This window comes from Eleutherodactylus coqui, chromosome 2, assembly GCF_035609145.1.
Source record: "Eleutherodactylus coqui strain aEleCoq1 chromosome 2, aEleCoq1.hap1, whole genome shotgun sequence".
In the NCBI taxonomy this organism is placed as follows: domain Eukaryota; kingdom Metazoa; phylum Chordata; class Amphibia; order Anura; family Eleutherodactylidae; genus Eleutherodactylus; species Eleutherodactylus coqui.
Genome location: NC_089838.1, coordinates 289,203,677 through 289,271,851, shown reverse-complemented (window position 1 = coordinate 289,271,851; position 68,175 = coordinate 289,203,677). Strand labels below are relative to the sequence as shown.

Below are 68,175 nucleotides of genomic sequence, written 5' to 3'. Positions count from 1 at the left end.
TATTGCTTCATCCATGTATACTAATTTGTAGGTGTGGTTGTTCATTTAGTGAGTATGTGGTTTAATGACTGAAGTCATAAGCTGTATTTATAGGTGTATTAGATAAGTGTGACCTATAAATGATAATTACAGTACCATCACAATAATCTCCACAAGCTCCTCCATCATCAAGAAAATCACGCACAATTTTTTTCGTGGACACTGAAAATATTTCCTTTTTCCTGGACTTTCCAGGTATTTACGGACGGTTAGCAGCTCTGATAATGACATAGTCTAGCATTTTCAAAGGAAGAACCCTTTTAAGCGTACCTAACTTTTCATATGACTTTTCGGAATACACTGCCGTGTGTGTACATGAGAAATAAAACTATTTCTGACCACTGTATGACTTGTATCCTGTATTTTTGTCAGTTTTGCCCCCTGCAGGTTTTGTCTCTACTTTTCAGTAGTTTGTGAGCTGCTGGGAGGAGTCTGTTGTTATGATATCTCCATACACTGCACACAGAGAAAGCTCCAGATTCTGCTCCCTAACTCACTGAAGCACACACAGAGAAATAACAACATTATGGCAGATGGTGTACTGTAGTACCGAGCAGTATAAATGTGATTTCAGTAGCTGTAAGTCACTTACTATACACTGTAGTCATGTCTGTGTGAGTCTTTCTGCCTCCAGTAGCAAACTTCTATCTCTCCTCCTTTCTCTCATAGACGTCTATGGGCAGCATGAGTCATCACACTCCTCCAATTATACCAGAGGACACAGTCAAATGTGCAGCTGTAGAATTCCACACCAAAAGTCTGCAGATTTTGGTGCAGAATTTACCACAGCTTGTAGTGTGCCATACTGCTTATTCTGTCCCATGTGAATCACTAGACAACAGGCGGTGGATAGCGAATTAAAAGGAAGGAAGACCCCTAGTGGCCAGCACTTCAGAGGAATTTTTCAGCACAAAAACGTCATTATAGCTAAATGAAGTGATTTGCACTTTTGCCAGTTAACACATTGGCTATCACATGAGTACTGTTACGTGTGCTGCTGAGACATGTTGTACTATTGTGATTCCAGCAGCACAGTACTCTCAGGGTTAATGATTGAGCTGGCTGGGTGTGGTACTTTCTACTAGCCAATCCCCTGGATCTGTGCTCACATATAAACCCAGCTCCTGGTCAGTCTGTATGGCCCCTCAAGTGAGCAGTCATGAATGCTTGTCTGGTGAAGTTTGCAGTGTGATCTGGTTTATGTCCGTTTGTACGTTTAAATTCTGTCAGTTTTGTGTTAGCTTGCTGTGTGTCCTGCAATCTGTGTTGTGTCCTGTTGCAGCGTGCGGTGTGAACTCCTGGTTAGTGTAGGGACTAGCAGTATAACCAGGAGCTGTGAAGTGGCCTGCTAACTTTCAACATCTTGTACAAAATGTCAACCAATACCTGGTATTTATATTCAGCTGCCAATCTGTTACTAGTGGTTATATGCAGTGTATTCTGGGTCTGTCATGTGGCATGTGAATGCATCCTGTTCTGGTGCGTGGCTCCTAGGATCAGCTAGGGCCCAGATCCGAAGACCGCTGGGCTGCCTTTATTGGGGCAATGTCCCCGCTCAGGTAGGGCCACTCTCATTCCTCCTTGTAGCACAGGGCCAGTTGCCTGAAACCGGTGTGAGTCCCGTGTGACCCTGGTGATACCCGTGTGCGCCCCCCTTTGGTCACGATCGTGTGGGTCCCGTGCTTTGCCTGCCCCACGATCGTAACAAGTACAAGTTGTTTGAAAAGTTATTGACCATTAATTATACAATGCTCGGGGGTCAGAAAGCGTTTCTGACCCCCGTCCCAGGCCTCTCACTAGCAAAAAGCCAGACTCCTACTGTACACTGATGAAGGGCAATAACCCGGAAACAGCTGCTTTTTTTAACATGGGGTCTGGCTTTGCTTTTAATTCCCAGTCATTGTAACAAGGCTTGTATAAAAAGTCTGACTTTGACTTGAAGGAATGCTGCCTTTCAATAGGTGGCACTGTGGAGGATTTATTCTATCTCCCTTATTTGCATTATACAATGCTGATAATCCAGAACCTATCAGCAGGGATGGACTGACTGTACAATCCACTGGGAAAATTCCCAGTGCGCCGATAAGGTTTCTAGTGGAGTGGTGGAATTCTTTTTAGATTTTTGGTAAAATCTAAGAAAAAAAAGGTACACTAACCCATGTCGCTCCTCCTGCTCCCAACTTTTGTAGTCCACACCCACAATGTTCACCCGCTAAATTCACATGGTTGCTCTGACCAGAACGCAGCAGTTGAACAGTGTGAATCCCGACATGGACTGCAGAGGCCGATAATGGGAGGCGTGACATGGGTTAGAGCACCTTTTTTTTTCTTAGTATATATAACAGTGAATGGAGGGGGCCGAAGAGGCCCATGAAGGGCAATGTTACTTAGTGGAAGCTGAGGCCTATATGGGGCATTATAACTGAGCGTGGGCCTGTGAATGGTATTGTTACTGAGCACAGGCTAATATGGAGCATTATTATTGAGCGGGGCTCTAAAAGGGGAATTATTACTGAATGGAACCTTTGAGGGGCATTATTACTGAGTGGGACCTATATGGGGCATTATTACTGAGTGGGAGCCGTTATGGGCCTATTTGGGGTATTATTACTGAATGGGGGCATAGGGAGCTTTAATATTGAGTGGGTGCACCTTTACTGTATGTGGAACACAAAAAGTGAAACTAATTTTGTAATGCCGACAGGGAACACAAAAGGCGGATACTATTACTGTGTGGGTCACCTCAAGTGGCATTACTACTATCTGAGGCACTATGGATGGGGAGATTATGTACAAATTTGGAAACAAACCCAGGTCTCTGGAAAATTAAAGAGTCAAAGACGTTTGTATGTCAAATTCTGCAGAGACAAGTTGTGACCTAGGTACCATGGTCATTATTGACCGTAGCATCCAGGGAGTTAAATGACAGGGATCAGAGTCGTTCTGGCCATTACAGGGAGATCTTGGCTGTCAGTCAACACAGGGATCATGTGGGAGCCGGACATATGATATAAATGCTAAAGAAGGCGAATATGTTGTTCATTGATGTCATGGAGGCTTAATGAGTTAGAAAAAGCCGTCTCCTTAATGTAAACCTCCGGCCCTAACATGTTCTGTGCATCATAGTGAACTTGCTGCGGCAAGCTATGCACGCCACATAGGCTTCTCCTCGCCTACTATCTTGCTGGCTGCAATTTGCTGACCCCTGCCTACTTGCATTCACCCCACTTGTTGCTCTTTTGGGCCTACCTGCAACATGAGACCACTTGGTAATTTTTTTCCAGGGCCATTTTGATTTCCCTATCCGCCCCTGCCTATTGGGTCTCATTGTTGCCTAATTAAATTTTTTATATTTTTAGTGTATATATAACTCCTAAAAAGTTTCTTGTGAGGGCTTGAAGGTAACAAGAACTTCACTGGCAGGAAAAGAAAGCCCATAAATAAATAAATACTGCTAATTGTGCTACATTTGCACCGAACTGTAAATCAACGAGAGAATTGAGAAGCAACACATCAATAAAGAGGGATAAGTATGGGAGGGAGAGGAGATTGAGATGGCAGCAGATAGGAAACAGCTATCTTTCACTGATAAACTATTTAGAATCAGTGTCGGACTGGGGTGCCTAGGGGCCACCAGAAAAATTCATAGTGGGGGTCCGCTGTACGGCTACATGCAAATATTACCTATTTCTGTTCACAAATTCCTCACCGCTGCGTTCTCCATACACTTAAACAGCAAGGTGGCTACATTTGTGTATGGACCTGTTCCCACTAAAGTATATGGAGAATACAGCAGGAATTGGTAGACTCCCATCCATCCAATATGTGCACATCTTAGCTGGGGGCCCACCTTGGCTCAAAGCCCACCGAGGGATTCCCCTGTGGGTCTGTTTGAGTCTGTTGTGAATGGCAAAATCTATGGAAGCTGTAGTTGTCTATAGAGCAGGGATTCCCTACTTTATTAATGCAGGGGAAGCCCTGAAAATAGCTTCCACTCCTGGGGAACCCCTAATGCCATTCCTGCATCAAAGAAGCTTGGTGTAAGGGCGGGTGACGCTTCTATAATTCTTTACCAGTTCTATAAATTGGCTTAGATATGTTTATTAATTTACAAAGCAACTTTGAGCAAGTTGAAATAAGTTTGACTTTCCAATTGTAAAAGGGACAGGTCTTATTGTCGTCTGGGGAACCCTGGTTGGAAAACACTGCTCTAGAGGCCAGAACAATAGTCAAGACGTGTATAATTTAATGTACTGTTGCTTCCAGATGGCACAGGATTAAGGAGTGTTCTTCTATGGTCGAATATCTCCGAAGGCCGCTTTCACACCGGCGACAAAATTGCGCGAAATCAATGGGTTCTATTCTCTGTGTTTAGTGCGCGCAGATTTTACGTGAGCAATTATCTGCCCAAACACGGTTGTGTGAAGAAGCCATAGGAGTCTATGGACACACCTGCGCTTTGAGCCGCAACGATAGGTTAAGACCTATATTTTCGCGCAGCAGGTGCAATTTTATTTTTTTGGCGCGGCTAAAATTTCTTCATCAGCACGTCTTCATAGGAAACCATTGGTTCTAATAGTCACTTTTTTTTGCGCAAATTTCCTGGTGTGAATGAGCCCTAACACGTCGGGGTTTTCTCATAGGGTCTCTATGTGCAAGAAAAATTTCAGGTAGGAAGGTGTGACAATCTGCAGACAAAAGGAAAACAGGTGACAAAGGCTGAACAATCCAGTCAAGGAGGAAGGAGTGCAGGGAACTTATTGTGGTCACTTTACAATGCAGCATCCTGACCTCAAGAACAAGGACCTTCTGTGCCATTATCTCTACATCCTCCTCGCCCTCCACCCACACCTTCCCTCACACCCATCTGCGGAATTTTCCATGTCTGAATCTGGATCTGGCCAGCACTAGGTGGCATATACACTAAAGTAATGTATACTAATAAACTGCCCAGGTACCATTAGCGTTAATATGCATAATAAGTTTATTATAAAGCAAGGACGTGACATGGTACCTCATCATGAACAGAATGACCTTTTCTTGGTCAATACACCACCACTTCAGCCATCATTTGCGCAGCTCTGACCGTTCTGGTTCTTGAACAGAGTTACAGTGAAGTGTAAGGAGTTAAAGAGACTATGTGGCCATCTTTTTGCACCCCTATCTGAGGGCAGCACAAGGTAGTGACAGGCACACTTACACTCCAACCCCACTGCAGGCGCTGCCTGGTAAACCCCTTTAATGGAGGCTGGGTGATTCCCAGCGCTGCTGGACAGGTAATGCAGAAGTGGCATCACCTGACCTGCGGCGCTGCACCCACTACAGGCCGCCGAGTACCAGGTGCCAAGGAGCGGTCACAGGTGAAGACTTCGGAGGTGGGGGAAGCTCCGTATCTTCTGAAAGCGAACCTGTCAGCTCGATCATACTGTCCAAACTGCCGGCCTGATGTGATAGAGCAGGAGGAGCGGAGCAGATGGATATATAGTTTTATGGGGAACGATTCAGTAGAACTCGTATTTTATTCATTTATATCTCTGCTCATTCTGAGCGGAACAGTCCAGTGGGCGGAGCTATCAGTGATGGACAGCTACACCTGTGTGTACAGTCATTTGCAGATAGCTGTCCATCACTGATAGCTCCGCCCATTGGACTCTTCAGTTCAGAATGTGCAGAGATATAAATGAATAAAATACCAGTTATAGTGAATCTTTCCTCATTAAACTATATATCATTCCGCTCGGCTCCCCCTGCTCTATAACATGACGCCTGCAGTTAGGACGATGTTTTCAAGCTGACAGAGTCTTTTTAACATGTCACCAAAGACTATAGAGTATACTGACAGTTTACTAAAGGAGCTAGGACTTCGGATTCAGTGTATATTACTACCGCTGGCCAGGGTGGATTTTCTATTAACCCTTATTATTTGAGGGTGCGCACCTATAGGATTATTGCAGGTACCTGTCCATAAAGTGTCTGTTTGATATATCTCTATACGGTGATTTCAGCTATAGAAAACTATTCACATTGTGATTGTAAGTGTATGAGTTATTCTCCATATTGCTTCATTATCCAGTTTTCAGTATTTACACGGGCAATTTTCATGCGCAAGTTCTGTCCAATTGCGAGGACAAAGCTTGCAAGTGAAAAGAACCTGAATGGGTTAATACACACCAGCGATTTTTCTCTTGGACCAACAGTCTGAAATAAAAAAAATCGTAGCATTCCTATTTTTGGGCAATTTTTGTTCAAGAATCGTCCATTATTTGCTATGGCAGCAAAAAAAAAAAACACATAGCACTCGCATGCCAGTGCGATACGTTTTTTTTTACCATTTTAACTATGAGAACCAAATGCAATTTTTTTCATAGTGTAAAAAACGTGCAGAAAATCACGTACATTGATGAGAATCACGTTTTTAATGTTAAAACGCTTATGCCTATAAATTGGAGAAAAATTGTTGCTAAACGGATGCGATGGAGGTCAGATTTTCACTGATCGACATCGCACCGCCCTGTGTAAATACGGCGCAAAGTATTATTTATGTTAGAAGCCTTTGTGAAGCCTTTCTATAAGCGCCGTCCGATTCCGCACTTGTCACCCATTTAAGAAGATTGACATCCAACTTTTCTTTGTGAATCTTCCTGGTTTCGAGGCAAGTCGGTCAACTTGCTACATTCACAAAAGTGAGCGTTTCTGCGATAGGATCGCAAGTGACTTCAATGGGAGACATCGCACAGCATGCGAGTGCCATGCAACGTCTTCCAAGGTCCCACTGAAAACAATGGGAAGGCGTTGAGAGGGAACGCCCAAAGATAGAACATGAATCCACTCAAAAGTCGGGATACAGAGTAGCGAATGAAGAGATCTGTAATGTCCCCTACCCCCCCAGTGAAAAAAAAATACGTACCCAGGCATTAGCGGTTATCACCCAGTCTGGATGGGTATTTTCATACAGAGGATGTTGCAGTGGATAAGTAAATACTGCGGTGTGTTCCCACAGTCTGAGCACACAGAGGCAGGTAATACGAGCTCCTGCGGGACGGCGGCCAACGCAACAATGTAACGGAAAGCTCTATACACAATTGTTAAATGCAACAAAGAGGCCAAAACAAGATAGCCATGGTTCATACTTCATTGCTTTTCAGACACTCGAAGTGCGGGAGATAAGCCAAATTCTAAAGGGGTATCCCAGAACGACATAAAAGGAGATTAGTCCTATAAAAGGCTTGTGCCCGCACGTTGTCATATATGATGTGTGGCAATATGGCTCCTGGCTCTCAGTTTGGGCTACAGAGATTGGAAAGTTCTTCAATAACCGAAATTTATATAACACCTGTTGGCGAAAACAATATTCTAAGCTCTGGTAACAAATATTAATGGGGTTTTCCAAGCAAAATATTATGAATGACCTATGCTAAGGATAGGTCAACAATAGTTGATCGGCTGGGGTCTGCCGCTCGTTGTCAGCACCGAAAGTACACAGGGGTCGGAGTGGAAGCCGCTGTGCCGACCGTGTGTGGTGGCCAGCACTTGTAATTACAGGCTGGGGTCTCATTGATATCAGTGGGAGCTGCACCTGCAGTTACAAGCACCGGACACTACATAGGGATCGGCGCAGCGGCTTCCACTCTGACCCCAGTGTATTTGTGGCGCTTACAGCTGATCAACTATTGAGGACCTATCCTGAGAATAGGTCATCAATAGTTTTTTGCCTGAAAACCTCTTTAATGAATGTTAAAAGAGTATAAGATGGGCCACAGAAAATGGTCCCAGCACCACATTCTTATGAAAGCTGTCGAAAGGAAAATCTGTCTTTGTTGCCCGTAGCAACCAATCACAGCGCAGCTTTCGTTTCTTATACTGCCGAGGTGAAATGAAAGCCGCTCTGTGATTGGTTGTTATGGGCTACAAAGACAGATTTTCCTTTAGACAGCTTCCATAAGAGTGTAGTGCTGGGACCATTTTGTGCAGCCCACCCTGTATAATCGCATCCATGGATATAGATGTTCTTGTCCAGCAGCAGTCCGTCACTGGAGATAACCTATAAACCGAGGCTCCATTATTTATATACTTCTGGAAACCCGCGGTGTCATGGAGATCATGTGTACAACAACATGGTGCTCAGCCTGTACTTTACCTGAACTCATGATGTGGGATACGCCATGTGTATACATGTATGGAAACTGCCTCAGAGAAACCGGGCCACATCTTCCATAGCAACCAATCAGAGCGCACGTCTCACTTCCTAAATGGCACTGGGAAAATGAAAAGTGGCTTCTGATTGGTTGCTATGATCTCAAAGGTTTCCACATATCTTACAGCAATGCAGGTCCACACAGTAATATATATATATATATATATATATATATATATACACACATACACTGACCTCCATGGTATCAGCACTTTTTACCTGATTGCCTGCAAATAAGGGCAGATTTACAGGAGATGTTTTCAACCATGTAGACTCTGTGGCACAAAGCCACGGCAATCATGGTAAACCACGCAAGATTGTAACTGTGGTTTTCCCCACATGCTTGAAAATGTCTTCTGTACATCTACACTCAGGCCGGCTTCACACGGGCGTCAGAATCGTGTGACATTTGTGCGTTTTGAGATGCACAAATATGAGCTCCATTCTTTTGAATGGGGTCATACACATGAGCGATGTTTTCCTGAAAGGTACCGTGATGCGATGCAGATAACAAGTCCCGCCATGTTCTATCTTGCTGGGTGCTCTTGCACTGCCCCTCCCATTGAAAATAATGGGAGAAACTCCGTAATCCGCTGTGAGAGCCGCGCTGGAGGTTCCCTTCATCCCCGAAATGATGCACGGCTATTTTCACATGGGGATTTCACATGGTAGGGAGCGCAATTTGGGAGCACGATTCGCGCCCCAATATCGCGCTTGCCCATGTGAAGTCAGCCTGAGGCCTCCTTCAGATGGACATGTTATAGCGCATTTTTGCAAAAAACGCAGAGAATAGAACCTATTGATTCGATTGGGTTAATTGATTTTTTTCTTTTGCGCATGTGGCTCTCGCGGGACCTGCTCTATTTTGTGAATATTTGCACATTAAGGAGGCCCATATAGGTCTATAGGAGGTGTGCAAAAAACACACATATGTAAACGCAGTTATGCACAAAACGCTGCGCATCCCGCGTGCACCGGCGCCTCGTTTGGCTGCATAGGCATTTAAATAAGGGCAGGGTGATTCCCCCATCCATGCGAACGAGCGGTGCCTACGCAAATATGCACAGTATTTGCACTGGCAGGCATGCAAAATACACTTGCACAGTGGCGAGCGTATTTTTAAATATGCCTTTCTGTAGCCGCCCTCAAAACGCATTCACATGGGCGTATTTGGAAATTTAACATGCGCAACATGCAGTGAATACAACCCATTGACTTCAATGGGTTCGCTCACATGCGCGTATTTTGCACAAGAATCACGGCGGCAAAACGTGACGAAACAAGACTATTTATTTCAATGGTTTCTTTTTCGCTAGTGTGATTATCGCATGTGCGAAAAAACAAATTGGACTTGCCCTATCTTTCAGCTTTTTTTTTCTTGCGCACAATAGCGCAGTTTGAACTTGCATTTGACAGTCACAAACATGTTGGTGTGCCGTACGAGGCAAGGGGCACTACTCTTGTCCGTTATAGTCAAGAATAGGTCGTGCTGCACACATGGACCGCACACGGACATAATATACGGATATGTGATGAGCGTATTATAACATGTCCGTAATGCAGGCATGTTACCGATGACATTACAACGCACGCCATCAGTATTTGCCTGATACAAAATACCAATATGGAGGCAAATATTGAAAAAATAGGTCAGGCTACCTTTAAAAAAAATATATGGCCACATGAGTATATACATAGTTTTAGCTCAGCTCCGTATTAGGGGGTCTCACGCGAGTGGATTTTAATTGGAGAATCAACTATTGCCATCCGCGGTGAGACGCGGGCATTAAAAGGCATGTGTTTTCGTTCACACCCGCGGGTACAAATTGCATATTCCACAAGCAAAAGAAAAATTGCAGCATGTTCTACTTTAATGCAGATTCCGAGCGGACGGCCCCCATTGAAGTCTATGGATGCGAGTGTTCCATCGCCCATATGCAATTAACAATCTGTATGAGCGGCGGAAGAATTGCAACTTCAATGAAAAAGCCGGCTGACGGGGAGAGATCATTCTTCGTCGCGGACAATATGCTGAGCACAGTGTACATCCACATGGAAAACCGCTTCTGCGATCTTCTGCAATTACTTTCCGCGAATGATCGCAGGTCTTCAGCTGCGGAAATCCGCATACCGAATCCGTCCCGTAGGTGTGAGCCCGGCCGTACAGTTCTCAAAATAAACTCATCTGAAAGCGGTTATATGTAGGTTTGAATCCAAATCTCACACTAGCGTATGCGTTTTTACACGCGCATGAGCGTAGCTTTTTTGCGGAATGATCAATGCTTTTTTGCACGCATCGGCATATTTTACTATACTTTTTGCGCTAACAAAGTGTCGGTTCAATTGCGCAACCAAAGACGCGCTAATGGAAATAGATAATTAGTCTAATGAGTTCCAGGTGTTTTTTCAGTGGAATTACGCAGCGCATCACGCATCTCCCAGCGTATTGTGTGCGCATTTGTGCATCCCCTATTAACTTCTATGGGGACCTTTGGTGCTGCTTGTTTGTTTGCGCAGAATTACGGATATGTAAGTGAACCCCTTGTAATCCAGGAGTTCTGTTCCCTGCGGACTCAGCTATCCGGCCTGAAGAAGTACTTTCTGTCCTGGATACTTTTCCTCCTTTAACCCTGCACCACAATGAGCGCTGCGCCCCTGTGCTCCGCTCCCCAGAGGCATCCCGCAGGCAGCACAGCGCCGAGCACACCGCAGCCTCCCACTGCTGTAGGTGTGGAGCTCCGGCCCCGCCCCGTCTCCGCCCTCCTCCTCACCGTGAGCTCAGCACTACAGGAGATCCCGGGACTGCGCCCCCTCCTCCAGCGGCAGCATGGTCCGGCCCGGCAGAGGATGAGGCGACTCTACCTGTGTGTCCTGAGCCGGAGTCACTGCTGGTAAGTACTAAAACAGGAACGGGGGGAGAAACACTAATGTATACGGGGAGAAGTACTGCTGTATAGGGGGAGAGGTGCCGCTCATGTACTACTGTATACGGGGAGAGGTGCCGCTCATGTACTACTGTATACGGGGAGAGGTGCCGCTCATGTACTGCTGTATACAGTGTGCTGCTCATGTACTGCTGTATACGGGGAGAGGTGCCGCTCATGTACTGCTGTATACAGTGTGCTGCTCATGTACTGCTGTATACAGTGTGCCGCTCATGTACTGCTGTATACAGGGAGAGGTGCCGCTCATGTACTGCTGTATACAGGGAGAGGTGCCGCTCATGTACTGCTGTATACAGGGAGAGGTGCCGCTCATGTACTACTGTATACAGGGAGAGGTGCCGCTCATGTACTGCTGTATACAGGGAGAGGTGCCGCTCATGTACTGCTGTATACAGTGTGCCGCTCATGTACTGCTGTATACAGGGAGAGGTGCCGCTCATGCCCTACTGTATACAGTGTGCCGCTCATGTACTGCTGTATACGGGGAGAGGTGCCGCTCATGCCCTACTGTATACAGTGTGCCGCTCATGTACTGCTGTATACGGGGAGAGGTGCCGCTCATATACTGCTGTATACAGTGTGCTGCCCATGTACTACTGTATACGGGGAGAGGTGCCGCTCATGTACTGATGTATACAGTGTACTGCTCATGTACTGCTGTATATAGGAAAGAGGTGCCGCTCATGTACTGCTGTATACAGGGGAGAGGTGCCGCTCATGTACTGCTGTATACAGTGTGCTGCTCATGTACTGCTGTATATAGGAAAGAGGTGCCGCTCATGTACTGTTGTATACTGGGAGAGGTGCCGCTCATGTGCTGCTGTATACTGGGAGAGGTGCCGCTCATGTGCTGCTGTATACTGGGAGAGGTGCCGCTCATGTGCTGCTGTATACTGGGAGAGGTGCCGCTCATGTGCTGCTGTATACTGGGAGAGGTGCCGCTCATGTGCTGCTGTATACGGGGAGAGGTGCCGCTCATGTGCTGCTGTATACGGGGAGAGGTGCTGCTGTATACGGGGAGAGGTGCCGCTCATGTGCTGCTGTATACGGGGAGAGGTGCCGCTCATGTGCTGCTGTATACAGTGTGCTGCTCATGTGCTGCTGTATACAGTGTGCTGCTCATGTACTGCTGTATACGGAGAGAAGTACCGCTCATGTACTGCTGTATACGGAGAGAAGTACCGCTCATGTACTGCTGTATACGGGGAGAAGTACCGCTCATGTACTGCTGTATACGGGGAGAAGTACCGCTCATGTACTGCTGTATACGGGGAGAAGTACCGCTCATGTACTGCTGTATACGGGGAGAAGTATCGCTCATGTGCTGCTGTATACGGGGGAGAGGCGCCGCTCATGTGCTGCTGTATACGGGGGAGAGGCGCCGCTCATGTGCTGCTGTATACGGGGGAGAGGCGCCGCTCATGTGCTGCTGTATACGGGGGAGAGGCGCCGCTCATGTGCTGCTGTATACGGGGGAGAGGCGCCGCTCATGTGCTGCTGTATACGGGGGAGAGGCGCCGCTCATGTGCTGCTGTATACGGGGGAGAGGCGCCGCTCATGTGCTGCTGTATACGGGGGAGAGGCGCCGCTCATGTGCTGCTGTATACAGTGTGCTGCTCATGTACTGCTGTATACGGAGAGAAGTACCGCTCATGTACTGCTGTATACGGGGAGAAGTATCGCTCATGTGCTCCTGTATACGGGGGAGAGGTGCCGCTCCTGTATACGGGGGTGAGGTGCCGCTCATGTGCTCCTGTATACAGTGTGCTACTCATGTACTACTGTATACGGGGGAGAGGTGCCGCTCATGTGTTGTTGCATACGGGGAGAAGTGCAACTGGAGTACTGCTGCGTACGGGGGTGCCCATGTGTGTAAAATAGGGGCCACTTCTGTGATCAGCACTGACCCCCGTTATTTTGTATTTGCTGGTGTTATAACATTATAGTAGGCCGTGCGGGTGCATGTACACTACCGTTCAAAAGTTTGGGGTCACATTGAAATGTCCTTATTTTTGAAGGAAAAGCACTGTACTTTTCAATGAAGATAACTTTAAACTAGTCCTAACTTTAAACAAATGCACTCTATACATTGCTAATGTGGTAAATGACTATTCTAGCTGCAAATGCCTGGTTTTTTGTGCAATATCTACAAAGGTGAATAGAGGCCCATTTCCAGCAACTATCACTCCAGTGTTCGAATGGTACAATGTGTTTGCTCATTGGCTCAGAAGGCTAATTGATGATTAGAAAACCCTTGTGCAATCATGTTCACACATCTGAAAACAGTCTAGCTCGTTACAGAAGCTACAAAACTGACCTTCCTGTGAGCAGATTGAGTTTCTGGAGCATCACATTTGTGGGGTCAATTAAACGCTCAAAATGGCCAGAAAAAGGGAACTTTCATCTGAAACTCGACAGTCTATTCTTGTTCTTAGAAATGAAGGCTATTCCATGCAAGAAATTGCTAAGAAATTGAAGATTTCCTACAACGGTGTGTACTACTCCCTTCAGAGGACAGCACAAACAGGCTCTAACCAGAGTAGAAAAAGAAGTGGGAGGCCGCGTTGCACAACTAAGCAAGAAGATAAGCACATTAGAGTCTCTAGTTTGAGAAACAGACGCCTCACAGGTACCCAACTGGCATCTTCATTAAATAGTACCCGCAAAACACCAGTGTCAACATCTACAGTGAAGAGGCGGCTGCGGGATTTTGGGCTTCAGGGCAGAGTGGCAAAGAAAAAGCCATATCTGAGACTGGCCAATAAAAGAAAAAGATTAAGATGGGCAAAAGAACACAGACATTGGACAGAGGAAGACTGGAAAAAAGTGTTGTGGACGGATGAATCCAAGTTTGAGGTGTTTGGATCACAAAGAAGAACGTTTGTGAGACGCAGAACAAATGAAAAGATGCTGGAAGAATGCCTGACGCCATCTGTTAAGCATGGTGGAGGTAATGTGATGGTCTGGGGTTGCTTTGGTGCTGGTAAGGTGGGAGATTTGTACAGGGTAAAAGGGATTCTGAATAAGGAAGGCTATCACTCCATTTTGAAACGCCATGCCATACCCAGTGGACAGCGCTTGATTGGAACCAATTTCATCCTACAACAGGGCAATGACCCTAAACACACCTCCAAATTGTGCAAGAACTATTTACAGCAGAAGCAGGCAGCTGGTATTCTATCGGTAATGGAGTGGCCAGCGCAGTCACCAGATCTGAACCCCATTGAGCTGTTGTGGGAGCAGCTTGACCGTATGGTACGCCAGAAGTGCCCATCCAACCAATCCAACTTGTGGGAGATGCTTCTAGAAGCGTGGGGTGCAATTTCACAAGCTTACCTCAGCAAATTAACAGCTAGAATGTCAAAGGTGTGCAATGCTGTAATTGCTGCAAAAGGAGGATTCTTTGACGAAAGCAAAGTTTGATGTAAAAACAATGTTATTTCAAATACAAATCATTATTTCTAACCTTGTCAATGTCTTGACTCTATTTTCTATTCATTTCACAACGCATGGTGGTGAATAAGTGTGACTTTTCATGGAAAACACAATTGTTTGGGTGACCCCAAACTTTTGAACGGTAGTGTATGTTGAGAAGGACTACAACTCACAGCGTGTAGCAGTAATGTAGTACTTAGTAGTCCAACGGAGGAGGTGTAGATGAAGTAGGAGTGGTTGTCCTGTAGCATTAGTGGAGTTGGGCCGCTCTCACACCGACGCTCCATCATTACAGCGGGGGCGCGGTGCGTTAGAACGCACTAAACTAGAACAAACACCAATCCAAAGGCCCGAGTGCGCGTATGAGAAGTCCCATTAAAGTCAGTGGAGACGTTTTTAGTGGATGTTTAAAACGCTGCCCAAACGCCTGTGAGACCGGCCTCCGGGGACGGCTACACTGACTGACTTATCAGTCGCACAATGGAGTTCGCTTGTGAAGCCCGTTCATACAGACAGATAAATCATTCACGGTATTAACAAAGGTGAATGTCTAAGGCCGGGTTCTCACAGGGCGGAAACCCCACAGAAATCTCGCAGTTTTACTGCAGCGACAAACCACAAGATTTCCACCAGGAAATCGCTGCTTCAAAACCCGCGACTCTTAGTGAGCAGAGAAGTGCAGCGCAACCGTAGCGGAAAAAAAATAGACATGCTGCGGCCAGGGGAATCCCTGACATCGCCATCAACCCCCTTTGAGGTGATGTGTGGGAGCTCTCAGAGGTCGAGGGGCGAAGTCTCCACAGTGTATGGCATCCTGATAGCCGGGGTGGGGCTGGACCCCGGTGGGGGGGTTTAAGAGGTCATGGAAAAAAGAACCAGGACGAGCTGTGACTGAGGATGAATAGGCCAAAGTAATGTGTTTAACCCATAAGGTGACGGTCTCGGGCAACCATCAGGAGCTCAACCATAAGCTATTAACAAGGTGGTATCGTACCCCGGCACGCCTGGCTAGATACTATCCGGGAACGTCTGACCTGTGTTGAAGAGGTTGGCACACTCACATATTTGGTGGTCCTGTCCTTAGATTTTGGCACTTTGGAGGGAGAGGCCCTGCACAACACTCTGAACGGGGGATCTCTGGTATTGGCGCCTGATATGGCACTTCTGTCGATCCTGCCGGGATCTATTAGAGCTAACAAGAGGAGCATCCTTAAGTTTTTCCTCCTAGCTATGCAAATAGTGATACCTCGGCTTTGGAGGTCCCAGATTCTACCGACGAGAGTAAATTGGGTGACAGCCCTAGATGAAATGGGCCGTATGGAAGAACTGAGGGCCAGAGATGATACTACATGGGAGACATGGCTGATGTTTCGGGAGACATGGCTGGAGTTATGCCTAACTAAACACAAATTTGGTTGTTAAGCGATTGACTTGAGAATGAGCCTCTCCCCCCTTTGTGAAGTGACTTCTCATATCGATATTAGTCATGACACACGACTCTGGTTTCGATGAGGAGTAAATTTCAGCACTGTTTTAACTTGGAAATGCGTTCATCACATTGGTTGTAATGTGTAAAATATTTAATAAAAATACATTTTGAACTAAAAGTACCTTCTTGCTGGTACCTAGTTGTAATGGAGGTGACTGGTGTATGATGGTAGAGTAGTACTGCGGGGTCAGAGTAGTAATGGAGGTGACTGGTGTATGATGGTAGATTAGTCCTGCGGGGTCAGAGAAGTAATGGAGGTGACTGGTGTATGATGGTAGAGTAGTACTGCGGGGTCAGAGAAGTAATGGAGGTGACTGGTGTATGATGGTAGAGTAGTACTGCAGGGTCAGAAGTAATGGAGGTGACTGGTGTATGATGGTAGAGTAGTACTGCGGTGTCAGAGAAGTAATGGAGGTGACTGGTATATGATGGTAGAGTAGTACTGCGGGGTCAGAGAAGTAATGGAGGTGACTGGTGTATGATGGTAGAGTAGTACTGCAGGGTCAGAAGTAATGGAGGTGACTGGTGTATGATGGTAGAGTAGTACTGCGGTGTCAGAGAAGTAATGGAGGTGACTGGTATATGATGGTAGAGTAGTACTGCAGGGTCAGAGAAGTAATGGAGGTGACTGGTGTATGATGGTAGAGGAGTATTGCAAGGTCGGAATAGTAATGGAGGTGAGTGGTGTATGATGGTGGAGTAGTACTGCGAGGTTGGAGTAGTAATGAAGGTGACTGGTGTATGATGGTAGAGTAGTACTGCGAGGTCATTGTAGTAATGGAGGTGACTGGTATATGACGGTAGAGTAGTACTGCAGGGTCAGAAGTAATGGAGGTGACTGGTATATGACGGTAGAGTAGTACTGCAGGGTCAGAAGTAATGGAGGTGACTGGTGTATGACGGTAGAGTAGTATTGCAGGGTTGGAGGAGTAATGGAGGTGACTGGTGTATGATGGTAGAGTAGTACTGCGGGGTCGGAGTAGTAATGGAGGTGACTGGTGTATGATGGTAGAGTAGTACTGCGAGGTTGGAGTAGTAATCGAGGTGAGTCGTGTATGATGGTAGAGGAGCATTGCGGGGTTGGCGTAGTAATGGAGGTGAGTGATGTATGATGGTAGAGTAGCACTGCAGGGTCGGAGTAGTAATAGAGGTGAGTGGTGTGTGTGATGGTAGAGTAGCACTGCGGGGTCGGAGTAGTAATGGAGGTGAGTGATGTATGATGGTAGAGTAGCACTGCAGGGTCGGAGTAGTAATGGAGGTGAGTGGTGTATGATAGTAGAGTAGTAATGGAGGTGAGTGATGTATGATAGTAGAGTACTAATGTGGGGTCGGAGTAGTAATGGAGGTGAGTGATGTATGATAGTAGAGTAGTACTGCGGGGTCGGAGTAGTAATGGAGGTGAGTGGTGTGTGTGATGGTAGAGTAGCACTGCGTGGTCAGAGTAGTAATGTAGGTGAGTGGTGTATGATGGTAGAGTAGTAATGGGGGTGAGTGGTGTATGATAGTAGAGTAGTACTGTGGGGTCGGAGTAGTAGTGTAAGGGCACTTTCACATGACAGTTTTTGCGTTCAGTTTTTTGTGAGTCCAAAATATGGAAGACCTGCGAATCTTTCCATTATACTTTCTCTCCACTCCTGGTTTTGGATCATAAATAACTGAGCACAACTCATGTGAAAGCGTCCTAATAGGAGTAATTAATTAGTAAGGTGATTGGAATGCTATTACAAATCCGTAGTCAGCAGTAATACCGTGTACTGTGTGACACCGGGCATATAAAAGTACTCCTACAGATGTAGAACTATATTAAAGGCAATGTAGTAATAAAGCAGAATAGTGCTGGTGTCTGTAATATACCTGGAAGGGCCCGTTCGCACCTGGTTTAGGTTTTCTTGCACCATTCCGTCTTTCTGTTCCGTTTTGGGTGCAGAAAAAAAGGAATTAAACAGTTCAGCTTTTCCCCATTCCTTCCAATGGGTTTGTAAAACATTGGTTTAGCCTTCCATTTCTATGGTCCGATTCTATTCCATTGTGTTTGGTTTTAGTTTATCGGAATAAGTAGCGCAGCTGCAGCGCTATGTGTCCGAACAAAACAGAAACCTAACAGAAGGGAAGGTGACCGCATTGTAGTCAGTGAGAGATGGGAGCGAATGGAGAGTCTTCTTGGCCTTCGTTAACGGATCTGTCAAATGCAACAGAGCATGCTCAGGTGAGACCCTGCGGCTGAACCGCTACAAACGGATAGAAACTGAGGAATTGGACAGTCATTTTTTTTGGGGGGGACGGAATCGCTTTACAGATCCATAAGAAAAAATACAGAAACGGAACAGTCTATTCAACAACAACTTCTTGTGCTGCACAAGTATTATATTAGTCTGGTGGGCGTTGTAGTTGAAGACCTGCAGTCAGTCACACTACGGCAGCGACAACTTACTGGTCATGACTAGCTGGGTAATGAGAGCTTCCATAGACCTTCCATGAGAGCTCCCATAGACCTTCCATGAGAGCTCCCATAGACCTTCCATGAGAGCTCCCATAGACCTTCCATGAGAGCTCCCATAGACCTTCCATGAGAGCTCCCATAGACCTTCCATGAGAGCTCCCATAGACCTTCCATGAGAGCTCCCATAGACCTTCCATGAGAGCTCCCATAGACCTTCCATGAGAGCTCCCATAGACCTTCCATGAGAGCTCCCATAGACCTTCCATGAGAGCTCCCATAGACCTTCCATGAGAGCTCCCATAGACCTTCCATGAGAGCTCCCATAGACCTTCCATGAGAGCTCCCATAGACCTTCCATGAGAGCTCCCATAGACCTTCCATGAGAGCTCCCATAGACCTTCCATGAGAGCTCCCATAGACCTTCCATGAGAGCTCCCATAGACCTTCCATGAGAGCTCCCATAGACCTTCCATGAGAGCTCCCATAGACCTTCCATGAGAGCTCCCATAGACCTTCCATGAGAGCTCCCATAGACCTTCCATGAGAGCTCCCATAGACCTTCCATGAGAGCTCCCATAGACCTTCCATGAGAGCTCCCATAGACCTTCCATGAGAGCTCCCATAGACCTTCCATGAGAGCTCCCATAGACCTTCCATGAGAGCTCCCATAGACCTTCCATGAGAGCTCCCATAGACCTTCCATGAGAGCTCCCATAGACCTTCCATGAGAGCTCCCATAGACCTTCCATGAGAGCTCCCATAGACCTCAATACAAACCAACACACAGTTAGTGAATTCCCAGATACTTCGGCTCCTGGCCAATGTCCGGCTCTTTACCAGAAGTCGCTGTATGTTTTTCGATCAGTTCCACGTGTTCCAGCATTATGTGTCACCCATCTTCCTATGTAAATATGAGTCCAAACAATCTGCTGACTTCCTGCAGACACTCCAACAAAATGACAAGGAGCAGCACAAATCAGAGAAGTTGGCAAATCTTACAACTTCTGTCCTGGGAACAGTCATCATCCACAGGAGGCTGGCAACATGTGTAGTCATCAAAAGTGCAGCCGACCCCAACCTGTGACTCAGAAACTGTAACTTATTTCATAGAAGTTAAAGCGACTCTCCGGTTTTGAGAGAAAATTTGGTCTTTGGACAGGAGGGGCAGGGGTGTGTTACCTGGAGGTGTTGTTCTCTACTGCCCTAACAGTACAATGCACAATGGGGAATATAAGGTAGTCTAAAGATTGTTGGCCATCTTGGACAGCCAAAAACAGGACTCTAAACCAGCTGATCAGAAGGACATCAGAGAAGAATAACTGTAAGTGATCTACCCCTCTCCTCTGGTCACAGCATGGAGCATTGTCCCGAAACCAGAGAGTCGCTTTAATGCAAAGGAATGCTGTCAAAGCTGGATGACTGCTGTGAGTAGAAGAAAGTAAAAAAAACTCGAGGAACGCCTCCCTTTAACGCCATCTACAAAAAATCCAAATGGATCCAAAAATTTTGCTGTGAAGCCCTGTACCGGAAAATGGTGTGTGCAATGCCACATTCTTGCCATGCCCTCTTCAAAGTAGTCTAGAGAGGGGCGACCTGTGCAGTGTAACGCAGAAATGCTAGATCACACGAATCTGAATTGTAGAAGCAAGTGTGGTGTGCGCTATATCCTCTAGTATCTTGCTAGACGTCCTTGTGTTCAGCCATTGTTGTAACAGTAAATCAGTTCCTCCCTACTTTATCAGACACTATTTAAAAATTAAAGGGACTGTCGCCATTTTTTTTGCAATCTTCACCGAGGCAGCATACAGTAGAGCCCATCACACTGATTACAATGATATATCTGCTGTGTGGATCTGTGCAGTAGTTTTGGAGAAACTTGTATTTTATTAGTAGCACCCAGACACAGAACTAGTCCTGCATATTCATTAGCTGCAACTAGCCACACCCACCTGGCCCTCCAGCCAATGATTGTCAGCTTTCTCTATCCACAATAATAGGCAGCAGTCAATCATTGGCTGGAGGGCAGGGTGGCTGTGGACTACTTCCTGTTGTCCTGTATTCATGTGCTGCCACTGATAAAATGTAAGTTTCTCCAAAACTACTGCACAGATCCACACAGCAGATATAGCATTATAATCAGCATGGCAAGCACTAGCTTATGCTGTCCTTAGATGATGACAGTCCTTTTAACTCTTTTAGGGACTGATTTGTCCCACAGATTTAGACTCTGTACCATGTGTTCAAAAGCGCTGCTTGAAACTGCGGTAAAATGCGGTTTTAGACACTTCTGCTCCACAGCTGGCAATCAGTGGCAGTCCCACTGCTCAGATGGCTCGTATTCTGTGGGTAAGGGATAACTTTGTATTACCAGTATACCCCTTTAAAGAGGTTTTCTGATCCCCCTAAACAGGATCCAGTCACTTGCAGCTATGACTATCACTACTGCTGAGGTCTTCTGTCCATGGACAATGTTCCTTCGCGTTCCCATGTATGTACTGAGTGGCGGAGTGGCAGATCGGGGGGCTCACAACAGCAGAGAATGATCTGGGGATCGGTGAAGCACGTTTGGAAAGGAAAGAGTTATTGGGTTGGTGTAATACATCACATAAGCTAGCCCCTATACTGATGATAGACTGCGGTTCCTGCACGCTTCACTACACCGAGCATGCTGCGGGGACAGGCCATACCTTCTGTCTATAGGAGTACTATATGTAATGCATCACAGCATAGACCTGTTTAATACATGGTTGTATTTTACTAATATACTTTGTTTCAATTTCTCACTATTTTTAAGATCTCTGCTTCATGTCAGTGAGCGGTAATCTCATTTACCTCTAGAAGCTGAACGCTCTGTACAGGTCCAATGCTTCTCACAGCTTAGGGTTTGATACACTTGTATCCATCCTAGTCATGCCTCTGAGTCACACATTGTGATACTAGACCGATACATTGTAGCAAACTATCAGGACAGGAGACAGATGTGAGCTGATGTATTTAGCTCACAGAGGATTCTCTACACTGGATACAATTGTAGCAAAACCTCCGATGCCAGAGGCATTTGGTCTGTACTGGCAGCCTTTACATTTAAGTTATCCCAAAATCTAAAGTTATTCCCTAAGCAAAGGATATGGAATAACTGATTGGTGGGGGTCCAACCACCGGGGCCCCCACCGATTCTGAGAATAGGGATCCCATGTCCCCCTTTTCTTATCACTGCGGAGACTATTCTGCAGGGATGTCACATTGAATGGACAGCTGGCCGATCATGTGTAGCCGCCACTCATTTCATTGGAGCTGATGTACCTCGACTATCCACCACAGTCCCACTGAAAGTGAATAGAGCGGTACTGTGCATGTGCGACCAGCAATCCATTCCATCCGGTACAGTAAGCCCGCTGTAAGGAGGAAGTGGGACATGGGACCCCCATTCTCAGGATTGAGAGGGTCCCATTGCTCAGACCCCTCCTTCAAATCCCAACAATCATACAGTTATTCTGTGGACTACAGCTGGGAAACCTATTACACAAAGTATGTGACACCTATGTTCACCAACAAGAAAGAACAGCTTGGCACTAGACGGGCATACAGACTTGCCAACTGAGCTGTGATAATAGCTTCTTCTAGGAACATTTTATTCTGTAGTTTATTTGCCAGGGTACTAGATTCTTGCAGTATCCCTGTGTGACCACAAGTAGTGCTGTTTCACCAAAGGTCCGTTTACACCTAGCAATTATCATAAATAGAAAAGGCACCAAAACCTAGTATGACGAGTGTTTGCAGTAGTACTTCCTCACGGCAAGGGCGAGGAGATCGAAGATATAGGTGAACTCGTAAGCGAGGAGATCATAGATATAGGTGAACTCGTAAGCGAGGAGATCATAGATATAGGTGAACTCGTAAGCGTCAGATTTATTGCATGGGGTTAGGCTTGGATATGGCAAAAAATACCAGAAGGAAAAGCACTGCATGCAGCGCTTTTTCTTCCGTCCAAAAGCCAGGCAGTTGGGCGGAAAGCAGGCGGACCCCATTATATTCAATGGGGCCTGTCCGGCACTGTTCGAGAGACGGAGCCGTTCAGCCACGGGGAAACAAGCCGAAACAAAATGAGCAACCCATTCCAGTTGGCTGCAAACACTGTGTATGCAGGATTTTCTTAAGACAGATGGTCATGGACTTGATATGTACATTTGCGTGTACTCCCGTGGACATGCAGTGATGTCATAGTAAAGTGCATAAATAATGCTGCCACACTGTACAGTTCTACAGAGGGATTCTCACGAAGAAGCCTAAATACTCCATAACTGACCTGGATAAAGATTGTGCCTATTGAACCATCACACCTCTCAACGAAGTAGACTGTACCCGTGACGACAGACCTGACCGCCAAACCGGCATTGGACTCTGTGCCACAAACACATACTCTGTTAAACAACCTGTGTTTGTTTGTGAATACTGGCAATCGGGTTCATTCTAAAGAAGGTCAAAGGGCGTCTCAGAATAAATCTGATGAAGGAAGTGTCCCGACACAACCCTGTGGTCACTCATTGGTGAAGAGTAAGGTTAACAGATAACGAATTAACGGAAGGCTACTGTCAAGAAGATGTCGCAACAAACTGCACATCTAACGTGAGCATGAGGGAACAGAAAGTTATTTAGTTGACCAATTAACTTGTGTGGCCACCAAGATCACCAGACCTGATGCCAATGGATTTCTTCTTGTTGGGTTTACTCAAGGCCGTGTATACAGCAATAAGCTAGGAACAGTTGACGCCCTCAAAGATGTGATACGGTTGAAGGTTGCTGCCATTATTGATGTCACATTAACAGACGTCTTCACTAATTTACAGACTCGCATACAAAAGTGGATGCTGGAGGGACCATTTTCAGCAAATGCTTCAGCCAACATACAAGGGAAATACATGGCAACGTCCATTGGGAACCGGACAAAATGATTCACTTATTGAGGAGTGTTTGGGTTTCCCAGTGAGAGAATCCCCCTGTATATACACAATGCCATAAGCCTAGTTCCATACATCTGATTGTCTCCCAATAAGAACAAGATTCATTCACCTGTCCCCTCTCCCACCGTTGGCCACATCCAATGGCTCTCTTGACAACCGTTTGTCTTCACCTGGCTGTGACTTCAGAAGCTGGATGGAAGAAGCCCTCTACTCATACCCTAATATTTAATTACTATGTAGCTGAGGACCCAGATACACTTGGAGGAGATGATTGTTGGGCCAAAGGGCCAATCAAGCCCCCTAACGGGTGGGAAAAGCGTGTGTTTTAACTCTTTAAACCCGCCACCTTGTGTACTCAACCAATCAGTACCTGGTTGTTTTCCAGCAGCAGGGCCAGGTAGGGGGATTGTTAAGGATTTTAGAGAGTGTTGGGTAAACTTTCTTTCATAGGACTAACAGAGGCGATACGAAGGCCACCACATTTTAGGATCAGTGTGATGGCCACAAGTCCCAGAGTCTCATGGAAATACTGAACCAGACTTGCATCACCTATAGTTTGATCCAGTAGAACCGCAATAGGGTATCAGGTGTTACACCCAGAATATGAGCCAAAATGCAGTACCAACAACCGCATTTTATTAGTATGCATTAGTACTTTTGTATGTAGTTTGCTAGTTGGTGGGGGAGCCCAAGATGTCAACCAGTGTGGCCCACCTTAGAGATACAGGGCAACCCGCTGTCATATCAGCCAGGGTTGATATCCTGTATGGTGGGTCACCACCCATCTATGGCTGACATCTTTGGTATCGTTCACATGTGCAGGCTATTAGTATATGCAGTCACTCCTCCCCAATCTGGGCTGGGTTGAGTGGGTGACTGCATATTAGCCTGCCAGGAACAAGCTGCTCCTCCACACATTATTGTCTGGCTGACTACATATCTTCAGGGATTAAGGCCATTGCGCCTGCCCTACGGCGATTGTGCCAGTGGCGATTGTGCTTGCCTTATGGCGATCGTGCCTATGGCGACCGTGTCTGCTTTGCAGACCTTCAGGTATTGTGTATTTGGCTTTTTCAGTGAATAATGTGTTTTGTTTTTTCTTTTTCCTCACCTCTGTGATTTTCTACACTTAGGGCCGATTCATATGTATTTGTGTTTTTTACTGACTGAATATGGACAGCACACGGGATCATTGAATTAAATTGGGGTTTTCAGACATGTCTTTTAGGCTGGGCTCTCACAGGGCGGAATTGCCGTGGGATTTCCATGCGGAATGTCCGCACGGTAATTCCACCCACGGCTCGAGCAATGTGGACGAGATTTAGCAAAACTGTGTGACCCCAGCCTTACATGGGCTGATGTGCATTAAAAAAAAACATCATTTTTTTTTTTTTTCTTTTGCATGTGTGAAAAACAGATGCAACATGGATGTAAAATAACAGAACGCCTGCAGCAAAAAGGCACACACAAAAAACGCATGCAGTAAAAATGGTGTGTTGTTTGTATTTGTAGTTTTTTACAGACTGAGCTCACACTGAGTATCATGTGCGCTGGTTTTGCATGCGTACCAATCTCCCATAGGCTCCCATGTTGATGCTCACTTGAATTGTGTGAACTATACATGCGAAAAAATTTCTGCCAATCGCTATGCACTAAGTACGCATGTCATTGCATACCTGCTGTGTGCTTATGTGTGTATACTGATGTAAATGAGCCCTAAATGGGCATTTTTAATACGTATGTATTAGGCAATTGTATAAACAGCAATGTCCTCATATGTTAAGGCCCATTTAGACAACGATTATTGCTCAAAAGCAGTCTTTTGGGCGATAATCGTTGTGTGTAACTGCACTGACATTGTGCAGTTTTCGTTAAGCTGTCACTTGGGCTGGGTTCACACAGGGCGGATTTGCCGCGGTTTTGCCGTGCGGAATTTCGCCGCGGCACATCCGCCCGCGGCTGCTAATCTCGGGATTAGCCAGTCATGTGGACGAGATTTCTGAGAAATCTCGTCCACACGGGACGGCCAATCTGCTGCGGTGAGTCCGGCTGAAGCCGCGGCGGCCGCAGCCGCGGTTTCAAAAGATGCAGCATGTCTATTTACTTTTCTTTTTTGTTTATCTTCGTCGCGGCCGCGCTCTCCTCTATGGAGCGCCGGCCGCAACAGAAAAGCGAGCGGCCGGGCCGCTTCAAAGCCACCACGGCTTTTTCCGTAGCGGTTCTCCCGGCGGAAATCTCGCGGTTTTTGCTGCAGCCGAACCGCGAGATTTCCGACGGGAATACGCCCTGTGTGAACCCAGCCTTATAGCTGTCTTTCAGTGTGCTGAAAGACGACAATGAGCCTCATCAGGGATTCACAGCGGGATACAGCTGATACTATTGTTTCAGCTGTATCCTGCTCTCTGATAACGGGCTTGGTATGAAGAACAGAGCGGTCCAGCTCTGTATAACAGCCGGGCGCTCTGTGCAGAAAACATCTGGATGCAGAAGACAAGCGGGGATACCCCGCTTGTCTTCTGCATCCTCCTCTCCGAGCGCCGGGCTGTATAACAGCCGGGCGCTTAGAGCGGAGGAACAGCTGTATGCAGAAGACAAGCGGTGACACCCCGCTTGTCTTCTGCGTCCTTCACTGGCAGCGCAAGGTGATCACTCATCTTGAGCGATCATCTTGCACTGTAAATGACACAATGATCGCTCAAAAGTCGCTTGAGTGACATCTTTTGACCGATAATCGTTATGCCTAAATGGCCCTTTACTCTTATTAGAACACGTAGGGCTGGGTGATTTTTGCCAAAAATTAAAATCGGGGTTTTTTTTTTTTTTTTATTTCATACTTTTGGAAATCGTTAGGGCTCGTTCACATGACTGTGATCTCAACATGTATTACACACGCTATGTACGTCTGCATGATACATGGTGGATGGAGTCAATGAAAATGCATTGATCCATTCACCTATGGGCTAATTCAGATTGGCTCACAGAATTCTGATGTGAAATCTGCTCGTCTGAATAAGCCCTTAGCGTGTATTCGTTGCATGTAGATATGCGCATGAAAAAGATCACCGCTTGCTCGGTTTCACTACGTATCGCGCACAAACCGCCCTATTCTCTATGAATAGCGTATGTCCATACACAATACGGTGCGTATGGGTGACGTTGCATATGCAACACCGCTATAAGACAGAGCGCAGAATAAAAAAAAAAAGAAAACCGAACAGTCACACTGTGCATAGTGCTACGCTGCCATACACAGTGATAGCTGCTAAAACGCTGCATCATCCACGCAGCATTTTACGCACATAGCCGGCTGAATTAGGCCTTACTACTTCTTCTTCTTTTTTTTCTTTTAAACCTTTTTTTGTCCCTTTAAAGGAACTTGAAGATGTGATTGGGGACAGCAGCCCAGCGGGGTTCTGTAAGCAGCCACCGGCCGTGCAGTTGATCGCTCATCGGTGTTACTGTCGGTCAGGCCAGCGATCTCGCGTATCAGTGATGAGTAAAAGGGCCGGATAACGGTCATACTAGTTGTTTTCTGTAAGAAATGAGCTGCTGCGACAGGCGCCCCATGAGCTTCTCCCAGCATGGAATCTAGCAGGTAAGCCGCGGTGCCGCGGGGATCTAGTCCACCAGTTCTGTATTTGCAAGGAGGCTCATCTGCCATTTCTGTCACACTACATGCTGGGAGAAGTTTACCTAGGGCCGGGATGTCTGCCGTATCCGCGGATTACACACTGACAGAAGCGCTCAGAACTTCCCATTTACACGGGGCGAGAGTCACCTGAATGACTGCGCAAGTGCTGTCATCACCGCTAGGGTCGTTGGCAGAGTATTTAGACAGAGATCACCGCTGGATTGTGGGCTTATTGCTGAATGCTTGACCTTCTATGTGAAAGGCTGAGCAGGGAGCGTTTAAACGTAACGAGAGTTCCGCGATCCAGCGATGGTTTTTTTTTTTTATGCTGACTGAAAGTAAGTGATAATTAGAAATGAGCGAATACTAAACTATTTCTTTACATTTTCATGGGCCATTTCAATGAGTTTTGAGCGATAATCGTTCCGTGTAAATTGCCCTTGACATGACAGCCCCCGCATGTTTACTTAAGCGTTGGCCGGCCAGCAGAGATTGAGTGCAGGACCGAGTGGCTGCTGTACCCGCATCTGTCTTATAGTACGCTGCCGAGCCGGCACCCCATTCCTGTCTCTTCTCCATCCACCTCTGCATATGCCACCCGATGCCTCCGCTCCAGATCATTGGGGCGTCACAGTTGCCCAGTGGCGATGGCGGCAGAGTCTCAGCGGTGGAGAAGGGAGGCTTTCTGCTTTGCCTCCTTTCGAGGATTGACTCCAGACACCCCGTAACTGTCCTATCAGAAGTGTGCCTATAGGGCGGAGCTGGCTGCTCTATAGGGATGCCGCTATTTATTTCATGTAGCGCGGGTCCACCAGCTTTAGAAATAAAAAATAGATTTACATTTCCCAATTTTTGTCTAAAAACAGAATCATGAGGATCCTAAGTAATAAATTGAATGAATTTGATTAATCACCCAGCCCTTGGAGCAAGTAAACTGCAAGTACAATGTTTTATATAATGTTTGCCCTAAAAGAGGCACAGTGTCTTATTTTCGGGGGTGTTTTATACTCACCTAGTCGACGGCGTCCCGGTGCCTCGCGCTGCAGCAGACTGCCGTGTCCTTTGCACTGACAATATTCTCTTCCTGGTAACTAACGGGGCTTTGAATACCCCGCCTCCAGCAAGCGAGTGCTGTGGTTGGATCATGAGCACTGCTGGCTCAGCCAACCAATCGCAGCCATTCATTGATGTCATTCACTCAATGGCTGTGAATAATCGAGCGCCGACTCTGATTAGCTGAGCCAGCGGCGCTCGTGATCTAATCACAGCACTCGCTTGCTGGAGGTGGGGTATTTAAAGCCCCCAGGGATGGGCTTAGATTTTAAACACAGTTTCCCCCTCTCCAAAAAAAATCGGGGTAGGGCTCATTATCGGGGTAGTTCTTATTTTGGGGAAACTCGGTATGCATAGCTACGACAATTCTAAGGGTCCCTTCACATGGAGCAATTAATCTTAAAAACAAGCAAATTAGTTGTTTGCCTTCCAGCGACATCTGTTTACACATACAGGTAATCATTTAGCTCATTCAGTCCATCAGTGGTCTGTCGGGAGATCTGGGAATGGTTTCCTATTGACCAGCGATCACCTTTTACACGGAACGACTGGCAAAGAGCAAGGGTTTATATGAGTGCATAAAATGGACCGATGAAGATAAGCGAATGAATTATCTTTCAGTCGCCGGCCATGTTTTTGCTGAGCAATATACTTAATTTTTTTGCGCGTCAATGATTATTTGAGTAATAATTGTTTTTTGTAGAAGGGCCCCAAGTGTCAGAATGGTTTTTTTTTGTATGGACATTGCATTGGGGTCTTTTTGAATGTGCAGTGGCTGATACCAGAGGACAATGTAGATAGCAGAGGACAATGTAAAGAACATGCCAATACAATGCCAGCATTCCTGGTGATTTCTACAGTTATCTACAGAAGACCTTTTAATGGTCAACCACTGAAACATAGTGGACAATGGCTGCTGTATGGAGATAGAGCTGATAACAGAGAACAATACCTCATACTCAGCAGTCAGGTATTCACATGCATGGTTTATCAGTGACTGTTCATGCAGAGATTGGAGTCCTGTGAGATACCAGACTCCAGCAGGGAACAGGCTGCTGTCAATATTTGACCAGAGATCTCTGAGCAGCTACTGTGGATACTACTATTGGTGTGATAAGCTTACCGCAGCTCCTTGCTACGGTTTATAATCCGGTCGCACCCTTTCACATACAATTCTGAGTGCTACTACGATAGCCCCTGTTACACTGGATGATGATCGCTCTGGTTGTTCAGGCTCCTGCGGGGTTTTGAACAATGATCGTCCCGTGTAAAAGCATGCAGAAATCATCCAGTCGTTCAGTTTCAGCTTGCGTAAGATCCGAAAGCCCATCATTCAGTGTAAACAGCAGCTGTCTTGTGATGAACGGCCGCTGCTTACAGTAAATGGAGAGGGGCAGGGAGAGAACTCTCCTGCAGCCGGCCCGACGGCCACGCTGTGAGCTATCCAGCGATACTCGCTCCTGTGTAACAGCACTCTCATTCAGTTTCTACATGCTTTTAAACGCTGAGCAAGAAGCCCGCGATCCAGCGGAGATCTGCCTGTCTAAACGCTCTGCACGAGCGCTAACAACCTTAGCGGTGACGTCCATGCTCGTACAGTCATTTATATGACTTGCCGTACCATCTAAGTGGGACTTTACAAAGTCTGCCCATATTCTCCTTATCTCCTCTAGGAAACTGACAGCGGGGTGAGGTTCAGGGTGGGCATACACGTTGGGCGGCTGTTGACTGACAACTAACTGCCCCCCTCCCCAGTATACATGCACAGTCTGCTAATGTGCATGTGTTCCGAATGTAGGAAAGGAAGAAAACCGATGGTAGCGCTAACTGCCCAAGAAAAAAAGGATCAGATAGTTGAACTCAAACTGCCCAATCATTATGACATCTGCAGTTAGGGGAGAGTCAGGACACCCCATCCATACACATTAGAGATCACCTAGATGCGCCAAAGTCAGCAGATTTGGGTACAATACATCTACTGTAATCTGTATGGCCACCTTTGGCTTACCTGGTTATCCATTTTCTACCAAGCAGTGAGATTCCTGCTGCAGCATGCTGCCTCCCAGCCAAAGACTTCTCTGATCTGAGGTCTGTAAGATGAAGGTTAAAGGGGCGGTCCGCTACTTAAGTTGCCCTATAAGCTAAGCATATGGCCTCAAAGTAGCAGACGCACGGAGTCCGGGGATGTAAGTTTTGTACTTGCCTTCCCAGCCGTTCCCATGTTGTCTATCAAACCAGCAATGCATTCCGCAGACTACATAGACCCACAATAGTCCACTCATTCTGTGCACACCATGTAGTCCTCCAGAAGCATTCAGCTAACACCGAGGGACTGCGGGAAAGGTAAGCGTAAACCTTACATCCCCGGACTCACTGTGGCACCTACGTTAAACCTATAAGCTTAGGGCTCAAAATATCAGACAGATTCCCTTTAGGACATTTGAATCAGTTTCTGTAGCCACCGATGGTGTTCATTAGGAAACGGTGAAATCAAAATGCAAAGGGGACCTAGATAGTTCAAAAGTGACATCCAGGCTTGGGTTGCACCCATATACCTGTGGCATTAACTGTCTTTAGATGCCAGAATAAGAAATATAATTAAATATAATTTCTTTTCTATATTACTTTGATTACAAAACAGAGGGTGTGGCGTAAAGAGCCCGAGGCGCGGTGTGATGTCAGTGATGCTATCCCCGTCAAGTAAGGGTTTTTATGTGCTGTGTGATACTTGCCCTTCTATACGGAGGTGTGCTAGTATATAAGCATTGTCTCTACCACTGTATCTGCATCCGAGTAATGCTATAGTACTGTTGGGGAAGGGGGTCCTCAGACTCCCACTGTTACCAAGAAGCCTCATTGTCCCATTCAGCTCTACAGGGACGGCACGTACTTGGCCTGTTCTTCAGCTGAGGATGGCTCTTCAGCTCACTGTTGGCATTCGTAGGGTTGGGTGTCGTCCCAGAGGATCCCTATCAGTCGTCTCTTTATAACCTTATATAAAGGTGTTGTCGTGGGACAGCCTCTTTAATGGGATTGTAATCTGCAGTTTCTGGCCTCCCAATTCATAGTTAGTTTGGACACTTCTTTCTTGATGGGTGTTTCACAGGTTTTATCAACTGTCTAACTTGGTGAGTAACCCTTTTTTTCCCATAGTCCCAATTCAAGGCCATGATACAGTTTGACAAACCACCTCTAATCTAGATTCACTTGATCTAGCTAGATGTCCGTTTTTAGCTCCAACCTTAAAGAGCCACTCCGGTGAAAACACATTCTTCCATCAGTGCACCCTTCAACTGTTTGTCACACTCTGGACGTCTGCTACGGTATAATGTATATTGTAGTCCCTCCCATGCAGTGCCATCTCCTGTACGTTAATTATCAGACCTCACCTTGATCTGCTTTCTTTTCCTCTGTGCCGTGCTATCAATTCCATGATTCATCAGCACCAATCACATGACCAACTGGAGCCAGTACCATCTCTACCTACTGGGAGGACAGATCTTCTCCTAAATAAGCTAAAGCCCATTTAATAGGATGAACTGTCATCTTCAATATAATTGACAGCAGGCTCCTGTATCATCAGTAACTGGGTAGGTGTTTCTGCACCCCCTATGAAGAGCATATTGATACAGTGCATGCAGTTTCTTAATGTAGGATGTGCTAATGAATGTGACTTCTGGAAGAACATAGAGACAAGTAATTCCCAGGTGGTCATAATCTGATCACATGATCCACCTGAAGGGTGGGACTCCAGAAATGATCAGATAGAAAATAACTTAATAAGGTAATAGCTGATTTTATTTACCGTGAAACTACATAATGAATTAAAAGGAATTCCCCAGAGTGACCCTGTAATGGAAAACCTTAGTCAAATATTAAAAATCACATGTTCTTTGTATCTGTACACTGTGATATGTGCCCTATGTCTTCATGGTTACAGTATAGTGTCTACAGTGGGGCAGCTTGCGGCTATTATCCACACATCATTTATGAATTAATGGGCATTTGTTAAAACTGGTTAAAGGGAACCTGTCACCTCCGTGCAGCGCAAATACTTCATTAAAAACTAAGTTATGCTGCTGTTGGGGGGGGGGGTTGTTTTTTTTTTTTTTAAATATTCTCCCAATCCTGCATGACTTGCATGAGAGAGGAAGTGCAGCTACGTGTAAACGTACCCCTACTACTCGGACATCAGTAAGGAGGTGCCACAAATTACCTCCTCTGATGGTAAGGAAGATTTAAAGTACTAGATTGGCATATCGTTGTGATGCTATGCAGGGAAAAAAATTGCAACACGTCCTTTCTTTTCGCGATATCGCACATTGTTTTTAATGGCGTCGGCGGTTGCAAGGCTGGCCCCATTAAAAAGAATGTGTAGGCTTTTTTATATTGGATATTGGCATGGTACCCAACTAAAATAAAAAAAATTAAGGATTTAAAAATTTCCTTTCTACACTTTCCAAGCTTGGTCTTTCCTCTGTTTGGCTCCTGGTGCTGTGAATCTGTCAAGTGGGCTGTCCCCACCGCTCACTGTCAATGGATGATGTCAGTGGTTGGAGAAAAGCTGACATCACAGATTGGCAATGAACAAACTCGCAGCTCCAGGAGCCGGATCTAAGAAGAGCTTTTCCTTGCGAATGTGGGCAAGTTAGCGGGGTGCAGCTGCAAAGCTATGCAGCCAGCCCCCGCTGCCGTGAGTGCATGGCAGGTCTTCCTTAAGTTAGCGGAATAGGGGGGGTGGGCTGCTATAATGTCCTTTTGTGTTCTTATTATCCAGTCTACCATAAGCCTAAAATGGACAAATGCCACTAAACACCTGGAATACGTAGATTGTGGGGAATTTTGAAAGGAATTAAATTTTTGGTTCCTATAAAACATCTCGTAAAACGGGGCCAGATGTGGCTGTTGGCTTTTATTGAACTGAACGCTGTTGTGTTCCCGTCCTAAATCCTCTGAAAGCAGACATTGTCTCTTTAAATGCCAGACCTATTAAAACTCTCAGGTTACACGCATGCCTTCCAGCGAGGCTCAGCCCAACCTACATGCAGAGCAGGAGGAGAATGGCATAAGACTACTATAGGATAGAAAGCTATAGCGTCCCATACTTCCCGGGACAGGACCGGGCTCCCATCTGTCCTGAGAATGTCCGCCTCCAGTTTTATAATGGCCGGCAATTACCTGGCTGAACAGAGATCACTTATCATGCAGCAAACCGTATAATGTGGTAAGTGCAATGTTCTGGTCTGAGGAGGTTGGAGAATTGTATTCTGGTTTTGCTGGTGGTTGTAGTGCCTGTGTATAGCGTATAATTTATATTATGAACTTCAATACTTTCCATTCAACATGGCCAATATAGGACTGAAATATACTCATACTGTAGGTCTGCATGTTGATGCAAGAAGCCTGGAATAGTTGTCTTGGGTGTGCTGTACTTGTTACGGTGAGGATCTCATGCCGATATCCACCCTGACTGCAGTAATGCATGTGCTTGACATGTTGCATCTCCTCCAATAACATGCCTTTCTGCATCCCTACAAGCACTCTGTGGTCTGCGCTTTGCAGGCCAGCTCTGTGCTTGGCTATCTCCGGCAGTCCCATCGACACTATATAGAGTTGCACAGTGCTTGTGCGACCTGCCGTCCGATCATTGCATTGGGGAAAGAAACCAGTAAGTGAGGGCAGGGAAACGGGACCCCCATGCACCCCATTGTCGGGATCAGTAGGGGTTCAAGCAGATCCTTCACCAATCTTATCAGTTTTTACCCATCCAGTTGAAATCGCCGCTACTAACCGGAATACCCTTTTTAAATATAATTGTGCTTGGCAGAGGTTGAGTAAGTAGAATTTTCAGAGAAAACTATTCTGCAAACCAATACATGTCTCCAAGAAGACATAAAGGGTACCCATACTTTGCGATAATTTTGTAGGATTAGCTACCGTGTGTGCATGACGAATAACATTATTTCTGGCAGTTATGTAGCTTGTATTTTTTACATTTTCACCAATTTTCCACACTGTGTATCAGACTTTCAGTTGTCTCTAAGCTGGTGGGAGGAATCCGCTGTTATATCTACGCAATGCACATGGAGAAAACCGCATATTCTGCTTCCTAACTCTCTAGCACAAACAGAGGCATAGCTATATCATGAAAGGCACCAGAGAAGAACTGAGCAGTGCAGCTGAGATTTCAGTAGGTGTGGGATAGTAAATAATTTCCTGTTGACTTCAGCTGCGGATCTCTGTGGGTGTGCCTGTACTTCTCTACACTTTACAGAATCTTCCTCTGCCCCCTCTCCTCTCCATAGACTTTTATGAGCGGAAGCACATTAACTATTACGTAAGCACAAGTTTTCACAAAGTTCGGTGACGATTTGAAGTCCTATTAAAATGCTATCCCGAATGGCAAATCTTCATTAAATAGGCATGACTACCAGGAGTCAGGGATAGCCGAGTGTTAAACCCTGTAGAGGTGAAGGTGTTGGTTGCCCACTTTACATAATGCCCTCTTTGTTAGAAGGGTCACCTATAAACATAGGGAAAGGAGAACTTATCTGGAAGTGGGATCTCCAACGCAATAAGGGTATGTTCATACAGCAAAACCCAGCATGGATTCCGACTTTAGAAATCCACGCATGTAGATTAATGCTTGTGAATGGGCCACATTTTTCTATGCAGAATTTCCAATCTGGATCCACGTTAAGAAGTGACGGGGCGCAACTTTTTTTTTTTTTCACCCCATAACACTGAGAAAAATTTGAGCTGTCAAGATGGCTATTCAGATTCTCATTCTGGTGCATGGGAAACGGATTCGCATGGATTTAGGAATCTGCGCCCAAATCGTCTGTGCGAACATACCCTAAATAACAAAATTACAAAAGTATTTCAGAGTGCCAAGTTCTTCTTATGATCATTGATTTGGGACTCTTACTCTAGAATCCCATGTATCTTCATAGACTGTTGTTAACCCTTTGACTACAATAACCCTATAGCGCCACTGTAGGAAAAATGAAGCATTTCACAGTGCTTATTGAAATCAATGGACTATCTGTGTAATACTGTAATAGTGGGTAACTTGGGAGTTCACCTTTATGGGCAGAAGAGTACAGATGGTTTCCTTGCTTTTGTCTCCTTTGTTATGCGATTGGCCTCTGGCAATGGACCAGTTAATAGGATGGATGCCCTGGGAGATTTCATCAGGAGGTAAACAGACCCAGCTCACATATTCCTTTCCCATCAGTATCATTAGTTAATTGAATGAGGAAGTTTTAAACCATAGATTAGCTGGTAACACTAGATTGTTAATACTGATATATTGTCCAGCTCCTTGGGATCCGTGTATACGCTATTTTGTTACTTATTTTTAATTCCCAACATTTAATCTTCAAGCCAATAACCTTGGTCTCCTTGGACCATTGCAGAATAAGGTCATTAGAATATGCCCTAGAACAGGGGTCCCCAACTCCAGTCCTCATGGACCACCAACAGGTCATGTTTTCAGGATATCCTATAGTATGAACACCTGTGGCAATGTCTGAGGCACCGACAATAATTACATCACCTGTGTAATACTGAGGAAATCCTGAAAACATGACCTGTTGGCGGTCCCTGAGGACTGGAGTTGGGGACCTCTGCCCTAGAATATACATTGTATTGCTGTAGTCTGGAGTTCTGAAAGGTGGCCATAGGCTTATGATTAGAGATGAGCGAGCATACTCACTAAGAGCAATTACTCGATCGAGCATTGCCCTTAGCGAGTACCTGCCCGCTAGGAAGAAAAGGTTCGGCTGCCGACGCAGGTGAGAGGTGAGTTGTGGGGGGAGGGAGAGAGAGATCTCCCCTCCGTTCCTCCCCGCCGCTTCCCACCGGCAGCCGAACCTTTTCTTCCGAGCGGGCAGGTACTCGCTAAGGGCAATGCTCGATCGAGCAATTGCCCTTAGCGAGTATGCTCGCTCATCTCTAATCATGATCATTGTTGGTCGACCCCCAAAGATTCAGATAGGAATTGTAGACAAATCGTTTGCGTCCTTGTAGATAAATGCTCAAGGATTGCTGTTGGGGTTAACATGAATCCAACGGTTTGGGATTTTTCCACTTATATTTTCCACCACTGTAAGTAGTCTGGCAACCAGTTCTTATTCCCTGCTGTGTTTGAAATGCAGGCAAGGCCGAACCTTACAAGATGTTGGAACAGTCGTAGTTGTGATGAGTGCATCACCCATAGCTTAGCAACAACGATGGTTCACTCTATGGAGATGTTGACCCATGGGTATCAATGTTTTGTCAAAAAAATGAGTCCAGAGTTTGTAACTGTAGTAATGATGGCTTCTAGTTATGAAAAAAGATCTTGCTTCAATAATGGGCACAATTTGACGATCAATTACTTATGCGACTATTCGTTACTGGTAGCAAATGACCTGTTGGCAGGTCCTGAAAATTGCAATGTAGTTGTAATCGCAAAGTATGGAGGCCAATAAGTGATTTAACTTCTGGTCTTATTAGGTTAAAACGGCAGATTATCTACATGGAGTTGGCGTTTTACATCGCAGAGTTCTAGTCTAGAAGTGGCAAATGGTAAACTTGTCTCATTTCCGATGGGATCGATTCCCATTGGTCTGTAACAATCTGACAACGTCGGTTCAAGATTAGTAGACTTTTCTTAATGTTTGCGGCCAGTTTAAACTGCCCATAGACGTAAGTTGACATTTTTATTGGCTGTTTGATCCATATGGTAATATAATATAACAAAGTGTTGGAACATTATCTACCAGGCATCTAATTTCACGGCCAAGAACTTCTTGGGACTCCAATGGCTTTCAACCACAGGAATTTGTTGGTTTTTTTTTTTTTTGCTGCGGTCTATTCCCCTTTTTATGTCACTCCAACAGTCAGACCGGTTGATAGACTGTCAGGGTGACGGAAGAAGTACACCAGAGCGGTAAAACAATGCATTCTTGTGGTTGAACGAGACATTGAAGTATTACCGACACTTGAGGGCTGAATGAGCTCGGCTCGGCGTCAACTTCATACTGACGCTTAAGTGATATAAAAAGATGACAACAATCGATTAGTGCCGATATGGGATATTCTTGGGGTTTGCAAGGGACATAGCTGAAGATTATAGATCTGGAAACCCTGTTGAGCACTCGGAGGATTATTATAAGGCTGTTTGATACATCTTGTGACTGGCTGACCACTTAACTACTTTTACCGTCCTTTTGGAACATGAATCGAATCAATCGAATTTCAATCCATCTGATCTTCTTATTTCAACAAGACCTGTCTGGTGGCTGCTCAGCTTACTCTTACCATTTTGAAGGAACTAGTCTAGGTAGTCCACACAAATGTCTATTTGCATTTTTACTACCAAAGACGTTTCATGTGTCTACTTGCATTGTGCATGAAGTTAGTCCCTTAGTAAGTAGCATTCTGCCTTCGAAGGCCTTTGAGCCTTGGCAGACACAACGAAAGGGATTGGAAGGTCTTAAGGAAAATGCTTCCTCATAAAGCATGGTCATTAGACCAGAATTAATGAAGTGTGTTAATAAGAAAGCAGGAAGTCAACCTGGAGGAGCTCAGCTGAGACTAAAATGCAAAGTAATACCACTGATAATCCTGTGTTTGTGAAGTTCTCACTACTGTCCTTCCACCTTAGTGAACACAACGCCAGAGGGGGCAAACGATGAATGACTGACTGCACTATTCACAAAAACAAATAGGACCAATTAAAGACAAAAAAAGTTGCTTGCTGGTCTAATGGCTCCTCCACATTGGGTCACTGGACCCATACAGGATCTCCATGTTCTTGCTACCAGGCACGTCCAACTTTTTGGAGTTGTATATGTATAAAGTAAGTGAAAAGGAAATGGCCCGTAGACTGTTCAAGGCCTGAAGACCCAAGAACCCTGTAGAATAAAAAGGGCCAGCATTACCTTTGCTATAGAAGTACAGATGCTGAGCAGTTCCCGCTGCCTGTAAAAGCACAGCTCCCTCGTAGTCCTGTCACCTTAGAAGCCGTTTAATTCTTGGCGGCTGCTCCAGGTTTTAGTGAAGAAATGCATCAGAAGAATGTTAATCCTCCATTGTCCTTGATTGCATGGGAGGAATATTCTCCACCCAAACATTACGAGAAAATGAGATACTAATAATAAACAAAGTTGCCGGTGCTTCAACTTTGTGACATTGCCGCTGGTTAAATTTAATGGGAGTCACTGGTGCGGCAAATATTTTGGATTAAAGGTGGTGCAGGTAGGAGAGACTAGTCACTTATAGAAGTTGACCAAGAGACTTCACTTCAAAATGCAGTTGACATGCCAGTCATAAATGGTATTTATTGTAGCTTTTGTTTTTTCAACTCTTTTTTACATTTTTCAAATTAAACCACTATATTGGTCATTAAAAGCCATAAACATGTTCCAGACCAACAGAATTATCATCTTGTGTCAAAACTAAATGTCCACGCCCCACCATCACGACAAGGGCTTCAAGGTTGATAATTCTGATGCTAAAAGGGGTGGCATGTCCTGAGGTGAGGCGTTGAGTAGCCTGAGGCAATAAGTGTGAAGGATCATCAAGACAAGATAATAAAAAAATAAAGAACTATGAACAGCAGAAAGGGTCAGCAAAAAAAAGGGGTGAAGGGGAGGAAAGCAAGAACAATAGAGGAGTGGAGTTTACAAAGAGCAGGGTGTTGAAGGCAAGATAGGAGAGGGTTCGTAAATTGGCTCAATGCACCCAGGATGGATCTGTATGTAGATGATCCCTAAAATAGGATCCAGGGGAGTCCACGATGAAGCTAAGAATTAGAAGTGTCCTGAAGGGACGTGGCGAGCTCATCCATCTCTGTAATTTGCACACCAAGAGTCCTGATAGCAGTTAATGGACATTCGCAAATGTGCGCAAAATACGCTAGATGCGTGAAACTCTACATAACTGCACAGGACTAGACTCTTATATGGTGAAGGTTTTTTCCCAGGCATTTACATGTGGAAAAAGTATAGTAAAATACACGATGCAGACGCAAAAAAATCTTTCCGTGAAAAGTCCAGGGGCATAGTTATAGGGGGTGCAGAGAATGTGGTTGCACCCGGGCCATAAGGCCTCTCTTCCCCATATAGGGAGCCCAGTACTATGAATAAAGCATTATAGTTGGGGCCCTGTTACAGGTTTTGTATTGGGGCCCAGAAGCTTAAAGTTACGCCTCTGGGAAAACGTTACACTGATGTGCTGCAAATACGCATATGCTTGTGTCACGCTGGTCACAATGTTTATTCTGCAACCATGAAATCCGAAAAACAAATAGCGGAATTTTTTCCCCAATCCTTCTAGAAAATGTTAAAAAAAAAAAACACTTTATATGTACCCCAAAATGATGTCATAAAAAATACTTGTTTTCCAAAAAACAAGCCCTCCTACTGCTATGGCGACTGAAAAATGTAAAAAAACATGGCTCTAGGAATGTGAAGATGAAAAAAACAGAAAAATTAGTTGGTCGTTAAAGCGCAAACAGGCTTGGTCGCCAAGGGGTTACTGTAGCTATTAGTGTGTGTGTATATAGTTATAGTCTGCATATGCACTGTATATAGTTACGTGTGTATATATAAGGGCTGCTGCCATGGATGTGGCTTATCTCCTGGGGAACAATAGGATTGGGTGTTAAGTGTCTCCTGATTCTTCTTTCCCCCAATGCCATCTGTTGGGGATATGTTGAGCCGCCCCCATAGACATTGGGCCACTTTGACACGGGCAACAAAATCGTGCCATTTTCTCGTGATGTGCCAGCGCTACAGATCGCATGTATGTGAAGCCCATGTTTTCCACTTAGCTCCTGCACATTAACGATGTTTTGTAGGCTGCTACATTGCGAAACTACAAAATCGCGGCATGCTGAATATTTCTGTGATTTGCGTTTTTTTTTCTTGAAGCCGGTTACCCCATGGAGCCGTCCTTTACTGCGTTTACAGCTGCATTGACAGCGTTTTTGACAACGTTTGACAGCGGTTTCAGCGCAGTTATGAACGCAGCCAAGCAAGCTGATAATGCCAGAACGCAGCGTTTTAGCGCATGTCTGAGAAGGCCTATTGAAATCAATGGTAGAGTTTGACAGCGTTTAGTGCTGCACTGAAAACGCAGGAAAAAAGCAGATGTGAGAGTGGCCTACAGGTGATTTCACACAGGCGAGAAAATCGGGCAATTTTCGCGTGATGCGAGAGTCTGTTATAAAGCAGATTATGAAACCAATGATGTTCAATGGTTTCCTTCCCATCTGCGATGTTTTCATGCTCTATCTTTCTACGATGTGCGTTTTTTTTTTGTTTTTGTTTTTTTTTTTTAAATCTCCCATGTTTCCCTATGGAGCCTCCCTTTTTATCGCATCGGAACGCAACAATGTTGTGATGCAATTTTAACATTAGAAAGTCCTATTGACTTTTGCAATTAAATAATATTGCATGTTTTCATCACGGGCGGCAGCGGTGCAATGCAAGATTCTTAAAAAATAAACATTGCTGATGCCCAAAAATCACAGGAACAAAGATGCAATTTTTCTCGCGGCAAAATCGCGATCACCTGTCTGAAACGAGCCTACGTGTCCCCTGTGTGTGGTGCAGACGTTTACGACTTGTCCTAATTAACCACCGGTAATGAGTGGGATCAGACCTGGCTTCCATGATCCACATCTGTTACCCTGTAACTGAAATTCAGTGGGGGCTGTTGATCAATGAAGTGTTGTCTGCTAGTGTATCAGCCCTTCTATACACGTATGTAGTATGTTTATGGTCTATTCATGTATGGGTCTAGTCTGTGTGGGTCTAGTCTGTATGGGTCTAGTCTGTATCGGTCTCGTATACAGGGTTTATTGGATGAGCAGCAGTATGAATGCTGGTCTATAACACATCGGTTTGTTTCCACCTGGGACACAATGGGCCTCATTTATCAAAATTGTCTAATAAAAAAAAAAAGCATCGTTGCCCATAGCAACCAATCAACACATTTTTCCCTTAAAATAAAAGGTGTACTCTGGTTGCTATTAGCAACAAGGACATTTTTAGTATCAAACCGTTTTGTTAAAGGAGGCCCTAGCCGTACTGTAGCAGCGAACATCTGACCATAAACCCTTTGCAATCCAATTTTGGATTCAGGGTTTCCTAGGGGGCTTTCTCTTTCTGCCATTATACAATGGCGCCATCTGCTGGCTAGAGCCAGTACTGCGGTATGGGACATACTGGTGAGGCCCCCGACAACAGAGCAGCCAGTAACCTAAAGTAAGAATACCCCGACGGACGTCTTCCGGCATCGGAAGCTGCACAGCCTTTAATCAGAATGTCTTCAGACGTCAGACAGTGGATTGGGAAGGGTTAACCTCATAGTGTGGTGGAGGTTCTTAAGCCGCACGGGTGGGGTTGTCTGCTGGGGACTGATAAGGGTGTGGTTTGAACGCGCCGATAACATGTTCTGTATACCAGGGAGGCTAGCGTGATGTAGAAGGACCTACATTAAAGACTACGGGTCTGTTATATGACTGCTATGGATATATGGGAGGGGGTGGGGGGGTCACTGCGGACCGTATAGTAACTCATACAATATTTTTTCCCCTCTTTGTAGCTTGAGTTGCAGCCAACATGATTCCCGTGGCGGAGTTCAAGCAGTTCGCGGAACAGCAGCCGGCCTTCAAAGTCCTCAAGCCCTGGTGGGATGTCCTGGCGGAGTACATCACCATTGCCATGCTCATGATTGGGGTCTTCGGATGCACCCTGCAGGTAGGCGATCAGTGAGCACTTTTTTTCCTTCTTTCTGCTCCTGCAAGTACGTGGACTTCCAAATAAGGAGCATCTGATGCATATTATTGACGAGATTATTTCCTTCACTCCTTGTGCAGCAGCTGGAGCGCTGCACGCTATACTTCACACCACAGCTGCTGCAGAACTTCTTTGAGAAAGGGAAGGAATAGCTTTATTTCCCCTCTGGAAGCATTGCAGGGAAATTAAACACGAACGGTAACCTTTACACGGGATAGTCTGTCAGAGACTGGAGGCGGAGCGGCCAGAGATCTCCTCCAGCCTTGAGCCTCCTTTCACTGGAAACGGGAGTGGGTATAGATCGAGCGAGAAGTTTGAAACGGAACAACTAGCGACTTCCCGCTCAGTGCCTATTGGGGGCGCTGTGTGCACAGGCCAACATATGCCCATAAGGGCTCGTTAGTTGCCCAAATAATCACTCTTATCAGCCTGTGTAAAGGCACCTATTACAGCTGTTTACTGGGCATCCAAGCTGGTAAAAAACCCTCTGACCACCTTTATTGCAAGAGACCCTTCGAAGAATTAATCACACAAGACCTTTTAAAGTAATGTAACACAGATATTACAGTTTTGGCTTTTCATAGCAAAGATGGGAAACCGCTGCTATGGCTAAAGTGCGCCCGGCTCGTTCTGACATGTGGTCGGAGCAGGGCTTCAGGATTTTCTCATTCCGGGAGATGGGAATACCACTTTACAGCTCTTTGATGCTAGGATTTTCAGGTGTGCACAAGTAAAAACTGAATTTTAAAATCTGGTACGGTACTCCCCATACCCATATATTTTCTGGAAGTTGGCACCTGGAAAATTTGTAAAAAATCATGTTTGTTGCTAAAAGTCTGACGCAAGTAAAACTGGAGATGCATAAAAGTTGCTAAAACTAAAGGTTCAGGATGTGCCGAGTTCATACATGCTACTTCTGGTCATGTCTATAGGGGTGACCCTGCGTACCTCCCTTAACTATAACGATTTATCTCGCTTTCCCAAGCCGTCACTTAGTGATGACGCGGGCACCCGCAGACCATACGCAGTGTTTATTGCTTATGGGCTGCGGGTCAGACACCTCCATTGACATGGAGGCCATTCGCTCAGATTCTTTGGTACAATGGAGTATGCTGCGATTTTTCTTCCGCTTGCGTAATAAGCAAGTCGTATCCGCAAATGTGAAGTAAAAATCGACAATGCATGATTTTCAATGCCCACTGTTTACCACGGAAAGTCCAGGTGGACGGCGATTGCAGAATCCACAATACAAATACGCTCGTGTGAGCCTGGCCTTAATCACGCATTCATTAGAACAGAAGAGACCAAAAATATCTGATCATGATGCCAGTGAACATTTGAGTCACGGAGTTGAAAAATGACCTGATTTTAGAGGTCGATTAGATCTGCAAGCATACATCATACAGCGAGGTGCACGCTAATGTATTTAGCAGCCATATGCTATCCATGTAATTTCACGGACAGCGCACAACGCCATTATAGGCGATCAGGTTATACACATGAATGATCACGTGGACGCATGTGTTGTGTATATGTATATGCCACGGCACACGGACTGATTAGAGTTGTGCCCAAGTGTGTCGGGCGCAACTGGCAGTTTTAACTCTTGCGCAGCTAGATACAGGGAAAAAAAGACCCTCGCAGTCCCCAGGGAAAAGAATTTAGCAAAATCGCCACATGTTCTTTTTGATTATTAATAGTTGGAAGAAAATGATGGCAGGTAGAAAAGTTACTTTACCCCCTCGTGGGGTCATGGCGTGGACAAATCACCACCAAGTACACTTCTTACTTGCAGATTTGGGTGCAAATTTCACCCTTTGCAATGGAAAGGGGCGAAATTCACCTAGATTCTGCATGGAAGAGCCCACTGGATCAGTCTCTGGCCGCTCTGCCTCCATTCACAACGCAATGATCGCTCCTGTGTGGAAGTAATTATAGCTGGGACCCTAACACTGCTTTCACACGGGCCGATAATCAGTCGGATTCCAACGATCCAGCGAGAATAAGTGCATGCACCGAGTGAACACCGAACGAGAAGTCGTTCATTTCTTGTTCGTCGTTCCATTTCTGCATGCAGAAAAACAAACAATGAATCGGCCCGTGTAAGCACTTAGCACTTATGAGCGGCTTACTGTGAATGGAGGCGGGCACGATCACCAGCCGGCTCCGCCTCCATTCAATAGCGGTAATCGTTCCTGTGTAAAAGCATAGGACCGTTCATCTCTGGGACGGCATATCAAGTATCCTGCACCCAACAGATCATCCCGTGTAAAAGCACCCTTAGACAGCTGATTTTATTTTTGTGGTAGATTTGTCCATGGCATAAAGTAAGCCAATGTATGCAACAGCCCTAATAGGCTGCGATCGTTCTTCTTGTAGACCCTTGCAACTTCTTCCCTTTCATCCCCCTTTCTAACACCAACGCAGAACTCCTAACTGAACCTTTTTAAACATGATGGCAAAAGCACTCTTCTGTTTCAGTAATGACGATTTTTAGAGGTGTATTCCAGGACTTTATTTTTTTTTTCAATGGATAGCAGACAGGTCATTAATAGATAATCGGCGGGGACCCGCATTTTGGATCCCAGCTGATTTCAACCAGCTGATTCCCAGAGCTGCTATTACTGCTGTAGGTGCAGAAAACGCCGACCATGGCACGGCTGCTGCCTAAATTGGTACCTCAAGCATAGCTCCCATTGAATTTAACAGGGGGCTGTGCCTGCAATACAAACCAAGGCTGCTGCACTATGGTCAGCGCTTTCTGCTTCCTGCACCAATCGCAGCAAACGCAGTCATGGAACTCAGCTGATCGGCAGGGATCAGAGCAGTGGCTCCCCACCAATTTTAATGTGTGTTGATGACCTGTCTGTCATCAATTGAGAAAATTTAAGTCCTGGAATACCCGTGTAATGACCTGATGTATTACATACACTGTCAGTGGCAGTGAAGGGGTTAAAGTGGTTTTCAGGGTTTCAGCCCAAAACGTGGTTGTGGTGACCGATTTGAATAAAACAGCATTGTCGTTCCAGTTCTCACCATCGGACTTTCTTCTTATGGCTTGTTTACACGCAAAGATAATTGTTCAAAAGATAGGTTTTGAGTGATTGTTTTGCATAAACTGCTAACGGACACTAATGTCCATTAGCAGTTTATCACCTTTTATTTGCATGTAAATGAGCCTCTGGGACCTGTAAGCAGAGAACAGCAGGTATGTTCTCTGCTTTCAGCTTCTTTTGTTCTGCCATAGGCTTTCTGCTTAATACAATGTAATCAGCGCTCCCGTCGAGAATACAGCACCATGGACAGCAAACACAGCATGTGATCTGTGTTCTCCTCTCACCGAATGAACAATGGATTTTCTGCTCACCTAAAAATAATCGTTCATCCGAAGAGTGAAAGATGGGAGCGTTTACACACAACAATTATCGCTCAAACGATGGCTTTTGAGCGCATTTTGAGCAATAATCGTTGTGTGTAAATGAACCTTTACCCAGTTGCAGGGGTGACCTCACATTGACAACACATGCCTGCTGCAGACAATCATTGATTTATGCTTATTGCTGGCCAATTGCATAGTGTTTCATGCAATTGGCCAGTTTTGGCCCCCAAACTAAAGAACTTTTTTAATCCCAGACACACCGCCACCCTTCTCTGGTACAGTAAGTGACGCAACTGCATCACCACAAGAGCAGCATCCGCATATATTAATTCACTCCAGGGAATATTGAGGTTCTTAACGGACAGCGCCGTGAAAAATATTCGGTACGGAGACTGAAGCCGGAACTGGTGTTGTATTAAATATGAATACACTGTGCACCAGTATTTAATGACCATGGCGTATGGCATGATTGTAAAATATAGTTGCCGCACAGCCAATCCTGATTTTCTTAACTGGTCAGAGACTCCGTTAATGGGCCTCGTTTCCACTTTCTGCTGCATTATGAATGTTTTCACATTGATCTACTTTTACGAGGGGCCCTTTTAAGTGTTTGTATTTCATCTTTTATGCACGCTTCCTAATAACTCACCATTCGTCAGTACAATTATTTTTTTGTTTCATTTATTGGAAAAGCCTTCTGACTTCATGTGTTTGTGTTTCTCTTTTCCCACAGATAACTCAGGATAAGATCATTTGCCTGCCTAACCATATCTCTGCTGACTCTGTCTCTCAAATCACCTGCAAAGAGTACTACCAAACCTCTCAAGCCACAAATGCTAGTGATGAAAACCAAACCATTTCCACCACCCCTCCTCCAGCTCCCGGTGCCCCACGTGAGATGAGTGGACTACGTAATAACTTGGACCTTCAGCAGTACAGCTTCATTAATCAAATGTGCTATGAAACTGCATTACACTGGTATGCAAAGTACTTCCCCTACCTCGTGGTCATCCACACTCTCATCTTCATCATTTGTGGAAATTTCTGGTTCAAGTTTCCTGGCACAAGCTCCAAAATTGAACACTTCATCTCCATCTTGGGCAAGTGTTTCGACTCTCCTTGGACAACTCGGGCACTTTCTGAGGTTTCAGGAGAGGGCGTACAAGAGAAGGCAATAGAAAGAGAGCTTTCAAAGACTGCCTTTGATGAAGCAAGCCCCACAACCGCTGATCTTCCAGTTGTAGAGAACGTTGTGGCAGAGACTGCTGCTGCTAGTGTCTTGGACAAAAAAGAAGGTGAACAAGCCAAGGCTTTATTTGAGAAGGTGAAGAAATTCCGGTATCACGTGGAGGAAGGTGATATTCTCTATTCCATGTACATGCGTCAAACCATATTGAAATTCTGCAAATTTGTTTTAATTACCATATATAATGGGGCCTTGGTGGGACAAATACACTTTATCGTCCCATGTAGCATGCATACGGAGGACATGACCGGATACAACAGCTTTTGCTGCAACCACACCAAAGCCCACATCTTCTCCAAATTGTCCATCAGTTACTTGTGCTTCTTGAGTGCCTATGGCTTAACCTGTATCTATGCACTCTATTGGCTTTTTCGTCGCCCCTTGAAGGAGTACTCCTTCAGATCGGTTAGAGAAGAAACGGGGATTGGCGATATCCCCGATGTGAAAAATGACTTTGCATTTGTATTTCATTTAGTGGATCAGTATGATTCTCTCTACTCGAAAAGATTTGCCGTCTTTCTTTCAGAAGTTAGTGAAAGTCGGTTGAGGCAGCTTAACCTCAACCACGAATGGCCAGCAGATAAGCTAAGGCAGAAACTTCAGGAAACACCAGAAGGCCGATTAGAACTTCATCTCTTCAAGCTGCCAGGATTGCCGGATACAGTGTTCGAAGTGACTGAGATGGAGTCTCTTAAACTGGAATTACTCAATGAAGCCTTAATCCCTCCACTGGTGTCCAAATTAGTCAGGTTGGAAGAGTTGTCTTTGTTTAACTGCCCCGCTAAATTACAACATGCTGCTCTGACGCACCTGCGTAACCATCTGAGGGTTCTTCAGATTAAGTTCGATGAAGTGAAAGAGATTCCACTTTGGGTTTTTACTCTTCGAGCCCTTGAGGAGCTGCACCTGTTTGGCTACCTGTCCTCGGATGTCTCAAAAAATGTTTCGCTCGAAAGCTTGAAGGAGTTAAAAACACTCAAGGTGCTGACGCTAAAGAGCAATGTTTCCAAAGTGCCTCAGACCATTGCAGATGTAGGTAGCCATTTGCAGAAACTCAGTATACACAATGACAAAAATAAGCTCCTTACACTCAATGCATTAAAAAGACTTTCGTTGCTGAAAGAGTTGGAGCTGGTTCGATGTGAACTAGAGCGGATTCCTCATGCAGTCTTCAGTCTCACCAATCTACAGATGTTGGACTTAAAGGAGAACAACCTGCACACCATAGAGGAAATCATAAGTTTGCAGTACTGCCGGAAACTAAGCATTCTACGGTTGTGGCACAACCAAATCGCCTACATTCCTGAACATATCCGCAAGCTCAAGGGTCTTGAGGAGCTATCCTTAAATCGCAACAAGATCCTTGTACTGCCACCTGCACTCTTCCTGTGTACTAAGCTTCGCCACCTTGACCTGTCTAATAATGAAGTCCGAGAGCTGCCACCAGAAGTGGGAGTTTTGCAGATGCTGCAATTTTTGGCATTGACTGGGAACTTTTTAGAGGCTCTCCCCAATGAGCTGTTTTTCTGCCAAAGACTTAAGACTTTAAAGTTGGGGCAAAATAAATTAACAAGTCTATCCCACAAAATTGGGTCCCTTGTCTCCTTAGTAAGACTGGAAATAAAAGGAAACCGGATCGACGTATTGCCCCCAGAACTTGGGTTATGTATTAGTTTGAAAAAGTCTGGTTTTGTGGTGGACGACTCTCTTCTGGAGACCCTACCGCTTGACGTGAGGGAGAGGCTGAGTGAGGAATCCTAGTAGGGTTAGGTGATAGAACAATAATTTGAGAACAGTGAACTATAGTTAGGTCTATTTTGATAACGTTCCATCATCTCCCTCCCTTCCCCAAATTACCCCTTTTTTTTTTTTTTTTTTTATATATAAAGTGCGGAGATATGAGGAGATCATTAAATTCTCTATAGAAGTTCTTTCACCAAATACCTCCTCTCAGTCGTCTTCGGTCCTCGATTCAGCATGCATTGCGTATCCCTTACCTCAGAAATAGCCTTATTAAAAGTTGACGTTCTTTAGAATGCCTTCAAGACCAATAGTAATCTTAGCTCAGGAATGCTTACTTCTTCAAGGTTCAATTACTGTTTATTTAAAGGGCACCCAAAAAGAGAAGTGCCAGTCAGTGACAGAATATTTTTTTAAGCTGCAGACATCTGTATATTTGTTTTTACTTAAGGATATTTTTATTTAAAGAGGCTTCCAGAAATTAAAGATTGATGAGCTGTCTTTCGGATGTTTGATCGCTGGGATTAAGCTGCAGTACCAGGCACAGCCGCGTTTACAGACGAGCTGCTTTTGCCTATGGAGACAACGAAGAGGTGCTCATCTGCAAGAGTCCCAAGGGTCTGATCCCCTATGATCAAACCTTTATGTAGATATTAAGACTAGTTCATCTATGTTCGATGGAACACTTATGGAAAAGGATACTATTATGCCCAGTTGTTGGGCTTGAGGAGGCAGCCAAAAGGGGCACCAAAGATGTACGGTCCCTTCATGCTTAACACAATGTATCGGATATCTTGGAGCGTCCCTTTAAAGGGAACCTGTCAGCAAGTTAAAGGGGTTGTCCCGTGAAAGACAGTGGGGTTAAGCACTTCTGTATGGCCATATTAATGCACTTTGTAATATACATCGTGCATTAAATATTGGCCATACAGAAGTTATACACTTACCCCGTCCGGTGTTGGCGTCCCCGTCTCCATGGCGCTGACTGAAGCTTTCTTCTCCCTCGATTAGACGCGCTTGTGCTGTCCGCTCTTCTGCTCTGTTGAATGGGGCCGCTCCGGCGTGCTCGCGCCGCACAGGTCTTCTGCGCATGCAGAAGACAAAGTGCATTAATATGGCCATACAGAAGTACTTAACCCCACTGTCTTTCACGTGACAACCCCTTTAAGGCTGCATGAACCCGGGACACTTATGGCCATTGCCCCCATGTATGTGGTGGTTCAGAAATAAACACTTTGAAGTCTGATTTGGAACTGAGCTCCGAGTCACGGAGGTGTTGCCACATCGACTTCTCCCTGCCCACATCCTGTAGACTGACCTGTCAGTCTGTATGATGCAGGTGGGAAGAAGTCTGCATGGAGCCCCTCCGTGACTCAAAGCTCAGTTCCAAGTCCGACTTCAAAGGGTGATGTACATACGGGTCCCAGGTTAATGCTGACCATGATTTGGGTTTCATAAGCTTTGAAGAATTCATTTTTGGGACATACGGCGTTAGAATGGTTTAACATTTTATCGTTTGACCGGCGTATTCTTCTGAATGGTCTAGTTGTACATTTTTTTTAAATGTTATTTAAAATAAATATTTCAATAAACCCTGTGTTTTTGGGTTTTTTTGTGTAAAAGTCAAGTCTATTCGTTTACACTGTTGGATTGTACATGGACTAATATTTGCGATAACTTGGCCATCTGAGTGGGATTAACCCCCAACTATTCATAATATAGGTTGGTGCTGCAGGAAGGTCCCAACTATTCACAGGATAGGTGATAAGTGTCCGACTACTGGGGACCCACACCATTGGGGCCCCCAAATGATCACTAGAATAGCAGTGCTGCTCCATTCAAACTCAATGGGGCAGACCAGAGGTATAACTTGTAGCTGCTGAGGCCCCAATGCAAGATCTATCAAGGGGCCCCCAGGTATAATGCTTCACTTATAGTACTAGTCTCTCTTGCTGTGGGATTGAGAGGCTTTATGGCTTCCCTCAGGCTAACTTCACACGGGCGAGCGTGATATGGGGCCGTGAATCCCACCCCATATTGCGTTCCCCACCATGTGACATCCGCTTGGATGTCAGGCGTTTTCATGTAGAAATAGCCTCACATCACTTCAGGGATGACGGGGATCACAGAGTTTCTCCCACTGCTTTCAACAGGGTGGGTGCTTCGGCCAGTGGAAGAAAATCATTCCAAATCAAAGGGCACTGCGACGCAAGATCCCGCAGCCAGATGGAACATGCCGCGATTTGTTTTCCGCATCGCGGTGCCATGCAGGAAGGCGTCAAAAGAATGGGGTTCATATTTGTGTGTTTTATTGTCTCCCAACCCACAAATCTCGCTCAGCTTTCTCGGCCGTGTGAAGCCGGCCTAAGGGTAGCTTTACACGGAACAGCTGTTGTCTGAATAATTGCTCAATGAAGCGAATGTAAGCGACAGTTTTGTGTAAACATGGAAACCAATAGGGTGACAAGCGAAAATTAATTAGCTAATCGTTTTGTTTCAGCTTGCCTAAAAATAGTCACAATTGTCTGGTGTAAACAGGTAATCTCTATCTACACAGCCCCTATTGGACAAACCATCAGGAGTTTTGGCCTCAAATACCACCTGTACGCTGATGACACCCAGCTATACACCTCTGCCCGTGACATCTCTGCACCCTTCCTCCAAAACATCACTAACTGTCTGTCCGCTGTCTCTAACACCATGTCCTCTCTCTACCTAAAACTAAACCTCTCTAAAACTGACTTACTGGTATTTCCACCCTCCACTAACCGACCTCATCCTGACATCTCCATCTCAGTGTGTGGCGCCACCATAACTCCTAGACAACACGCCCGCTGCCTTGGGGTCATATTTGACTCTGATCTCTCTTTTGCCCCCTACATCCAATCTCTGGCCCGAACATGTCAGCTGCACCTCAAGAACATCGCAAGAATCCGCTCTTTTCTCACTGTGGAGACGTTAAAAACGCTTATTGTCGCCCTCATCCACTCCCGGCTCGATTATTGCAACTCGTTGCTGATCGGCCTCCCCTGTACCAGACTCTACCCTCTCCAATCCATCCTGAATGCAGCAGCCAGGCTCATATTCCTGTCCAGCCGCTACTCGGACGCCTCTGTCCTGTGCCGGTCACTGCACTGGCTGCCCGTTAAATACAGAATTCAATTCAAACTCGCTACCTTCATCCACAAAGCCCTCCACAGTACAGCGCCACCCTATATCGCCTCCCTCATCTCAATCCATCAACCAGCCCGGGCTCTCCGCTCTGCTAATGAAACCAGACTGAGCGCCCCTTTAATTCGAACTTCTCATTCCCGCCTCCAAGACTTCTCCAGAGCAGCACCGGTCCTCTGGAACGCACTACCAAAGGCTACCCGAGCAATCCAGGACTCGCAGAACTTCAGGCGTGCTCTAAAAACGCACCTCTTCAGGGAGGCATACCGCATTCCCTAAACAAACCTCTCTGTACTCCGCCTGATAACATGCTCCCTGACCTACTGACTGCAATCCCTGCTAGCCATCATAAACCGCTCCTGCAGTCACACCGTTTCTGCCGTCACACGGCTAAATGTCTGACCATTGTCTATGTGTATAGCATCGCTCACTCTCCACCTCGCCATACTGTGCACATCTCCAGCCCCTTTACCCTCTGTATCACCCCATTACTTGGAGTATGTAAGCTCGTTGGAGCAGGACCCTCACCCCTATTGTTTCCATCAACTGATTACTATGTAACCGTGGTTCTGTAATGTTTGTATTTTGTCTTTCTGTATTCCCCCTGTCTATGTAAGCGCTGCGGAATATGTTGGCGCTATACAAATAAAGATTATTATTATTATTATTATTAATCGTGTCTCTTTCAATGACCAACCAACAAACTTTGCAGGGAGGTGAGCGCTTCAGCTATGACAAACATCAACAACCATTCTTGTGTGAAAAAGCACAAAAACAGCCGTTCGCTTGCTAACAACTCGCTGTAGCGACTATTGGAATTGTACTGTGTAAACCCAACCTTAGTGTTCATTCACACCGGCGAGAGCGAATCTCCCCTGACCTTCTAGGGTGTGAGTTGCATTGCGCACATGAACACCCTGTCCATGTGCTGTGCGATATGCGGGACTCTCCACATCTGCATGTTCTGGTCTCATGCGAGACTCGCACAAAAATGGAACACACTGCGATTTATTTTTTTTCCGTTTTGCAGCACTGCGAGAGAAAAACCGACCGTTTAAATACACCCATTGCAAATTATTGGTTGTCTTTTTGTGCATCTCAAAACGCCCAAACTTGCACGATTTTCTCGCCTATGTGAATGCGCCTACTATAGCCACGTCCCTGAGACAGGCAAATACACTGCTCAGCTTTTTCGGTCAGCCACATGTGCGTTGGGTATATCATGGGGGTTCTAGTAGGAAGACTATCGGCTATCCATAGACTTTTTTTTGTACAGCTGGGTATATGGCCACCTTGCGATACATGCGAGAGGCCCGCAGCGGATTCTATCTGAGCCCGGCCAGTTACCTTCCCCATGTACCTGAATTATCTGTATTGTGGATGACCAAGGCGGCGTACCGTCGGTCATGTACAGTTCTTTTTTTTTTTTTTTTTTTCTCCTTTTATATCCTGCGTTGTCACTTATGGTATACGGATCAGACAACCTCCATTGGCTCCAGTGGAAGCCGTCCACGCGGAATCCGTGGCAAAATAGAGCATGCTGCAATTTTTTTTTTATTCCGCTCGTGAAATACGCAATTCGTATCTGCGAGTGTAAGTGAAAAAGTGATTTAACATGTTTTTCAATGCCCGCATTTTACTACGGATACTCTGTGCGGATTTCGCAATTAGAAATTGCCCTTGTGAATTTGACCTTACGGCTGGTTAAGGCACTCCTATTTTCCCCAACAGGTAGGGGTTTCCAAGGTGTGACTCCTGCCTACCAAACATTTGTAGTATATCCTGGGCAATGTTTGAAGTGAAAAAAAACCCCCTGTACACTCTTAAGTGCTAATATCAAATGCAACTCAGAAAGGACAGCTTTATCTAAGTTGCGGAATTCAACCCTTGAACTAGAGTTAAATTCTGCAGCTGCTTTGCAGTTAACGATGGAGCAAAATCCATACCTAAATGTTGTGCATTTAGGCGGATTTCCTTCAGAAGTGCTGCATGTATTCTCTTCTGCAATGCCTGCATTGATTCTGCCCTGTGTGAAGGAACACTAATATGGACATGTGAATGAAGCTTAGTCACCCTCCACATCCAGGACGATATTTGTCAAAGGATCGGTGGAAGATGTTACCTGGTCCTCGCCTTCCTCACAATTCTGTCACAAATATGTTTGTTCCTGCGGCTCCTCTGCAATTTCTCAAGGCAGACGTGTCAATTCTTAAACTACCTGATCCACATTATTGACAGAAGCGCCGTCACCCTCTTGGAGGACCACAGGGACCCCCGGGAACAAGTAGATCGGTGGTGGAATGCGGAGAAAGGAGGGACATTGGGTAAATTCTTCCACATCCCCACTTCCTGTCTCTGGACATTTTTTGTCCCTAGGACCAGAGGGTCAACTTAAGTTTAATGTGTTTGGGTTAAAGAGGAGAACATGTGAGATGCAAATGAATGTATGCTGGAGGAGCACTCAATGACTTCTGTCAAATATGATGGAGGACGTGCTGGTAAGATGGAAGATTTCCACATAGAGCAAGAAAAAAAGGTGAGCCAAAAAATGTGTCACATTCTATTAGATTGTCATGTTGTCCTGGAATTCGTGGTATGGTAGCATTTGTACCACTCAAGCGGGAGACAACAATCTGAAGCCTGCTCTGCATCACATACTAAGTACAAACCCAGGTAGCTGGAGGACATGTTGGCACAACCATCAAATCTCAATCCCAATGAGCGCTGGTGCTATAAACTTCGAAATCTCAAGAAAAATGTCCTGCAAGCCATTCGCATCTCGGTAAGAACTACACCAAACAGCCATAACATTATAGCCACTTACAGGTGAAGTGAATAACTGGTTCTGGTGAATTGGTGCTACATCGTCGCTAGCGGCTGCCTCTCAGGAGCTACCGAAAATTGCTTGGCTGCAGTTGTAAGTCCGGCTGCAGCCATGTGATTAATAGTAAATGATAAATGGGTTAGTGATGCCCTTGTAATAGCACTCTAATGGTACTTATCATGGGGTGGGACAGATGAGGCAGTGAGTGAATATTCCGTTCTTGAAGTTGATGTGTTGGAAGCAGGAAAAATGGGCAAGTGTCAGAACTTGAGCAACTTTGACAAGGGCCAAACTTTGTTGGCTAGATAACTGGGTCCAGAGTATTTTCAAAACAGGTCTTGTGGAATGTTTCTGGTAGGCACTGGTTAGCACCTACCCAAAGTTGTCCAAGAAAGGTGAACCGGGGCACTGACAAGTCATGGGCATCCACAAGGTCATTAAAAAAAAAAAGAATTGGACCTAAAGCCCCAATTACACGCAAGAATTATCGCGCAAACGTTGCCTTTTCGAGCGTGTAAATGCTTCCATTGTTTAATTTTCCCCTCATCATCCTGACCATATACACATGGAGGTAGTCCTCTGGACCCCTGTTGGGACAAGAAGTGGAAAATACAAAGGTAACTCCCCTCCACCAGTGTCTTCCTGTCCCTATAGGACAGTCCAAGCGGATAGCCTCCATGTGTATGCAAGCAATTTGCAGCCTGTCTGCCTTGGGAGAGGTGTCTGTCAGGAACTGTGCAGGTGAGACTCCAAGTAGGGGGCTCTCACCCGCCGGAGCAGCCTCCAGCGGCCGGCCTGATGGCTAAACACGCACCTGAGGCTTGTCTGGGCTCCATGGTGCAGCAGGACTCCGGAGCTCTTTGTCCATGTAGAGTAGCTGTCAGCAGCGACCATCTACAGTGCATTCCCAGGGTCTGCCATGGCCGGAATGACTTCAGACACTGCGGCGTCACATGGGCATGGTTAGCGCGAAGCCACGAAAATGTTAAAAGGGGAATAGAAGCCAGAATCCCTTTGCAGCCGGTGGCCGCGCGTCCAGACTGCACCATGTCCGCCAGAGAGGACTCTAGCCAGGGTAAATCCTCCTTAAGCTATGCATTGGTGTCTTAAATTGAGCTTTGTCTATTCCATGTCTTGCAGGACAGGGATACGCAGAAAATTAAAGATGTTAAAAAGCGTACTAAAAAATGTCGGCTCGAGGATTCTTATACCAAGTCACTCTGTACCGATTGTACAGACAAAATTGTACGGGATGAAAGAACTTTTGTGATGACTGACATACGCTCCATGATTCTGGAGGAAATAGAAGCTTCCTTATCCAGCCTCCCTCCTTAGCCTGCAGCTAGGAGAGCAAATGCGACAGCATTCACGGGTGTAGAAGTCACAAGGTTTCTTTTATTCCCCCATAACAAAAAAAAATGTATTTACAGGCTACGTTTCGGTCCCCGATTGGAACTTTTGTCAAGCACAGTTTGCTTGACAGAGGTCCAATTGGGGACTGAAACGTAGCCTGTACATAATTTTTTTTTCTTATGGGAGATTAAAAGAAACTTTGTGACTTCTACACCCGTGAATGCTGTCGCATTTAATTTCTGCCTTTGACTGCGGATTAGGTCCAGATCTGGGTGGCTGGTGCATAATTGAGGGTCCCACCACAGAAGTGGTTGTTATATTGTGCCGCTGGGAATATCTGTATTTTGCAGCTGAGAGCGAGATGGGCATTTACGGAGGGTTCTGGTTCCGAGGATGGCCTCCTTGAGGATTCTCCATCACAGATTATGCCATTGCTGGATGAGAATAAAAAGTATTTGTTCTCTATCTCCGACATGGAACAGCTGTTAGGCGCAGTACCATGCAGGTGGAAGAGGAAACTCCACAGCCGCATTGTATTTAGGGCGACATGTTCTGGCGTCTACAATCTCAGCATAGGCCCACGTTTCCAGGTAATAAAATCCTGAAGCAACTGATCCTGTCGGAATGGAGCCGCGCCGAGCAAAAGGTCCTCCTCTCCAAGGAGTTTAGGGATAGGTTGCTGAAGATACGGATTTCTGACAAAATCACCCCTAAATTGGATTTGGCGGTTCCCAGGGTCTCCAAGAAAACTGCGTTACCGTTTGAGGACGTGTCTCACCTGCGGGACCCACTAGATGTTAAAACGGACTGGGCCATGAAAAAAGCGGGGGAAGTCTCCGCCCTTACAATTAAGACAAATATTGCAGCGACATCAGTCGCTAGGTCCATTGTGGTCTGGTTGGATCAGCTCCAGACCTTAGTCTCCCAGAAAGCCTCGAGGGAGGACATTGCTAATTGTCCGCCCCTTGTCCAGCTATCTACAGGATTTTTTGCGGATGCCTCGATAGAATCCATTCGGTTTGAAGCCTGCTCAGCAGTACAAGGGCTGTCTGTGTTAAGGCAAGGTCCGAAGATAGTCCATCTAAAAATATATTTTGTGCGTTGGCCTTCCAAGGCAATCACATTTTTGGGCCACTCCTGGAATCCCTGTTGGAGAAGGCATCAGACAGGAGTCATGGGTTCCCAATAGAGAGGCCATTCAGACGTCCTCTCTAGAGATGAGCGAACGTACTCGGATAAGCACTACTCGTCCGAGTAATGTGCTTTATCCGAGTACCTCTCTGCTCGTCCTGAAAGATTCGGGACGCGCTGTGGAGCGGGGAGCTGCAGGGGAGAGCGGGGAGGAACGGAGGGGAGATCTTTCTCTCCTTCTCTCCCGCCCGCTCTGCCCCCGCTCCCCGCTGCGACTCACCTGTCAGCAGCGGAGCGCCCCGAATCTTTCAAGACGAGTACAGCGGTACTCGGATAAAGCACATTACTCGGACGAGTAGTGCTTATCCGAGTACGTTCGCTCATCTCTAGTCCTCTCCCATCTTATCCTCCATCTTACCCCTCCATCAAAAGGGAAGGTCCGGACATTGGTCCTATCCTAAGGGAGGAAGGGGTGAGATTCCACCCGTCGGCCTGTTGATGCCCCATGTTCAGAAAGTAGGGGGTAGATTGGTCTCCATTTGCTTCTAAGTGGGAAGAGGTGACTTCTAACCCTTGGGCTCTGTGCCTTATAGAGGAGGGATATAGAATTAAGTTCTGCTCTCCTCCTCCAGGAAGGTTTGTGGTCATCCCCTGCCAGTCATCTGCTCTCCAACAGGCTCTGTTGGTAGGGGTCCAAGACTTGTTGTCCTAAGGGGCTATTGTCCTGGTCCCAGTGGGGGACAATTTCAGCGGGTTCTACTCCCCTCTGTTCCTAGTTTAAAAACTGACCAGCCTCTCCATCCTCTTCTGTCTTGGCTGATAAACCTTTGGGGTTCAATAACTAACAACATAAACTCGCAGTTCATCTGTATGGCTGCCAGAATATACATTGCCTCTCAATGGCTCTCGCCCACTCTTCTAATCAACCCAATTGTAGCTAGGGTTTCAAGAATGATGTTATATAAAAAATTGTCGGCCATGAGAGCAGAGAAAATGGAGTTATTTCTAAAAACTTGGCAACCATGGTGTGTTTCCCTTGATATACTTGGACTGCCTAGAGTACGTAATATGGGATAGAAGATGAGTAGAAGAAATGTATAGGACAGGACATATGTTGGAAACTGAAGTACTGACCCTAGTTCACCCTACCGTCTTTCATAGTTCTAATCTTGATTTCACATTCCCCTCAAACGGAGGGAAAGATTAAGTGAAACCAACAGAAATATCTGTTAGATTTCCTGTAAACGGGACCCTGTGTGGAAGTTAACTGTTTAAATGTTTTGTTTTTATTGCGAAACTACATTATTGCACCCCCTACGAGGGGAATTTTCTAGCTGATCAGCATGTATTAACTCGCTTGCTTATCTTTTTCTCAATAAAATCAGTTGAAATTAAAAAAAGAAACGACAACTATAGAGCTATAATAAATCTAAAGTTCCTGATTCAATTTATTACATATAAAATATTTAAAATGGAGTCTATGTATTCCACAGTTCCCTTAATTGTGATAGTCATGGCCACCATTGATCTCAAAGACGCTTCTTACCATGTGCCAATTTATCCAGACTTCCAGCAATACCTTCGGTTCGCGTTGCTTGTCGATGGATCTATCCATTTCCAGTTCGTGTACCTGCCCTTCGGGATTTCCCCTGCCCCTCATATTTTTTCCAAAATAATCCTGGAAATGATAGCCGTTTTACGATCTCGTAGCATTATTATTGTTCCCTATTTAGACAATTTTCTTCTGATAGCAGATTCTGATTCAGGACTCCAAGCCCACTTAGATTCCACCTTGGGGTTATTGTGGTCCCTTGGCTGGGTTGTTAACAATTCCAAGTCTAGTCTTGAAACAGAATTCTGTAAAAACTTCTTAGGAGTAGTTTTGGATTCACACCTCCAGTGTTCATCTCTTCCTTATTCACGGCAGCAGAACGTGTTAGAAGCTTGTGGAGCCCTTTTTCGGTCTCCTCGAGTTTCCATCAGAGAAGGCAAGAGGCCTCATGATATCCTGCATTAATGTGGTTCCTTGGGCCCAGTTTTATTGCAGGGTCTTGCAGTCCTTTATTCTCAAAAGTTAGGATAGGGCTCAGTCCTTTTAAACTAGGTGATTTCCATATTCCCAAGCATGAGGAGATCCTTAAAATGGCGGATGTCTGCTGATACCCTCGCTAGGGAGTTGGTTTGGTACCCCGTTTCTCTGGTTACCATGTTTACGGATGCTAGTTTGACTGGCTGGGGGGCCCACATAGAACATAGTTATGTCCAAGGAGTTTGGAGTAATGATGAGGCATCCCAATCCTCTAATTTTAGAGAACTCTGTGCCGTATGGAAGGCTGTTCGTAGATTTGAGGTGAAGTTTGAAGGGAAACGCATCAAAATTTTTTTGGACAATATTACAACTGTGTCCCTTATTCTTCACCAGGGATCCGCCTGGAATCCTCGTCTTTAAAACCTGGCAGCGAGACTTTTAGACTGGACTAAACAGCGGACTCTCTCCAATTCGGCCTTCCACATAAGAGGGTCTGAAAATTTGACAGCAGACTTACTCAGCCGCAGGGAGATGGTCCATTCTCCTGGATCCTTGCACCCCCATTTTCAGTATTATCACAAGGATGTTGGGGATGCCTCAAGTGGACTTCATCGCCACTCAAGAAAATGCAAAGTGTCTCCGTTTTTTTTTTTTCTCCTGGAGTGCGGACAGACATTCACTAGGCATAGACACACTCTCCAGGATTGGGATTGGGAGCTAACATACACCTTTCCTCCTATGCCTTAATTCCCCTTGTCCTAAGGAAAATCCAGAACTCTCCGGGCACTGATTCTGATCGCCCCTTCTGGCCAAAAAGGCCCTGGTTTCCCCTGCTTGCCGCCCTCTCGGTCTGGGATCCCATCCATTTACCCTTGAGAGCGGACCTTCTTCAGCAGGGGGCTCTGATATGTCCAGAGGTTCAAGCTGGTGGCCTGGATGCTGAGAGGGTAAAGTTTCTGGACCTGGGCCTATCGGGTAGAGTAGTATCGACCCTCTGTGAAAGCTTAAAGATGTCAACTAGGGAAATATATGCCAAGGTCTTGGATACATTTTCGAGGTGGCTGGGCTGTAGTATCCAGGACCTCCACCAGCCAGATATTTCTCAGGAATTAGACTTTCTGCAGGATGGCTTCGACAAAGGGCTAAGCCCTAGCACTCTTAAGGTCCAAGTGGCCGTCTTAGGGGCCCCTTTTGGATTTTCCTCTTGGAGACAATAGGCTGATAAAGAAGTACCTTAAAGGGGCAGTCAGGCTTCACCCCTTTGTCAGAAATACTGCCCCCCCCCTCCCCGGGACCTTAATTTAGTCTTAGTCACTTTGCGAGGCCCCTGGAGGGCCTTCCCATTAGTATTCTCTCTTATTAGATGGCCTTTTTGATAGCTATTACGTCAGCCAGGCGGATATTCCCTGATAAGATAGTCTTCAAGCCCGACCCCTTTTTCCAATCCAAAGTCCTCACACACTTTCATAGAGAAAGGTCTATAGTTTTCCCCTCCTTCTTTCAGTATCCTTGTAATACTAAAGAGCAAGAATTCCATAATCTAGATGTCAGAAGATCGGTATTAGCGTGCCTGGAGGCTACTAAATCCTTTAGGCTAATAATCTTTTTGTTCAATTTCAGGGATCAACCAAAGGAGGGGCTGCTTCTAAAGATTCCATTGCGAGATGGGTCAGATAGGCCATCAAGGAGGCGTACGAGTCTAAAAGCCCATTCCACCAGGGCCGTTGCGTGTTCCTGGGTAGAAAAGGCTCAGGACCAGATCTGCAAGGCTGCCACTTGGTCCAGTACCCATACTTTCGTTAGACATTATCGGCTGGATTTAGAGGCCAGCGGTGATATGGCCTTCGGCCATAAGGTCAAACGAGCTGTGGTCCCTCCCTAAAGCCCATGTTTGAGTTGCTATTCCTCCATGTGTATGCTGTCAGGATGACAAGGGGAATATAGGAATTTAACCTATGGTTAATTCCCTTTCTTGAGTCATCCTGAAAGCATGTGGGCTTTCCCTCCCCATTTTCTTTCTGGCGTTGTTCACGTGGGGTAATGTGTTATTCTGTAATGCTTATGTGCAATAAATAAGTATTGTTTGAGTAAGAACCGGGTCACTGTAGTTATTTGTTACACACTGGTGAACTGATGGAGGGGAGTTACCTTTGTATTTTCCTCTTCCTGTCCCAACAGGGTTCCAGAGAACTTCTTCCATGTGTATGTTGTCAGGATGACTCAAGAAAGGGAATTAATGGTAGGATAAATTCCTATATTCAGCCGAAGGATGATTTTTTAATTGAGCCTAAAATCCATTGATTGGCCAGGCAACTGATAGCAGGGACTGCAGGCTGTGATTCTCTGCGGGAGCTCTGATAGCATTGTATTCAACTGCAGTCCCGCAGGAGAACAAAGGAGCTGTATGTATATTCTGAGGAATCTACCTCACCTCTGTGTGTATATACTAAGGAGAATATAACTGACCTCTGTGTATATATACTAAAGAGAATCTACCTCACGTGTGTGTGTGAGATATATAGATATATATATATATATATATATATATATATATATATATACATACTGAGAAGAATCTACCTCACCTGCGTGTGTGTATACTGAGGAGAATCTAACTGACCTCTGTGTATACATATACTGAGGAGAATCTAACTGACCTCTGTGTGCATACTGAAAGGCTGCAAAGTACATAAGGAAGTGGCCATGGACTGCAGGGATGGAGCAGGCCATTTGAGGCTAAGAAAGAGTTGAAGCCTCAAGTCTGGGGGTAAATTTGAAAAAGCGGGGCGTTACCTTTTAAGGGTAAAAAGTGAGGAGAGTGGGAGGGGTGGCACATTCTGCAGAGGGGTATCGGTACATGCAGTCTGAGGAGAATCTAACACTCTTCTATGTGTATACATATTTTAATCCTCGATTCCTCTGAAGTAACCACGACTTCATAAAATGTTATGTGTGAACAACAGGTAAACACTTGTACCAAATTAACTCTGGTGAAGCCAGGTAGCTAGTTGCTATATACTTCTATAAGTTATGTCCTAGAATACCTTCAAATATTTTATATACCAAAGATCTCAAACTTAACGGACCGTAGATAGACGGTTTTACATTTTTACCCTTCTTAAATATTAATACATCATCAGCTATCCTCCAATCTTTTGGCACTAACAGTGTTGCAAGAGAGTCTAAGATGAGATAAACCATTTTCTATCAGTTAGTGAGCTATGTTCCCTCAATGCCCATGGGCTTTGGGATTTCCAACCTTAAAAAGGGTTTTCTGGAGAAACATTGTCGACGACGTATCCTCAGGATAGGCCATCAACAGGTGATGTGCCACTCGGCATCCCAGCCGATAAGCTGATCGGGCACCTGCTGTCAGTGCCGGGATACACAGGGGGATACACAGCCGATACATAGGAGCTCCAACTCCTATGTATCGGCTAGCACTTTGATTTTAATGAGAGCTGTGCCTGCAGTTACAAGTGCTGGCCGCTGCATAGGTGTAGGAGCAGCAGCTTCCACTCTGTGCGCTGTGTATCCTGGCGCTGACAGTCACCTGATCAACTTCTCGGCCAGAATCCCGAGTGGCGGACCTCAGCCAATCAACTATTGATGGCCTATCCTGAAGATGGGTCATCAATAGGATTTTACTGAAAACCCCTTTTATTTGATCAGACACATCTGTATTTATTAAATTAGTAATATTAGCTGGAGAACCTTGATTACTGTCCCTCTGAATATCTGGCACTGGCAGCTTATAGGTGAACACACATGCCATACCTGTTTAGTGACTTTTAACTGCCTTTGCCATTCACAATTCTGTTCCCATTGCTATCTTTTAGAGGACCCATATTATCAGATTTTTTTCTTTTTGGCATTTATATATACACAACATTTTGGGGGATTTATTTTAATGGTCTTAGCGATGATTGTGCCAACCAGTCCGTTGAAGAATACAATCCTGGTCGATAAATAGCCGTTACACAGCGCAGACATTGGGCCGCACATGATGGAATTTGTGGTGCGTGTCCATGTAACGCGTCATCCATCCCGATAGGTGTTTATATGCGCAATACTTTAGTAATAACAGGCTGATCATTGGGTGTGTTCTCCGTATAGGTATTATCATATATAACTGCAGATTACAAGATCAATAGTGAGTGTGTGGGTTGTATAAATTAATGGGATCTGCAGAACACTGTAGGCCTCCGCTCTTGCTGGGATATTAGGGAGGACTCAGGTACGCCCTCTGTAATTGGGGAAAAGTGGCGTCTGTAATTACGGCCTGGACTATATGAGTCATGAGTCTGTCACACTTACAATATCACTGGGAAAGGTGGCCACAGACTGATGACCGGCCAGCGCAGGTTATTTGCCTCTCGCACTGAAATGAGTAGCATGACATCTAGTGGTGACAACAGAGAAGTGCCAAAATAAAACACCAGTGAAATGCAGGCAGATATTTATGTGAAAAATACCTAATAAATATTAACAGCGCCACCTGCTGGGATTCTCTCTATGTCTAATTCACACATTGTTATAACGGTCATTGGGCTGTAGTTTTCACTAATACGCCTGATCTCCACCAGTGCTGATAGATTACCAGAACCCAAAATTTCGAGTGCGGATGTGTATGATTAAAACTGAAATTTCTCTTTAAATAATGATGTGTGAAGTTCCATAAACATGTATGCAGAATCTAGAGATGTAGCAGAGCTCAATATGTCATTCAACCCCCTAAGGACATGGGCCTTTTTGGGGTTTTTTTTCATTTTCGAGTTTACCTCCCCACAAAAAATCCTAAATGGAGTGAAATGGAAAAGAAGTGCAATACTGCAATTTTGGGGTGCATCTCGTTCCTACAACCTACACACTGCAACAAAAATGACCTGATAACTTTATTCTACAGGTCAGTATGATTACTGCGATACCAAACGTATTTTATTTTTTAAAAGTAGTACAGCAAAAAAAAAAAAAACAAAAACATATCTTTGGAAAGAAATAAAATCATTTTCTGCCGCCTCTTCTGACAGCCATAACTTTTTTATTTTTTTGGTCAACATACTTGTGTGGGAGGCTCATTTTTTGAAGGATGTCCTGTTTCTATTGGTACTATTTTTATCGCTTTTTATGTTCAATAAGTTTTTATTAAGACATAGAGGCACATAGAGATTCCAACACAGGGTACATATCCATCATTGGTACATTTGTGACATAGACATTGTTTGTGTTGCACCCACCACTATCTACTCCACTTCGTCTCCGCCGTGGAGTCTGTAAATTGACCGCCTCAGTCCAACATTTCTTTTAATAGAGTAGGGGTCCAGGAGGTGGTAGTAAGAAAGATGAGAGAAAGAGAGAGAGAAAAGTTAACCAGGGAAGGTGCTCCGAGGAGCTCAAGGGAGGATTAGGAGGGGATGGGCGTGGGTGAATCGGGAGAGAGAATCTGTCGACACACTGTATATCTGACTGTATTCTTGACGTGTCTAGTATTATAGCGCCCTATTTCGGGGGGGGGGTTTCAGTATGGGCTAGTCTGTCGTCCTCAGCCCCGGGGGAAGGGAGGTCGCCTCCTCTCTACTTGCAGGGCGATATCAGGGGGCCCCCAGCCTGTGTCAGGCTTATCTACCGAGTGATCCACTCTCTCAAACCGGGTGTGATCTGAAGTCCAGCCAAGGTCGCCATGTTGCATAGAACCCCTCCACCGTGCATCCTCCTCTTTTATCGCTTTTTATTACAATTTTTTCTTGAATACTGGGTGACCAAAAAAAAGGGCAATTCTTACATTGTGTATTTTTTTCTGATGAAGTTCCCCACGCAGGTTAAATAATGCATCAGGCCTCTTTCACACAACCGTATATCGGCTGCCATTTAAACGGATTAGCTCCGCCTCCATCCCACCCCCTCTCATTGCAAACAGCTGGACGGGAGGAGAGAGGAGGTGAGCCAGAGAGGGGGAGGGAGGCCCAACGGCATTGCGGGCTTGACGTGTATGCTCCGGGGCCCGTGCCGTCTGAATGGGTGCACAAACGTTAGATTTGTGCGCCTGTTCACGCGTTTTGACAGCGCCATCGGGCGCACATAAAACCGCCTGCGACTGTGTGAGAGAGCCCTCACTTTGATAGAGCAGACTTTTATCAGTCATATATAAAGAGGAATGATCATTGGGGGATAAAGGATCCGATTACCTATGTCCCACATCACCCTACGGACATGTGGCAGATGGGTAATTGGATTCTTCTCTATATGTATGACTGATAGGCAGGAATATTATTTTATTTTTATAGGAAGGCTATTTTGGATATATAATTGTATAAACATTTGATTTCTATGGTGAGCTACCTGTGACACCATTCAGTGAAAAACTATTGAGAAAGATTGGGCGATTGTTCATGATCATCTACATAAATAGTCAACAAACTGAATGACTGCAGTTCAGATCAAAGCGGCTGAAGGGCTCACACCCACTTGCGTTTTTTTAACGCTGCATTATCGCGGTGTTTTTTTTAATGAGATTGTCAATGAATTGCAAGTTGGTGCTTTGCAATTTTTGTGCAATGCGTTTTCAACATTATAAAGTCCCATTGACAATCGCTTAAAAAAATGTAGCGTGAAAAAAACACGCAAAAAAACGCAAGTGTGCAGGAGCCCTAATACTGATACTGTAAATAAAAGGCTGTACAGTATGTGAATTGCCTTAGATTCAGCACTACCCACTATATTTATAAAGTTGACATATGTAGATCCCTTTTTTTCATCATATATAGGAAAGAGGAAATATATGTGGGTTAACCCTTTCCAATCCACTGTCTGACGTCTTCCTACATTCTGATCGAAGCTTGCACAGCTCCAATGTCAGAAGACGTCCGACAGGGTATTCTTACCATCTACTGCCAGACACTCTGCTGCTAGAGCCTCTCTGGCACACACACAATGGCTTTAGCCAGCAGATGGCACTGTTGTATAACAGCAAAAAGAAAAAGCCTTTTAGGAAACCCTGAATCCAAAATTGGATTGGAAAGGGTTAATACTATGTGAGTCTTGAAGTTTTGAATCACCATACATCTACTAAAAATAATACAATATATACCTATTGCCTATTTTTGTTCCTAAACCAATACCTAAAAAATCAACTTGACTTTATCTATGTTTTGTCCTTGTTTCAATAGTTGGTTCCCTATAAGGATTTTAATAACTGATAATAAAGATTAATTTTAAAATTGAGTTCCTTTTGGTTCCCCTCTGTGAATAAAGATTAGGGAACTATAGAATGGTCTGATTATGTTATATGTGCTATCCAATAACCCTGCAGCCTTATATACATAGGTCAGACTATGATGGAGATAAGTGAGAGAATTAATAAGCAAAAAAGTGCAATGTGGAAAAAGTTGGTAGATGAAATGTTTCAGTTGAACGCTTTGTAGAAGCAGGACATCTGGTTAGTCAGTTGAGGTTAATTCTGTAAAACCATTACAAATACCATGAACAGGCATTGTGCCTTAAAGAAATTAGGTGGATTTACACATTAGATATTTTAGATCCTGAAGGTTTAAACTTGGCGACCTGTAGATCTCTTTGGCAGTATTTTTCAGTATAGACGGTCACATATTATAATCATTAATGACTTTAGAAGGGTTATTGATCCGGGGATTATTCTAATTGCCAGATTGGAGTAAGGATGGAGTTTTTCCCCTTAAATGGGGAAAGTTGGCTTCTACCTCCTGGAGGTTTTTGTTACTTTTTTAATACCTTACTTTTTTAACAGTGCTAAATATCTGTATTTCTATTGGGGATATATTTCATTAGAACTCATTTATATGTCTTCACAGACCAAGAGATGGAGGAAGACAAATAGAAGATTCACAGACGACTGTTTAATTAATCAGATGTGACTAAAGGTCCATTTACACCAGCCGATGATCGCTAAAAAATCGCTAATCGGCGATTGTATTAGCAATGCTCAGCGCGCCTGAATGTGCGCCCATCGTGCGCTTTTCGGCCACTGCTAGCTGATCTTTAAATTTAGTCCAATCTAAAAATTGTCCTTCACTCTAAGGGTGCGTTCACAAGAGCGTATATCGGCTCGGTTTTCACGCCGAGCCGTTATACGTCCTCCTCGTCTGCAGGGGGGGAGAGCCTGGAAGAGCCAGAAGCAGGAACTGAGGCTCCCGCCCCCTCTCTGCCCCTCTGCACTATTTTCAATGAGAGGAGGTGGGACGGGGGCGGGGCTAATGTCCGCGAATTAGCCTCGCCCCTCCCCACCTCTCTTCATTGCAAATAGTGCAGAGGGGTGGAGAGGGGGCGGGAGCTCAGTTCCTGCTCCTGAGCTCTTCCATCCTCCCCCCCCCCTGCACACGAGGACAACGTATATCGGCTCGGCGTGAAAACCGAGCCGATATACGTTCGTGTGAACGCACCCTTAACAGCAGTTCTCCAAGGGGAGAACAAAGGATCTGAGCGCAGATAAGAGCCCTCGGGCTATTAACTGCATTCAGCGAAGGCTTCCTTTGCACACTTAATTGCTATTAAGTAGCCGAGTAGCTACTTAATAGTTTATGCAAAATGATCGCTCAAAACTGTCACTCAAACTGGCGTTTGAGCGATCTTTTAGCGATCATCGGCTGGTGTAAATGTACCTTTAGCGTGCTTTTAAGGCCCATGTACAGGGAGCAATGATTGCTCGAAGATCGCTCAAATGACAGTTTGAGTGACAGCTTTGAGCAATCATTTTGCGTAAACTATTAAAGTAGCTACTCGGCTACTTAATAGCTATTTAGCATGCAAATGAAGCCTTTAGCTGAATGCAGTTAATAGCCCGAGGGCTCTTATCTGCATTCAGTTTCTTTGTTCTCTGACGGATAACAATGTTATCAGCACTATGCGTGGAGAACTCAGCATGCGGTCCTGATAAGACCGCACGCCGATTTTTAGGTTGACCGGAATTTATCGATCAGCTAGCAGTGCACGAAAAGTGTACGATGGCCGCGCGTTTAGACGCAACGATTATCGCTCAAACGATCGCATTTTAGCGATTTTTGAGCGATCATCACCCTGTGTAACTGGGTCTTTAGACAGAATGATTATCGTTTAAAAAATCATTCAAATAGAAATGTATCTTCGTCTGGTATGACGTAGTACTGTGCGCTGACATGCACTGTGGGGGTCTGGATACGCCGGTAACTACGTGGATCTTCTAGCGATCAGTCCCTATGTCCTGATGGAAGCCTGGTTGGTGATTTTATATATCAATCATGATATTTATATGATGAGAGGTTTTCTAACAGTACGTTCAAATAAATTTAATTAGGCAATTGCGTTACAAAAG

At 45.3% G+C, this 68,175-nt stretch overlaps 1 protein-coding gene across 3 annotated transcripts; it reads left to right on the top strand.

Moving 5' to 3' along the window:
- Positions 1–10,673: 10,673 nt before the first annotated feature.
- On the top strand, positions 10,674–49,937 carry LOC136612684 (volume-regulated anion channel subunit LRRC8E). 3 transcript variants are annotated; one of them, XM_066593198.1, is made up of 3 exons: positions 10,674–11,124; positions 41,787–41,941; positions 46,093–49,937. In XM_066593198.1, the coding sequence occupies exons 2-3, from the start codon at positions 41,804–41,806 to the stop codon at positions 48,364–48,366; spliced, it is 2,412 nt and encodes an 803-aa protein (XP_066449295.1). In that variant the 5' UTR covers positions 10,674–11,124; positions 41,787–41,803; the 3' UTR covers positions 48,367–49,937. The 3 variants fall into 3 exon arrangements, with proteins under 3 accessions (XP_066449295.1, XP_066449296.1, XP_066449297.1); XM_066593199.1 differs by lacking the exon at positions 10,674–11,124 and adding an exon at positions 33,297–33,411; XM_066593200.1 differs by lacking the exon at positions 10,674–11,124 and adding an exon at positions 41,105–41,690.
- The last annotated feature ends 18,238 nt before the right edge of the window (positions 49,938–68,175 follow it).

Excerpts from the sequence above, each read along its gene's own strand:
- LOC136612684 (XM_066593198.1), top strand. The coding sequence starts at position 41,804 with ATGATTCCCGTGGCGGAGTTCAAGCAGTTCGCGGAACAGCAGCCGGCC. Across the intron at positions 41,942-46,092 it reads TCTTCGGATGCACCCTGCAG|ATAACTCAGGATAAGATCAT; the intron begins GTAGGCGATCAG and ends CTTTTCCCACAG.